This window comes from Mauremys reevesii, linkage group 4, assembly GCF_016161935.1.
Source record: "Mauremys reevesii isolate NIE-2019 linkage group 4, ASM1616193v1, whole genome shotgun sequence".
Classification (NCBI taxonomy): Eukaryota; Metazoa; Chordata; order Testudines; family Geoemydidae; genus Mauremys; species Mauremys reevesii.
The window spans coordinates 12514695-12575642 of NC_052626.1; the positions used below are offsets into that span (position 1 = coordinate 12514695).

Here is a 60948-nt window from a genome sequence, read left to right on the forward strand (position 1 = left end):
TGCCCCAGGCCCCGGGCCCCGCGGGGGCCCCCATGAGAATATAGTATTCTATAGCATTGCAACTTTTTTTAATGGAAGGGGCCCCTGAAATTACTTTGCCCCGGCCCCCCTGAATCCTCCGGGTGGTCCTGTTTCTGAGGGTGGAGAGTCAGAGCAGAGTATCCTCTCTTTGGTTTAAATGACCGAGATTGTGAATAAGTAGAAGAAAACCGTGTAGCAACAGGGAGGGAGGAGGGTCCATGGTGAGGGGCATGTGGGTTCAGGGGTGTGCTCGGCGACAGACTTCTTGGGCACATTATTTAGCCTTTTTGTGCCGCGGTTTCCCCCATGTAAAAGGGGGGTAGTAGCATTTACCTGCCTCGCCAGGGATGGTCTGAGGATAAATACAGTAAAAATTGCAAGTTGTTTGGATACCGCAGTAATGCGGGGCATGTAAGTACCTAAGCTAGCTAGACTGTGCCCACGTTTGCTTACCCTGGTAGCAAGTAACTTTGTCTATTGTAGTGGCTCTCTGTGTTTAACCTAAGAGTACCTAAAATCGCTTCACCCCTGCACAGAGACCATCAAGGGCCAAAGAGAGGCTATTCACTGTTCAGGCCAGGCTTTGTGAGGGGAGCTTGCCTTTGTGTAACTAGTGCTGTGGGGTTGTCCTCAAATCTAGTTCCCTTCAAATAAAGCCAACGCTAAATACACTTGAAATGGTATCATGTCATACGACACATACTTCACTAGGGTGTTGTGAGGGTAAATTCATTCAAAGATGGTGAGACACTTAGATACTAGGGTGAAATCTAATACCAGCGATACAAGAGATTAAATAAGCATAATGGATCCTTAGCAGTGATGTTCCGGCCTGGCATTGGAGTGTAGCCTATTGCTGCTTCCTGCTAAAGGTGATCATTCCATGGAAGCAATAGGGAAGAAAGCATCCAGCATTAGTGGTTAGCTCTGACCTCCTAAATAGGACGTGCTGAGCTGCTTTAAAATGCCCGGGATAACTAGAGTGAGGACTGCATTGTCAATGCTCACAGTTAGGCAGACTTGGGCCAGATTCTGGCCCGTGCTAAGGTCGCACTGTGTCACTGGCACAGCGTACAGTGACTTTAAAGCTGCCTTCATTGATCAGCAAAGGATTCCATTGGCAAGAGGCCACCCTTGGCTGGGAGTAAAAGTAAGCACAGCTAACTCTATGCAGGCTGCTCCTGGTCCTCCCTGTTAGAGGGCTGGGAGGGCACATGTAAGGGGTGGAGGGGGCAGCATCAGAGAGCACAGCCTGATTTACTGGCATAATCACCTAATCGACTGGCCTTACAGGACAGAGGAAGGTACAGCAACACTTTGGTTATTCTAGGGTGACTAGACAGCAAGTGTGAAAAATCGGGACAGGGGGTGGGGTTAATAGGAACCTATGTAAAAAAAAAAAAAGACCCCAAAATCAGGACTGTCCCTACAAAATCGGGACATCTGGTCACCCTAGGTCATTCTAAGTTTGGCGGGGGCGGGGCGGCTGGTCTGCCCCCTATGCAGCCCCAGGATTGAGGAAGGTAGAAAGAGGACTTGGAGCCACCTTTTCCTGGCAGCCAAAGACGGGATGGGCAGATGGTATTTTCCTGCCAATGGGAAAAGAACCGTGGTGGAGCTTAGTCTGAGGCGGGACGATGGTGATGAGCGCGGTGTTAGAACCCGTATGGAATACAGATCGGCTAGAACAGAGGAGCAGAGGGTGGAAGCAATCAAACAGCCTTGAGGGGCAGGCGCTCAGGTGAGCTTCCATTTGTTCCTGTTCGTACGCTTGATGGGCTTTTCTGGCTCCAGCCCTCATGCCCTCCCACGCCCCAACCACATGAGCCAGCCCAGTGAAAATGAGTGAGTGAGGGTGGGGAGAGCAAGCGACGGGGAGGGGGGGGGGGGGGAGTGGAGTGAGCGGGGGCGGGGCCTCAGAAGAGGGCTCAGAGGAGGGGCGGGGCCTCGGAGGAGAGGCGGGGCAAGGGTGTTCGGTTTTGTGTGAGTAGAAAGTTGGCAACCCTACCCACAGCATGAGGCCTGCCCGCAGTATTGCTAATTGCATTGAGCCCGCTCTGCCTTTCCCCATTGTCTCACAGTGGGACAGCGGCTATCCAGGCAAATTCAGTTCGGTTCTACGTTTATTCAAGGGCCAGCGGAGACGGGGAAGGGTCTTGCACCGTATTAGGGACGGAGCAGGCAACTCTGGTCAGATTTGACAGACTGATGTTTCTTGCAGAGCAGCATGTACTCCAAGAGAGACCTGTGCTTCTGCACGCAGGCTTTGTAAGAAACATAACAATTCCTCTTAATGTCCTGGTTGCAGATTGGGTGTTTTTACAGTGTACATCTGCTCCTGCAACAGATCATCCAGAGGGCCGTGAGGATGACTGATTCTCAGTGAGTGGAATTTACTCTCTCTTTTGAATGTTGCCCCTCAGGGCTTAAATTCTCAGAGATTATTTCCTGGAGCCCCCAACACCTCCCCCGTTCAGAACTCTGGGCTTCAGCTGCAGGGTGGGGGGGGCCTCAGGGCTTTAGCCCCATGGGGTGGGGGTGGGAGAGGTGAGCTGGGGGGTGAGCCCCCGGGGATCAGGGCTTCTGTGGGGGATGGGCTGCCAGGGCTTGGGGCTTTTGCCCTGCAGAAGGGGAGGAGGGATGGGGGCGCGCCAGCAGGGCTCAGGGCTTCTGCTTTGAAAATATTTACCAGGGCCTGATCCAGAGCCCGTTCAAGTCAATGAAAAGATTCCTGTTGGTTTAACTGGGCTATGGATCAAAGTCCTCAGCAGAGCTATGGCAGTGCTTCTGAACTCTGCAGGAGGCAATCCCTCATCAACGCCAAGTCATCCTGCTGGATCTCTGCCCTCCCAACCTGCAGTTTTTTAGAAACCAGGATGGTCGTGTTACTTGGCCACATCCAACTATTGTAGTGGCAGCTGAGCAGGCTGGGTCTTTAAATCATGGTCTATCTCTAATGCATATTATATGCAGATTCTGTCAAATATGCAAACGAGTTGCTGAGTCCTTTCCACCAGAGCTGGGCGGAGGTCACTTGCCAACTAACACTTCTATTCCCAGCCCATCTGTGCCTGGTGATAGCTTCATGCATAATACATGGATCATTTGCAACGAGGAAAAAAGTCAGCACTTTAAGTCTATCATCTGAATCCGAGCCACCTCTGAGCTAAATCCTAAACTGCCCTCAGCTTCCATCTTTGGCCTGACAGACAAAATGCCAGAAGATGTCGAGCTTCCCATTTGCAAACTCCTAAGACGATGCCACTGTGCTTTGCAGATCTTTGAGAGATTGACAGGCCCAATCCTCAGCTGGTGTGGCACAGTACAACTCCACTGATGCTAATGGAGCTATGCCTATGGACCTGCATATATTTGTTTGTATATTCTGGGCTTTTGAGACACACTGGACCTGATTCTCCTCTCACTTCCCCCAGTTTGACACCCAAGAACCCCCACTGATTTCAGTAGAGTTACTCCTGATTTACAGTCGTAACCAAGAGAATTGGACCTATCCTTCTGGAAAAATAGCTGTGCATCCAGGAACACACACTTTAACCACTAGCTTTTCAGAATCTCTCAGGAAGGCTTTGAAAACAAAAGCTCGAATTCCATAATAAGCAGAAAGTCCTTCATTCTTGGTGGTGAAAGCTTCCTCCCTGTATTAGTCCCAGAGGCAGTACAGACTCTGCATTTTGCCTCCTCTAAATGCATTAGACACGGTATTAAATTTCACATCCCCTGCATGTTGATGTAATGCTCCTGACACGTCTGTTTGCACCATTATGAAATAAGGGATTTTCTTTCTCTTTCTTTCCACTTTTCCCCGCGTCTCGAGGGAATCTTGAAGATATGATCCGTTGGCATATAAGGATTAGGCCTTTTACACAGAGGACTTAAAAACAGCTCCATCCTGGTGCTAATAGTGCTCTTAGGACAGCATCCGGCACCACTAGTGCTTGACGTGACAGAAAACCCGTGGGTGAAATGGATCAATTAATCTTTTGTGCTGTGGTGCAGCAAACACTCCCAATCCCATCGGAAAGCCTAAGCCTTGCTAAACGGAATTCTTTTAGGTATGTCTGGACCAGCACTTTAATAAACCAGTACAAATGTGTAACGTTTTGTGGTTCATTTCTTTTGAGTGAAAAGTGCTCTGATGGAGCTGTGAGATTTCAGCAAATGGGCCTCCGATTGTCCTGATTCGCTTTGCTACTTACCGTATATCAGCAGGCACAATAATAATGTTATGCCGAAAGGTGCTATGGCTGACAGCAGATGTGTCTGCTCCAAAGGCCAACCACAGACTACATGAATGCCAGTGGGTGCCAAGCCCCAACAGAAGAAGCAATCAAACCCTTTATGTAATAGAAACAGCTGCATCCCTATGGCATTAGGCTCTATGGCGGGTCAGAGCTGAGTCATGCGGACTTGGGGGTTTCCCTGGTTGCAAACACAGAGGTGAGGAGGCTGCTTGATGAAGGCAGAAAGCCAGGAGTTGAGTGTGACCCTAGGAGGAAACACAGGGACGCTGCTTCTTGGGCACAGAACAGGAGAGGCAGATCTGGAGATTTCTAAGCCAGGCTATTGCTTATTTTTGCTGTGCTCAGGGAAAGAGGACTTTGTGGCCTTTTTGTAAATAAACAAGATGACACCAAGGATATATCTGACCTATACAGTAGAACCTATGGTGTTCGTAACTCTGAGGTTCTACTGTACCCGTGATTTCTCATCCTAATGAAACCAAGCCTGCAAGGCTAACCCTTGGGCCAAAAGGGCCAAGAATAACATGTTGTACTTTCACAGAGCTTTTCATGTGAAAATCTCTGAGATTTTACTATAATAATAAATACCTAGCTCTTATCGCACACTTTTCATCGGTATATCGCAAAGCTTTTTCCAAAGTGAGTAAACATACACCTATAATTTAATTTAACCTCATAGCTCTCCTGACAGGCAGAGAACTGATGTTCCCACATTGTAGATGAGTAAATTGAGACCTGGTGCTAGGAGCTCTAACCACTAGGCATGTGGCTCCTTCATCTCAAGAGCCACATTCTGCATAATCTTTTTGGAATAAATTTTGAATGCATACAAAAACTGGGTGGGAGGACAGGGGTGGCAGAAGCTCCCTAAAAGTGGGGGAGGGCACTGGCACCCGAACCATGGCCCCGCCCTCGCTTCCCCCCTTCCCCCCGAAGGCCGCACGCCACTCTGCCTCTCTCCCCTCAAGATCCCACCCCCAGCTCGCTCTTCTCCCCTCTCCTCCCCCCTCACTCTCCCTTAGGGCCGGTAAACAGAGGAAGGGATAGCTCCCTAATCCCACCCCCCAGCCATTCTGGTATCCCTGGGGGAGGAGGAAGATTTGGATTTTGTCTTACATTGACACTACCATTAAAAAAAAACAAAACAGTGAAAATTGGCCAGATTAAATGTAAATATAGAAGCGGGCCAGTTCCTCAGCTGCTGTCAATAGGCATTGCTGTTGGTGCACCTCTGCTGTTATACACCGGCTGAGGATCTGGCCCAGAATATTTTCCCCTGTGCTTTAAAATCCTTCATCCCCTGGGCTCATCCTCCATCTCTTAAATGGCACAATAGGAGGGAGTGTTGGGAGAAGTGTATGGAGCTGGAGACTTGCTTTTAGAAATGGGGCTTGAAAATAAAAGAAGCCTAGAAACACTTTCATGTAAGGCTGTTGGAAAATAGCCTTCTGTTTTTCCATGCTGAAAAGCCAGACCAAAGTGTGTGTGCTTGTATCCCATATGGTTTTGCCGGAACTGAATATTTTTTCTGGGTTAATCAGAAGCCATCTATTGATTAATTACAAAACCAGATTGCAATAATCTTAACGCATAATGTTAAGAGGAAAAAGTCAAAGGGGTGTAATTATTCTACATGACAGACCAGTCATTCTCAATTACTTGTCTGTACTGACATCTAGCGGCAAAGAAGTGGCGTTGCACACAGGAATCTCAGTTGATCTGTGAATGAGGGTGTTGAATTCATAACTTTGTGCAGAGACTGGTTTGTTTGTCGCTTTTTGACGCAGCTCCTTTAACGCCATCTGGTATTCCTGCTTATCGCTCAACTCTAAGGCAAACGTAGTAATCAAGATCGATTTTCTATGTGTGAGCTGTTAGTGATTCGAGTAGCACCATTATCCCCCTTCTCTGAGCCAGTAATTCCCTCTCTTTTCTCTAGAAGTCGAGACCTAGAAGCAAATGTGATATCAAACCATACGTGGGTGGAACCAGATACAGAATCCTCCACACTTGAACAAGCCTGGAGCTCCTTGAAGGCAATGACAAAATTCTTTTCAGTGTCAACGGAGGCGGAAACAGGCCCCAATGCAAGGGAAAATGGGTTCATTTCTGCTGAGGGGGGTGAGGATTTGAAGATTTAAATGCCCGATTTCCCACTTCTCTTTACTTATCCAGCCCTGTCCCCTATTACCTCACACATCTCTTGGCTTAACAGTGATACCAGCATGGGCACCACCAGAGAAGAGAGAAATCAGAAATGGGGGAATGGAATGTGAGCCCTTCAGTGGGGGACAGAGAAATCGGTTGGGATGGGGGAGGGGAAAGGATGAGAGAAGGCCAGAGAGATCTTAACTTGGGGCAAGGGAAGGCAAAAGGGGAAGGAGAATGAGCCTCAAAAGGGGGGCAGTAGGTGAAGGGAACAGAATGGTGGACACGGTAGGGGCTGAAATGTGTCTGAAGTACCTGGGGTTAATACTGATGAAAGGTTTCTATTCCGGCCCTCTCTGATATGTCATCTGATCTCTCTCGTATCTCCTGATCTCTTCTGGTTTCCTCATCCCCCTGTTCCTTACTTTTCCTCTCTAGTTCTCACCTATCTTTGCCTGACCCTCACTGCTCCCCTGACTCCCTTATGGAAATTTGGAGGGGTCACCAGCATTCACCTCTGACAGGCAGCTCATTGCATTGTGGATATGTCTTACCAGTAAAGACCCCAGGAGGGGCCTCCGAGGTGTTCTGGCCCACGCAGATCTGAACTTGTTCATGAGCGGCAGGGCGGGATGGCCTGCTCCAGCACCGTGCACACCGGTCTCCTTGACTGATTTTTGCAGACTGCAGTTCCACATAACCTTTGGTCACCCTTCCATCCCTCTCATTGGTAGATGGCTCTGGTGACTGTGTGACAGTCTTTCAACTTGCAACCTGGGAGTTTCTCCCTGGGATCCTTGTGGTGACAGTTTCAGAGCTTTTGAGGGAGTTTCAGCTAAAATGCTGACTTTCATTTTTTGCCATAGCAAAGCCCTGGTTTTTCCAACTTTTTGCTCTGACAAACAACCAGCCTTTACTTTGTCTGGGACTCAAGGTTCATCTCAAGCAACATTTGTTCTCTGTGTGATTTTTGGCATCCTTGCCCTCTAATGCTTCTTATGTAAGATGTTATCTAAATCATGGGTCAGTTTTCAATGGCATGGGATTTTTTACTCCTTATCGTTCTACTTAATTAATGTAGTGTCTCTCTTTTTTGGGGGAGGGGGCTATGTTATTTCATGCTCTGACGCCTTGCTGCAAAACTACTTCCATGTCTTCCGACCACATTTGTGAAAGCAATTGGAAGAAAAATCAGGTTTTGGCAGGAAACATGACTTCCAAATTGTGTTGAACTGGCAATTCAATGAATGCAGTAATTGCCTTGATTTTTTAACTCAGTCAAAGGAGCCACTCTGGAGTTTTTGGTAAAGGATTCCTACCGTACTGTCCAGAATCCTCCAGGAAAGAAAACCTTCAAGATTTCTAAATGGATTTGTTCTGGTTCACATTAAGAACATAAGAACATAAGAAAGGCCGTACCGGGTCAGAGCAAAGGTCCATCTAGCCCAGTATCTGTCTACCGACAGTGGCCAATGCCAGGTGCCCCTGAGGGAGTGAACCTAACAGGCAATGATCAAGTGATCTCTCTCCTGCATCCATCTCCATCCTCTGACGAACAGAGGCTAGGGACACCATTCTTACCCATCCTGGCTAATAGCCATTTATGGACTTAGCCACCATGAATTTATCCAGTCCCCTTTTAAACATTGTTATAGTCCTAGCCTTCACAACCTCCTCAGGTAAGGAGTTCCACAAGTTGACTGTGCGCTGCGTGAAGAAGAACTTCCTTTTATTTGTTTTAAACCTGCTGCCTATTAATTTCATTTGGTGACCCCTAGTTCTTGTATTATGGGAATAAGTAAATAACTTTTCCTTATCCACTTTCTCAACATCACTCATGATTTTATATACCTCTATCATGTCCCCCCTTAGTCTCCTCTTTTCCAAACTGAAGAGTCCTAGCCTCTTTAATCTTTCCTCATATGGGACCCTCTCTAAACCCCTAATCATTTTAGTTGCTCTTTTCTGAACCTTTTCTAGTGCTAGAATATTTTTTTTGAGGTGAGGAGACCACATCTGTACACAGTATTCGAGATGTGGGCGTTAAAGTTAAAGGTGCAGTTAGCCACTAGGATTGGATTCTGGCAAGAGTAAATTTCAGAAGCTGGAACCATTAATCATCTTAAAACCCGATAACGTGCCAAAGTTGCCAGGGCCAATTCCAAACGACAATAACCTGTCCCTGCATAGACGGGGGGCTCTGTATGTGTGTGAGGGCAGGCGGGGCTGGGGCCAAAGGGACAGCTGATCTCCAGAGCGACCCCAAACTCTTCAAGGGATCCAAACATAAGTTAATACTTACACGTGCCATCATTAACCTATGAAATTTCCCTCATTGTAGAGAAATCCTCTGCCACACAAGGTGGATACTCACAGTGGCAACCTGACTCTTGCTGCCCTGGGAGGGGCCAGGCCCGGGGTTGAGAAAATGGGTGGAGGAGGCATCATCTCCTGCAGATTTCCCATGGCCCTGTGCTGCGTGCAGCCATCTAATGGAACAACCATGTAGAACTGATATTTGCAGAGTTGTAGCTGTTTGGATCCCAGGATATGAGAGAGACAAGGTGGGTGAGGTAATGTCTTTTATTGGACTAACTTCTATTGGTGGAAGAAACAAGCTTTCGAGCTCCACAGAGGTCGTCTTCAGGTCAGGTCTTCTTCTCACCCACCTTGTCTCTCTCACGTAGACGCTCTGCAAGCTCAAACTCCTGGGTTTTCTAGCCCCCTCAGGGGGAATAATCTGCAGGTGAGACTGATCCCCAAATGATCATTAAAAACATATTGTCTGAGATTTAGCATCCACCTAATAGATCCACATACAGTGCCAAGGTACATGATCATTATGATGATTGCCATATAGTAGCCTCCTCATATGGATGGAAGTTGGAACAGTGGGGACCTAACCCTGAAGAAGGGGTTTCTTTTGCAAACAGACCCTGGGCAGCTTGCACCCATCTCTGAACCTTGCCAGGGTGCAGGCAACTGGTTCTAGTTTTATTTGCTGATGGCCACGACTCTGCTTGGTGTTTCTAATATCCCAGGCTATGTTCCAACTGTGGTTTTGTTTAATGAAGAAGCTTGTTGCAAAGTAAAACCAGAGTGAACAGTGAAATGTGTCGCAGCAGCCACGTGTTTCTCCTAGTCTAATCAAAGCACTCATGTAAATGATTAAGCCAAACGAAGTATTAAGGGCATGAGACTGCAGGTGGCTGACCATCCCTGAGGGTACATCTACACTGCAGCTGGAGATGTACTTTCCAGATCGGGTAAAGGTACCTACACTAGCTTTGATCAAGCGACCGCACCTAAAATAGCAGTGTAGCCGCAGTGGGGTGGGCTAACCACCTAAGCATGATCCTATCCGAGACCCCGAGTACGTACTCGGGTGGCTAGCCCAACACCGCCACAGTTGCACTGCTGCTTCTAGTGTGGGTCCATCCACCCGAAACGGAATCTACACCTCCAGCTGTGGTGTAGGTGTAGGATAGTGCCTAGACAGAGCCCTCACCTCCCATTGACTTTGGGGGAGCTGAGTGCTGAGCACCTATTAAGACCAGCCCCAGATCCATTCAAACCCATTGAAGGATAAACCTACCGTATTCAGTGTGTCTCAGGGTGTGAAGCAAAGAGCCCTGTTGAATGCAATAGCGCGATGTAAAAATAGCAAGCAGCAAAACTGTGGATCGGACAATCGCTTTGTAACATTTCACTTGCAAACTCTCCCAAGGAAGATGGCAGATAAACTTGGTTCCAGAGGGATCAGTCCCAGCCGGTGCAAACTGGAGCAGCTCTGGGGGTGCTCTAACTTACGCCAGCCCCAGAGGTACCATTCTGCCAGTTGGAGATCAGTGCAGTTTTGCGCCAGCCATGCCCCCAACTCCTACAACTGACCCACACTGGAATAGCCTCTTTAGGGTTGGGAGCAGTTGGCCTAGAGCCAACAGGGGAATTTCTGGGACAGCTTTAAGCCCTGGTGGAGTGGTGCAAGGAGGACTTAACGTAGGCTCAGGGTCTGGCCCTTCGATGTCTTTGGTTGTGACCTAAAGGCATGAGGAGCAGGTATCTTGAATGCTGGTTTATATATTGTTTGTTTTTTAAACCAGAGTAAAAAAGATTTTCCTCTCTGAATTCCATGTTTTCTAACATGAGTCCGGCAGAGAACGCACATCTCAGTGTGATAGCGTGGAAAACACAGTGTGTCCTCAGCTTGGAAATAACTGAAATGCCTGGAGTTAAAAACTGATACCCCTGGCTCTTTGGAGTGTGATGTTGCATTAGCAAAGAACACATTGTGGGTTTTAGCCCATGAAAGCTTATGCCCAAATAAATGTGTTAGCCTCTAAGGTGCCACGAGTACTCCTGTTCTTTTTACTGATACAGACTAACACGGCTATCACTCTCAGCTGTTTCACTGCTTTAAATAGGCCTTCCATTCCATGTGGAAATAAATCCTCAAAAATGAACGGGCTATTAATTGAATGAGCCCTCATGAGATCCCCAAACAATCACCGGTTTGTCTGCCATGTACTAATTACAATTGACCAAAGTACAGGTCTGGGTCTCTCGGGAGGAGGATTTATTAAACAAAACATGGTGGTTGCTTCCAAAATGGGCAGGGAACCGTATTGTCTGGACTGTTTGTTCATTTCCAAGTGCACGTATTATACAGTGTGTTTGTGTTAGCGCCCAGCAAAGACTTGGTGGGCAGATGGGAATTGTAATTGCAGCATAGGCTCAATGCCGTGACACCTTGTTGCCATTTACTCCCTGATAATATTGTTCGTGATCATTCTCCTAGGGTATTGCTGGAACTGATTTCATGTGTAAGCAGGGGAATGGTCCTGCTATTGTGGGGAACTTTCCTGGCTTCTGCACTACCCCGGTGAAGTGGGCTAGCGAAAGGATCTGAGTCCTCGCTGCCACTTCCTTTACCCAGAGGCCTCCCTGCCCTTGAGGACTCCCCTTCCACTCTCCTGTCTGGCAGAGTCCTTGTAACCCCAACAAGGCTGGGCCCAGGATTCCTGGGGGGCTCGACCCCCAACGCTGCTGTGGTCACCTAGGACAGGGGCTAGGGTGTCCCCACTCCGGGGTACTCTCTTAGCTTGGACCCCTGCTCTCCCCTTAGCTCGGCCCCACTCCATCTCTTTGCACTGCGCACCTCCCTGACCCACTGATCACATCATACAATTTAAAGCAAATACAAGTTATTTAATTAACACTTAATTTAAAAAAAAGAATAAAGGAAAAATGGGAACGGTTACAGGGAAACACATCACCCTGCTCTGTGGCAGGGAACATCACAAACAGTGTCTCTGGGATGTCAGGGCAGTTCACAGTCTGTTCCTTGCAGGTCCCAGGCCTCCTTCTCAGGCCCTGGCTGTGCTGCAGGGACGCTGCGGGTTGGACGCTTGCTCTGGCGGTGGCCACACACTCTCAGGCTCTGGGTGGCAGGACCCTTCTCCCCAGCGTCACCCCCGCCCTGTCAGGGTTACGATCCCCCTCCAAGCCTGGCCTGCAGAGCCTCTTGGCTGAGGCGTCTCCCTGTGCTGGGCCCACTGCCCAGGGTCCCCCTCGTTCTCCCCAGCTGCTCACCACACCCAGCTCCGGACTGCTCCAGCCCCAGCTCCAGCTCCACTCTGCCTCAGCACGGCTGCTGCTGCTGCTCTGCCTTCAGCTCCCTGGGCTGCTTCTCCGGCTCCAGTTGCTACAGCTCTGCTCCCAGGGCAGGGCTGCTCTGCAGGCTGCTTCTGTGACTCAGCTCTCACCTGCTTCCTGGGCTGCTTGTCTGGCCCCTCTGGTTGCTGCAGCTCTGCTCCCAAGGCAGGGCTGCTCTCTCTGGGCTGTGCTCTGGCTTTTTGGGCTGCAGCTCTGCTCCCATCAGCTTCGCTTGGGCCCCTGCTCTCTTCTTAGCTCAGCCCCACGCCATCTGACTCAGACAATTCCAGCTCACATGGAGGACGGGACCTCCTGACTCCTCAATTAGCCTGCCCGCCCTGTCAATCAGGCTGTCCTGGAGCATTGGCCTCTCCACATTGTTCCTGGAGACTGTCAGTCTCAGGCTCCTGATTTCCCATCGACCGCTCCCTTTTTAGTGCTGGGAGCTAGCAACCAACAACCCCCCCACTGAATGTTAGTAAGGGGGCAACAGTCCCCTTACACATGGATAGGGAAGTAGCTGGCCAGCCTTAGAAATGTTTCCCTTTGAAACTGAGCAGCAGTGGGAGAGCTGGAAATTGCACCGGACTTTCTCCTTTTGGTCTAGTTCTTAAAATACTGGACCAGTGTAATCTGCAATAAACAACTCTGATCCCAGTGGGTTATTATAGTATGCTGTTATAAGGAAAAAATAGTTTCCACTTGTTTTGCATCTCCAAGATGTGCTGCTAGAGACACTGTCTTCTGTGCATCTCCAGAACCCAGTAATGATGGTTCTTCTGCAGAAACAAATCCAGCGGGCTGATATCTTTTCCGGTTTTCCTCATTGTCTTTACCTGCCTTTCCCCTTTTGTGAAGATTCTGGGCAATTTTTTTTTCAGTGTCTTCCAATAACGTTGTCAATAAATTAAACAGAAAAGCAATCCAGACCAGGCCAAAGATAATCCAAATGGCCACCAAAGATCGGTAATAGGAAGGATAATTCCTGTCAGGCTGTTTATCTGATTACAAGGAGAAAAAATAGAGGAGAATCAATTAAGAAATTGAATTCAATTTGCCTGAGTACAATTGTTTGAGCTAGTGTGTTGGTCAGAATATTCCATGTTGAGTACTTTGAAAAGGACACTAACATGTAGTGTGTTGCTTCATCTTTCCAAAGGGAATGCAACTATGCTACATTTTCCACTGGAGAAATGCTTTATTCAGTTGGGGTGTGGGAGCTAACACAGGCAAACCCAATAATTTGTAGTGATATACAATGATGTAACCATATTATATTAGTATTAAGATGCTCCAGGATATGTTTTAGTAGCAAGCACAAGGACAGAGTACCATGGAGGAGTGTAGCTGAAATGTACCATGTCTACCAACTTATACCATCTTCATAGACTTACCTAGCAAAGGGTGATTGTGACCTAATAAATAGCTGTCACAAATAGCAGATGACCTTGCATGTATAGGAGAAACCTACAATTTATATGTTACTTCCTACAGGCTGCAGGACCTACTCCATTAAAAAAGAATGAAATGCATTGAAAGCAACTGATGAAAACTCTCTGCCACGTACCAAAAACTGAAGGCACAACTTTCCACATTTGAAACCACTGGACTGATGTGTATTTCATGCAATCCAAACCTTTTAACATCAATGGGAGTTCTCCACCTGCTGTTCTACACAGGTCATTTAGTTTGGCTATTCAGACATAAGCGATCCTCCAACAAGGGAAGCATTGTTCCCACTCTATTTAGTCACATGTAGCCTTAATAGTACAATGCAGCCAAGACGGCTCACTGAAATGTAAACTTCTGCTTGGCTAACGCATAAGGTCGAAACATCGGCATGGAATCTTCAGAATAACAGGCCTCGACGCTAAGTGTAACTGCACTGTGTGCAGTTTACATTGTGTGAATCCAAAACCTTGGCACACAAAACTCTGCTGTTTTGCTACATTTTTGTAGCAAAATTAAAGGAAGTGAATTTGGGTCGGGGTTTGGGTATCTGTGACACTCTGCACCCCATATTCACCATAGTGATATGATTATTATATAACTATGATGCATCTTGTACAAGATATGTCATGTGAGGTGTCTATAGGAAAGTTATGGTTTGCTGAATAGGATTATCCTATTTATATGAATGTATCATTTTTGTATCTGGAGTTATCAATATTGACTATGTATTTGTATTTCCAATGTGCTTGTACCTGGGTAACCCACACAAAGCTTTACATACAGTCTGCCAGCACACTGTGAATGGCCTATTCAAGTTGAATGGCCCATCAACAAAGACAAGGGGGAAAGCTTATCTTGCCTGATGAACTGTCCTGGGGACGCTTCAGTCAACCTATGGATAATAGCTACCATGACTCACCGAAGCCTGCAAGGGCATTTGACTAGATCACGTGATACTGAACTCCACTTTGGTACCTGTATTTTTTCACAAACTGGACTGGGAACTTGGATTGGAAGAAAGGGGTTCCCGCCATATGGAAGAAGCTATAAAAGGGGGATGTGACATCACCAATTTGCTTCACTTTCTACACAAGAGAACACTTGGAAACAGCTGAGGAAAAAGACTGAGCTGGGGGAAGTGCTGGTCCCAGGCAGGAAAGAAGGAAGTCTGTCTGTTTATGAGGACTGTGGACTGTTTATACTATCTAAGAGGGTGAGACACTGCTTAATTCAAATCCTATCTAGTATATTAGGCTTAGGTTGAGTTTTTATTTATTTGCTAGGTAATCTACTTTGATCTGTTTGCTATCACTTATAATCACTTAAAATAGCCCAGTATCTGTCCGACACAGTGGCCATGCCCAGTGCCCTGAGGGAGTGAACCTAACAGATCCTCTGCGAACAGAGGCTAGGGACACCATCTTACCCATCCTGGCTAATAGCCATTTCATATGGGACCCTTCTTAAACCCCCCTAATTTTTTTTTGCTCTTTTCTGAACCTTTTCTAATCATGTTGTATGTATAGTTGGGGTTATTTTTCCAATGGTGAGATCTTTTGAAGTTCTTCACAATCTGCTTTTTCTTAACTATCTTTAGTAGTTTAGTATCATCTGCAAACTTGCCACCTCACTGTTAACACCACCCCCCTCTCCTTTCTGAAGAATTTACCATATTCCTACCCTTTGTTTCCCTGTCTTTAACCAGTAACCTTAAAATAGTTCCGCATAACTTCATTGGAGTTCTCTTTCAGAACTCTTGGGAATGCCATCTGGTCCCAGTGACTTGTTATTCCTCCTCTACTGATACTTCAATCTGTGACAGTTCCTCAGATTTGTCACCTACAACAAAAAAGCCAGCTTTTGGGAATCTCCTAACATCCTCCCTCCCGAAGAGACTGAGCAAAAAGAATCCATTTTTTTCTCGCAATGACTTTATCAAGTTTAGCAGGCTTCCTGCTTCTGATGTACTTAAAAAACATTTGTTATTACCTTTGGAGTTAGCGTCCTTTCTTCTTTCTATCTCACTAGGAGGATTTGACTTCCACTTTTAAAGGAAGTCTTTTCTTTTCACTGCTTCTTTTACATGAACTTTTGTAACCTAACCCCATTTTTTTATTATCCCCCTTTTTTGAAATTAAAGGCCACAGTGTTGGGCAGTTGGGGGATGTTCTCCCACCACAGGGATGTTGAATGCTATTGTATTATGCTTTCTTTATATATATAGTGCTCCCTCCCTGCACGGCCTGTCCTTTTGTTTAATGTTTAGCAGCGCAATCTGGTTCACCTTTGGTGGATTGGATCTCATCTCTCTCTCCTCCTCCCTCTCCCCCAGTTTCCCAGTTTCAGTTTCCTAATGAACCCCTCTCCTCTCTCACCATCCATCTCATCCACGCATTGAGACTCTGAAGCTCTGCCTGCCTACCCGGCCCTATTTCAGTCTCTTCCTAGCAGCCTAAATTTGGCTTCCAGGACATCTCCTACCCCCTCCCTATGTCATTGGTAGTACTATGTACCACCCACCACCTCTCCTCCAGCACTACACACAGTCTATCTAGATAGATGAGAGAGATCATCAACTTCGCACGCACAGGCAAGTCAGTCCACACGGTTCTCCGGTCATCACAGACCCAGCTATCTATATTTCTAATAATCGAATCTCCCATTACTAACACCTGCCTTTTGGCCTGGCCTGGAGAATGCCCCGCCCACTGATTCAAACCTGCCTCCAACTGCCAGCCAGAGCACACGGTCCCTCAAACAACCAACCAAACAAACAGACTGACAAACAAAAATCTATCTTTCTGTAGTTAATAAATCTGTTTTATAATTTACCTAAAACAGTGTGGTTTGAGTGACATGCTTGGGGAGAAAGCTCAGCTCAGGAATGAGAGTTGGTGCACGTCCACTTTCCTTTGTAGAAGTGGCAGACTGGGTAATAAATCCATACTGGTCAGACTTCTGACCAGGGCAGGATGGTACAGCTCCCGGGTCCTAGGCTGGGGAGCTGTGGGTATTTTGGCTGAAGCCTCTCTCTTGTTGGTTCATGAATGGCTCTGGGAGCATTCATGCAATCTAGCTGGGTGTCGGGCTCCACATGCTGTTGTGCTGGGTGATGACAGTGGGGTTTGCTGCTTGTCACTACTCAGGCATTGTGAGAGGCAGCCCAGGCTGGAGAGTTCAGAGGGCAAAATGGTACCCCAGTTCCAAGTTGCACTCTGGAGGGCTTTGCAGCTTGTCAAAATGTGAGAGGGAACCCAGACTGGTAAGACAGATGGTTCAGCAGTACCCTAGTTCCAGGTTGCACCCTGGGAGGCCCATCGCAGTATCTATTTATCTTTTCTCTGGGACAAATATGGCCTCGCAGACATGTGACAAAGAAAGCAGGAGAAACGTGCAAAAGTCTGCCTTTCTGTTCCTGTCCCAGGCCCGAAGTAGCTTTTCAGTTATGGCCCTGATGTCTGCCTGAAAACGTTGTTCAGAAGGGAAGTGTAGCTCTGAGTCTTGGGATTTACACTGAGGATCATTTTTCATGGATAATCCCATGTGGGTGGAATGAAGAGAGTTAGAGTAGCCCCTGGAGTGGAGGCCTGTATGGGTGTGGAGGATCCCTAACCATTATGAAACTGGGGAGGAGCAGGATGAAGGGAACCTGGGCAGGATTCTGCATCAGCTGGAAACCATAGAGCTCTGTGGAGGTTTCTTCTGCCCAAACCCACAGAGATTTTGTAATGGAAGAGGAATGGGCCAGGGAGGTATATTCATGGGGCCACAGATCTAACAGCCATTTCCCTTGCTTTCTGGATGTAGAGAAGTTGGCAGAGGAGCTGTAAGAGCAGCTGTAAGGCTGGGAAAACTCTCTTTCCTCAGTGGGCCCAGTAACTCAGCCAGGGACAGGACTTGGTCTGTGGACTGTATTAACAAAACAAATTGGAATCACTGCTCCAAGGCAGGTGGGTAGCTCAAGAGGTATGAAATCCCCTTATGTGGGAAGCCAGCATAAGACCTACGCTCCACTTTATTGCTCAACATTTGGCTTAGGTGGTGCTTTGGCTTAACTGTGGCCCTCTGCGTAGGGGGAATTTTATATAGGTGATACTTCCAGGGGAAGATTTTAAATGAACAACTGTGATCCAAACTCATGCACTAGGCAACTTATTTATGGCCTATCTCCCCTCACAGAGAAGGCATTATCTTGCTGCTGTGATATAACAGTTGCATAATCCTTTTTACCCAGTAAGATTGCTGCATGCAAATGAGCTCGAGCAAATTATTTTCCAATTGGCTATTTCACATCTGGCCATGTACAGAAGTGCGAATCTGTTCATTGTCTCAAAATACCGCCAAGCACGCTATCATCAGGACAGCCCGTTCTTGTTTCATGGGGGAAAGCACTGTCATATGAAGAAGGTATGCGATGCTAGACTGACCATAGTTTTGCTACTGTTGTTTAGCACCGATGTAAAAGATTTCAACAGCAGCCGGCTAGCCCAGCCTATGATGGTGAAAATCCAGGGCCATGAATTAAGCACGATTATTGTTATTTAATGTGTTTACAAAGAAGCACACCAACAGAGGAGGAAAATGCTGTTCGGATATTGTTAGAGTTGCCAACTTTCTAATTGCACACAATCAAATACCCCTGCCAAGCCCTTTCTCCGAGGCCCCACCCCCACTCACTGCATCCTCCGTCGCTCGCTCTCCCCCACCCTCACTCACTTTCACCGGGCTGGGGCAGGGGGTTGGGGTGCGGGGGTGTGTGTGAGGGCTCCGGATGGGGATGAAGGGTTTGGGGTGGGGGAGAGGGCACTGGGCTGGGGCAGGGGATTGGGGTGGGGAAGGGCATGAGGGCTCCAGCTGGGGATGCCGTCTCTGGGTGGGGCCAGGAATGAGGGGTTCAGGGTGTGGGAGAGGGCTCCAGGCTGGGGCAGGAGGTTGGAGTGCGGGGCGGGCGGGGGGGTGCGGGCTCTGGCTGGAGGTGTGGGCTCTGGGGTGGGGCCCGGAATGAGGGGGGGGGGGTCTCGGAGGGGGCTCTGGGCGGGGGCAGGGGTGCGAGCTCCGGAGGGAGTTTGGGTGCGGGAGGGTCTCAGGCTGGGGCAGGGGTTGGGGTTCAGGGTGGGGTGAGAGCTTTGGGCTCGGGCAGGGGTTGGAGTGTAGGGGTGAGGGCTTTGGCTGGGGGTGCGGGCTCTGGAGTGGAGCCAGAGATGAGGGGTTTGGGGTGCAGGAGGCGGCTCAGGGATGGGGCAGGGGGTTGGGGTGGGAGGGTATTGGGTACAGGCTCTGGGAGGGAGTTTGGGTGTGGGAGGGGGCTCAGGGCTGGGTCAGGGAGTTGGGGTCCCAGTGGCGCTAACCGCAGCTCCCAGAAAGCAGCTGCCAGGTCCCTGCGGCCCCTAGGTGCATGGGCAGCCAGGGAGGCTCTGTGCGCTGCCCTCGCACCCACAGACACTGCCCCCACAGCTCCCATTTGTCGTGGTTCCCAACTAATGGGAGCTGTGGAGCCAGCACTCAAGGCGGGGGCAGCGCATGGAGCTTCCCTGTGCCTCGGGGCTGCAGAGACCTGGCAGCCGCTTCGGGGAGCTGCGCAGAGCCAGGGCAGGTAGGGAGCCTGACCTAGCCCTGGGCCCCTGCTGTGCTGCCGACCAGACTTTTAACAGCCTAGTCAGCGGTGCCAACCGGAGCCACCAGGGTCCATTTTCCACCGGGCTTCCCGGTCGAAAACCAAACGCCTGGCAACCCTAGATGTTGTTCTTCAGGCTGTAATTTGCTCCAGTTATTTTAAAATACCCATTTAATTTGCACCAGGGGCAGATGTCACAGCCAGTTCTGTTGCTCCCTGTGTCTCTTAGCCCTTTATCTTGTGAGATGCAGAATATTCTCAACCTTACACTGACTTTGATGTTCCAATCAGAATTCTCTCTCTCTTCCTCTCCCTCTCTTTTGAGGGACGGGGGGAAATTAAGGGCTTGTGAAAGAAGCTGGATTCTCAGCCCCAGAGACAGGAGTTTATTTACTCACAAAAGAGGTAGAATATAGGCAATGTCAGTGCAAGTTTCCCCACACCATTCTGCCAACACACCTCAGCCCTGACCTAGAGGGAGTCCTCACAATGGGTGAGAAGGAAAGAGAGTCACTCTCCATGCCCTTCCATTCTTGGCCTCTCTGTTGAATTTAAGCATGCCGGCAGAAGTGGTCTTTTTGTGCTGTGAATGGCCTGTCCACTGAAAACTGAAGCGAGACCTCCAAACTCACTGCACTTAAGCCACTGATCTTCTAGTACCAACGCAAATGCTGTTTCCTTGTAATTTCTCTGTAGAGAGGAAATTCTGGTTGCCAGCGTGTTACCAGGCCAGGCACTGTGGAGGAATCTGTTCACTTTGACAAAATACCAATAATTGATCATTTTTGCTGACTCTGGATTTCTCTTGTGCGGGGTCTCTCTAAATGGAGAGAGACTATTTTGGTGAGAAATACTTGAAGGTGTTTGTAGAATGATTTTGCCTAGCTAAGCTGTGTTTTATAGGGTTTAACTTCAGGAGAACTTTTGAACTCCCACATGCATGATGTCCAGGAGGGTCTAGTGATGCATAGGGGATCACAGGAGTTAATTTCTATGGGGAGTCATGTTAGTGGAGGTATAGGTCTCCACCTCCAGGATAAGTTTTCTACTCACTCTTCATCAAAGGCTGAAGTTGTGAAGAACGTTGCTTAAAAATTAGGTATTTTAAAACAAGCCCTGATTATTTCTTTACTGAATAAAAAAACCCACAAGAGTAAGATACACCCGTAAGATTTTGTAGTTGGGACACCTCCAAGTCTCCTTTCTTGCTCCCCAACTTCCTGCCCCCCAAACCATTGCATCTTTTTGTTCTATGTATAAAGCACCACGTTTCATAGTGTCTAGGCATTTGGGTACCCTGAGCCGTTCTGGGCTGCCCCCAGGAAACTGGTCATTCCTCCGAGAATTACAAAAGCTGGAGCTGTGAAAGACCATAGAATGCAGCATCACTTGCTTGTGCTTTGCCCCGGATAGTTCAGTGATTTGAGCATTGGCCTGCTAAGCCCAGGATTGTGAGTTCAATCCTTGAGGGGGGCCACTTAGGGAATTGGGGTAAAAAATCTGTCTGGGGATTGGTCCTGCTTTGAGCAGGGGGTTGGACTAGATGACCTTCTGAGGTCCCTTCCAACCCTGATATTCTATGATTGTCACTACAGTGGTAATTCTACCACCTTTTAATTCAGAGAGAAGTACTATTCTCCTTACCTACTACATAATCTCCAAAGCCAATAGTGCTCAGGGTGATAAATGCAAAATAAAATCCTTCACTGTAGGACCAGCCCTCCATCACCTGGAAGACAACTGACGGCAGACACAGGAACACTAGAATGCCCATCACCAGGAAGAAGAGAAGGGTCAGAAACTTGATCTTCTTCTGAAAAATAAACCAACAGCAATGGCAGTCCACTTGGACACATGAGGAAATCCTACACAACGTGAGTATTTTGGAGGAATAGCTGGACAGGAACTCCTCCCAGGCCTGCAGGAGTTAAAGGTTGACACACTCACACAAAAAGGACTATATTTCCCATGAGGCACCATGGCCTTATTCCTTGGTGAGGAGAGGTCACCTATGATAGCCATCACATAGCCACGATGCATCGTGGGAGATGACGTCCAGCCCCAGAGATGAATGAGAGCATGAAACACTTGAATTACAACTCCCATGAGGCGCCTTGCTGACATTTCAGAATTAAAAAAAAAAAAAATTTTCCATGGAAAATTTCCAGCCAGCCCAAATAACTGTCACTAAGGCCCAGACCCTGGACTGTGTGGTGCTGGCTTTCCATTGGGGGAGCACCCAGAGGCTGGGGGAATTTCTGGTGGTGGAGAAACAGCACAGCAGCTCCTGCACCATCCCTTTCCCTTGCAGTCAAGAATGGGTGGCCTGGCTGGGGCAAGGGTTTGGTATATACTAACATTTCTCTTTTATTTTTGTAGGTATGAAATTTACAAGTAGGGTTAAAGGAAAGGAAACTGGACAACCGTGGTACCCATGCTGGAGAGGGCTGGGTAAGCTGTGTACACCCCAGATCCCTTGTTGGTGCAATCCTTCCATTCCATGCCTATGGCATTTTGGCAGGCCTGGGGAGGGAGGTTTACCTGTTTGAAGGATGAAAGGAAATGGCTTTAGCACTGATACCACTTTTTATGGGAGAACTCAGGTTATCAGCAGCCCCAGAAGAATAACTCCCACTACCTCAAATGCAGCGGGGAGAGCATTAGGAGCTGCTAGAGACTCTGGATATGTCTACACTGCAGCTGGGATCGAGCCTCCTTGTGGTAGCGGAACTTGCACTAACATGCTAAAATCACTGGGTGGGCACTGCTGCCCCGGCAGAGGCTCAGGCTGGCCACCTGAGCTCTGACTCAGGGTAGAGCAGGCTTGAGCCCGGGCGGCTAGCCTGAGCCTCCACTGGTGTCACAACCTCCATGACGCTCTTTTTAGTGCGCTAGTGTGAGCCCTGCTAGCATGAGCTTGTCTACCTGAGGGGGCGAGGGGTGGGGGGCTTGTGCCCGGCTGCAATATAGACATATCCTCTGGGGCACAATCAGCCTTGAGAGCCCTTGCCTCCAACTCCAAGAGACCCATCCCCATCTTTCAACACATTGACTAGAATGACCCTCTTCTGGTGAGCTGTTTGTTCTTTGTCCCTGACCCCGTGGAGCGTTGGAGAGTGCGCGGCTGGCTTTTGGTGTGACAGCAGGCCGTTTAGGCCATTAGGATACAGGAGGTAGCTTGTATCTTGGAACAAGCCATGCACCTTGCATCACCCCAGATATTCTGCTAAAATGTCTCATATTTTTGTAGGTGTGTGTAGCGGGGTGGTCACCCTGCTTTGGTCAGGAAGGGGTTAAAACAGCCCTGGGAAAGGGCTGCCCTGGGGAGCCAATCAGGAGCGGGTTTCAGGTGGCCAATCAGAGCTGGGCTGGGCCAGTATAAGAAGGGCTCAGGGAGGAGCTGGGAGAGTCTAACTCCAGCCTTGGAGTGGGAAGGACCGAAGGTGCCTGGGAGCACAGGGTATCTGAAGCCGAGCAGGGCTGGGGAAGGGCAAGAGGAGCTGGGGGGCTCCTGCCTGGCAACTCCCCAGTCCGAGGCCTTGGTAAAGGCCCAAGCAGGTACTGGGGCCACAAAGGTGCAGCCCAGGAATAGGCAGAGGCAGCTGGTCTGACCCCCTTGCCAGTGATGAGTGGCCAGTACAGACTGCAGTCTGCCCCAGTGAGAGGGGGCTAGCTGACGACAGGCAGTAGCCTCTGAAGCAAAGTGGGCTTAGAGGGTTGGGGGTTCCCCTGGGAGGGGAGACCCTTAGTGTGGGGGCGCTGTGGTGGGCAGAAGCCCAAGGTAAGGGGCACTGGGGTCCAGGAGGGACATGGGCCTGAGGCAGGAGAGACACTGGCCAGCAGGAGGCGCTCCGAGTGTTGGAAAGAGCTAATTCCCAGACTGACCAGCAGGAGGCGCTGTGCCGGTGAGTCAGCGACCTTGCTACAGTGTGGAAGATATTTTGCATATATGTCTATTTCCCCACAACTTTGTCTCATCTCTTCAGAGTATAAAATCTTGAGAGCAGGGACTTTCTCTTCATATGCATTTGTACAACGCCTACCACCGTTTGGGTGCATAAGTAACAGAGATATATCTGGAAGAAAACCCAAAGCCAGCATACAAAGAATCGTTGAGAGAATGAAACTGATTACCTTTCTCATTCCCCTCTCATACAGACATCTCCCAAGCTTTTCACACGGCAGAGAAAGCATCTTACTGACCCGGTGCAGGAAAATGATAGTAAAAGGGATTCCAAATGAAGCAAAAAAAACACAGAAGATCTGGCCAGCAACCGTTTTAGGACACTGGGTGCCATAGCCTATTGAAAGACAAAAAGGCAACAGGGAGCATTCCAGTGAGGCTTCCCCTTCGAGCTTGGGCTTCTAATCAGGTTGCACATATAGACACATTCACACATGTCCCCATAGGTGCCGACTTCCCCTTCTTCCTGTGGGTGCTTGACCCCGCCCCCACTCCTCCCCTTCCATTAGGCCCCGCCCCTTCACCCCTCATTCCAACCCCTTCCCCAAAGTCCCCATTCCAACCCCTTCCCCCAAATCTCCACCCTGGACCCGCCTCTTCCCTCTCTCCTCCCCTGAGTGCGCCACGTTCCTGCTCCTCTCCCCCACTCCCGGAGCATGCTAACACCGCCAAACAGCTGTTTGGCAGCGTGAGGTAGGCAGAGGAGCGGGGACGCGGTGTGCTCAGTGGGAGAGGGGAGCTTGACTGCTGGTGGGTGCAGAGCACCCGCTAATTTTTCCCCATGGGTGCTCCAGGCCCAGAGCACCCACGGCGTCAGCGCCTATGCGTGTTCCACTTCTTGCATTCATGCCAACACAGCTTTAGCACATCACGAGCATTCCTAGTGCTCCGTAGTCAGACTCACGCTCTTTCCAATCAAAGCAGTGAGACTGATTAAATGACACATTCTGCATATTTTTAGGGTTCAGAGAGTGCTGTGTTTGGCTCCAGCCTGGCCTTCATTTGAACTACATTAGAATCTGAAAGCAATGTACAAAAACACATTATCCACTGCTACAAGTATGCAAGTAGATACAACATTGGAAAGAAAGAAACCAGAAGTTAGGGGCTCTGGAAGATGTCAAGGCTGGAGTTTGAGCTGTTTGCTGCTCAAGGATCAGATAAGCCCCATTCCTGAATCTTAACTCCCATCTAATGTCTTGTCCCTCAGGGATCAGCCGCACTGCACTAAGAAACCCACTGGCAGCTTTGGAATATGTGGAGTTGGCATCACACATGGAAAAATCCTGTGCCGTCTCTTAATTTAGTGACTCTAAAATTTGCAATCCCACAACTTCCCGCTTGTTTTAATGGCTCTGGGAATCCCAGCTCTTTTACAGTTGTACATAATATGGTATCACCTTGTAACAATGCCCTTCATCCCAAGGGATTGTAAACATGCCATGTATAGGTGTCACTTCATCCACCAGTGAAATGCAGCCACCTCTTATATCCAATTGAAAACACAGAGATCAATTACATAGGCAAAAAGTGGAATTTGGCCAGGACTCCGGGGCTAATATCCCTCTGCAAAAGATCCTTAATGGTTATAAATGGCCAGGACTTCAACCTTAAATTTCATTAGAAAGATGGGATATTCCAATATCACAGGCCTCCCCCCACCCCCGCCTTAGTGTAAGGCTGACAGACCCTCGTCTTTGGCAGGCAGGATTGAACCTGGGGCTTTTGGAGCTTAGTGCATGAGCCTTCACCACATGAGCTAAAAGCCAACTAGCTCTTAGCTAAGGCTGTAGAGCAGACTCATTTTATCTCTCTCTCTAAGTGGTCTCAGTGCCACTAGATGGGACAGAACACCACACCCAGGTGGTGTGTGGGTTACAATAGCACCACACTAAAGAAGTGGCTCAAGCAGGGCCGGCTCCAGGCACCAGCATTCCAAGCTGGTGCTTGGGGCGGCACTCTGCAAGGGGCGGCAGTCCCTGTTGTTTTGCCCCCAACCAGCGCACCGAATTGCCGCCGCAGACAGCGGGGGGAGTCCGTGTGCCCTTAGGGCGACAGGCACGTTTCCACGATGGCGGCAATTCGGCAGCAGCTTCTATGTTTAGCTGTCCGCGGCGGCTTCAGCTAAACATAGAAGCTGCCGCCGAATTACCGCCGCCGCGGAAACATGCCTGCCACCCTAAGGGCACACGGACTGCCCCCGCTGTCCTTGGCGGCAATTCGGTGCGCTGCTTGGGGCGGCGAAAACTGTAGAGCTGGCCCTGGGCTCAAGTACGAAGCGGAGGGAAGCAAGCCGCCTATTGAACGTACAGCCCCACAGTTTGTAGCACAGTGGGTTTCCCTTGGGGGAAAGGGGCAGGGGCTGACCATGCTCAGCTTGTGAGATGTGATGAACCATAGCCTGGAATGAAATGGGCTGCTGGGAATAAACACACACTATTTAATAAAAACAAGTGAGCAACACCCGGGATCAAACATATTCCTGGTGTTCCACCGACATCACCGAGAATGCAGCAACAGTCTAATGGTGAAGAATGGACAAACATATCCATGGTTAAAACCCAGCTAACTTGGATCCAATGAACTATGGCCTGAGCAGCTTAGTTAAACTGGTACAATCCCTCTAATGTAGACACAGTTATATCAGCATGAGGGTATGTCTACACTAGAAATGCTACAGCAGTGCAGGGCCGTACAGGAAGAGGAATAAGCTCTGCAGGTGAAAGTCATTGTTATACCAGTATAAGTGCATCCACACAAGGGTTTGTACTGCTATAACTACATCCGTTTAAAAAAAAAACCTACACACCTTCCTGACATGGTTATACCAGTACGAAATCGGTGGGTAGACCAGGCCTTTAAAGATAAAGAATTTATTTACACCCGGTGTTTTTAAAGGGGAGCAACACCTGAAAAATGAGACAGTGGCTGCATAACTCTAAGAATTTACTGTAGCGTGTCCCCTCCCCCATAGCCATGCAGCTGCTGCAAGGTGTGTGTCATATAGGGATAGTCCCAAGCTTTGTTCGTGTCCTTAGTGTGTCTGTGTCCCTGAGAAGTGGCTCTGTCCCAACCCGAGTCGATCGTGGCCTGATAATACAATGGTCCTATTTAGGGGGGAAAGAAAATAAGCCAGTGCCCTAGTTCATTGGCCTTTAGGCCGTGGGAGCTAACACTACCTCTGCCTGCGTTACCAGATGGTAGCTGCATTCTCCGTTTGGATGAGACAGAGCTATTTGTCTTCATCTCACTGCACTTTTGGCCTCTCTCATCCAAATCAAACACCTTCCTAGTAAGGATGTAAATATCGATTAAAAAAGTTAACCAGTTAAACAATTAAAATTATATCAGTTAATTGTTAACCGAGGTCACTCTAGCCACCTGGCATGGTTGGGGTCCCTCCAGTCAGCCAGCACAGGGCAGCCGGGGCTGGGGTCCCTGCGGCTGGCTGGCGCTGGGGCCCCTCTGGCCCGGCTGAGGCTGGGGTCCCACCAGCTGCCTGGCCTAGTGTAGCCAGGGCTGGAGTCCCTGTAGCCGACCGGCACAGCTGGGGTCCCTCCCGCCAGCCCAGTGCAGCCGGGGCTGGGACACCTCCGGCCAGGTTAACGGTTAAGGTTGGTTAATGGTAAGCCTCATGCTTACCTGGTTAACCGTTTACATCCCTACTTCCTAGTTAAGCACTGAGCAGGCCTCTCTCTCTAGCTGTCTGTGATATCCTGGGTCATGAGATGGTTTTACCAGGAGACCTCTCTAGGCCACACACGACTTTGGACACTCTTTGGTTTTTGCCTCCAAGTCCAGTAGCCTCAATTTCTGTTAGCTTTAAGGACAGCACTGTGCTTGAATTGGCCGTGACGATATTCACCTTGTGCCTCCTCCATCTTTTCTCCTGTCAGCGGTGAAAATTGTGGGTATGCTGGTGCAGTATGTACTATACTAATGGCCTTCTACAGCCCAGCTGCGTTCAGTTGTTTCCTATCATTCTTTGTTGCCTTATAGCTGCCTTGGAAAAGATTTACAGTTTGTTTGACCTAGGAATGAAAACCAGGGAAAGTCAAGTCCATCTTCCACCCATGACTGGCGGCTGAGCCAAGGTTTCAACAGATGATTCTATGGCTAGAAAGGAACAGACAGAGAGGGAAGGGGAGTTTGGGATGTAAAAGGCCGTTGTCACATTGCCAACTAAAATAATACTGTGAACGATGAATCATGCAGCTGTAAAGCCTCAAGGCAAAGTCAGTTGCTGCTTCTCATCCTGGCCCATGAAAAGTGGTAAATTCATAGACATGGCTCCCAAGGCCATGATAATCTGTCGTGATCATCTGCCTCTATAGCACAAGCCAGAGAACTTCCCCCCAAATAAGCCCTAGAGCAGAGCTTTTAGAAAAACATCCAGTTTTGATCTTAAAATTGTCACTGTTGGAGAATCCACCACCACTCTGGGTAAATTGATCCAATGGTTAATTACTCTCACTGGTAAAAACGTATGCTTTCTTTCCAGACTGAATTTGTCTGAAGCACAGTCATTTAGGGCGATAATAACTATATTTGGCAGAGGGGAAAAAAGCACCAAACCTACCTATTGTGGATACCATTGCGGCCACAAAGAAGAAGGAGTTACACAAATCCCAGTTGCTGTCCTCAGTCTGTGATTCATTTCCTACTGGATATACTCCTCTCTGCACTGCGTCAGTCAGGTTCTGCGAGCGAAACCAAAGTTTGATCTGAACACTTCCCCATTCTCATGGGCCGTTGTGATAAAACAGAGGAATCAGCCCGCCATGGCCCCTTTCCTGTGAGTATCCATAGATCATATGCATCAGTATGCAAAGTTATACCCTTGGCGACAGGGCTTTGGAGCGGAGCCTGGAGCTGGAGCGCGGAGCAGCTCCAGAGCAGTGGAGCTGCAGGTTTTTGCCTGGAGCTGGAGCGGAGCTGGAGCACAGCTCCAAAGCCCTGCTTGGCGAAACTTAGAGCAGCCTCAAAACTGCTCTAAGTTATGCCTAGCTGCCAGTGGCCCAAAAGGGCAGTTCCAGCAATCCTGGATTGCCAGAGCAAACTCTCTGGCCTGGCTCCTCTCATCCAGCCATAATTCTATGCTAGGAAGTGCAGAGCTGTTCTGCCAGGCCGATATCATTTAGAGATTTCCCTTGTGCACAGAGAATCTGAGGGAGAACTAAGCCAGCTTTATGGCTGCCGTGCACCACCAGAATGAAATAAAACCATTGCATCGTCAGGGAGACTCAGGGCCACTCTGTTAAATCCTGTGCACTGTTCTACCCATGCAGTCCCACTGAACTCAGTTATGTGTGAACGTGCATGTGAGAGCAGAATATGGAAATTGTATCTCTTGCTCATTCAGAAATACTTAGGAAGGAAAAGGTTCTCCTAGTCATAAAGTAACAACACTAATATACTTTATTCTTAGGGCATCCATACAAACAGAAAGCCGGTAGCCTCTGTATTCATGGAAATCAATATACACCACTCTTCAAATGTGTTGTGGCAATCCCCTACCCTACAAAGCAACAGAACGGCTCAAATTAATTCCTATGTTAACATACATGAGCTTACATCAGGGATACATTTGGCTCTGCATGAGATCCACTTAGAAAAAATTTATTTTAAGGCAAAGGGCCAGATTCTGCTTTTTTACCCCCATGTAAATCCAGAGGAACGCCATTGACTTAGGTGAAACATATCTAGATGTACAGTGGAGTAATCGCAACCAGAGACTAGCCCAAAATGTGTCATACTATCCCGTTATTAATTGTTCTCCATGTCCGCCGAAGGTAGGACAAGAAGGAATGGGATTAATCTGCAGTGAGGGAGTTTTAGGTTAGGTATTAGGGAAAACTTTCTAGCTGTAAGGATGGTTAAGTACTGGAATAGGCTTCCCATGGAGGCTGTGGAATCCCTGTCATTGGAGGGTTTTTTTGAAGAACAGGTTGGACAAACCCCTGTCAGGAATGGGCTAAGAAATTTAGCTGGTCTTGCCTCAGCACAGAGGGATAGCTTAGATGACCTCTTGAGGTCCCGAAAAGCTCCCGCCCTACATTTCTACGGTTCTGTGAATATCCCCCCACCCGCCAAACACACACATGATACTTTCAGAGATGAGCTTTCTGACACCTTCAGTCTTTCTCTGTTCTAATGCTAAGTGATGTGCGTATTTTAAGATAAAGCTTTAAACAAAAGCTGCCTCCAGCTCTGCCTGCCCGTGGCAATCTGAGGAAGCAGGGCTGGACAACTTGCACTATGTCTGAATTGGTACAGACACAAGCCTAGATACATTCCAGAGATGAGACTGGCCAGAGGCTAGACACAAGATGGAATAAACTGCACCAGAATGATCTCATACCATGGCTTCGCTCCCCTGTCCCCAAGAGTCAGGAATGGCAGAGGTGGTTTTTATTTGTTTCTATTTGTCGTCTTGTTTTTGAACTTTTAAGGGGTCACATGTTCTGGCTTTTCTTCCGAAGCCTGGAGGGCTAGAAACTTACATTTTTATTTCAAATGAAAGCTGAGATGCTCATGTAATAACATGACTCCAGGAGCTGGGGCTTTAAGAAAAGCACCAAATGGCATGGGATTGATGATAAAATTGTGTGAGTTGGTGATGCAGTGTGGTGCTTCTGTGAAAGGTTTGGGGGGGAGCAGCAGCAGAATTTAGGGGTCCATGCTGGGGCTGCGAGCCCAGCTTTTTGTGCATGGCAGCATGCCCGGGGGTGGATGGGAACAGGCCCATGTAAGAATAGAGTCAGAGAAGCCACTGTTATGCAGGTGCCCCAGTCCTTCTGGGGACTGGAGCAGCTGCTGCTCGGGCCAGCTGCCCAGCATCTGGTCTGTCTACTCAGACTGTACATTGGGCTTAGGATTCACCCATCAGTGGTTAAATGAAATCTCCCCAGTGGATGCACAAGAAAAGACACAACACTCGTTACCTGCATGTGGCACAGAAAACACCATGTAAGTGAAAACCAGGTTGGGTTGCACGTGAAGGCTAGAGAGGCCACCATCCCACACTGCCGCAGCATCCCTTACCTTCACAAACTGCTCAACATCTGCCTCAGTGAGGTGGGCGAGGTTCTGCAGGAACGTCTCCTTCATTTGGATTACTGCCCTTTTCTGTTCTAGCTCCGCATTCTTCTCCAGAGCCCGGAATACGATCGCACCCAAGAGTAGGTAGACGGCGTAGCTGACCGCCAGCAAACCGGTGAGGATTTTGTCACTGCACATGGTACTCTGCAGGCAAATGTGAGGGAGGATGGGGAATGGTCTCTATTTGCACATAAGTCTCTAATGTAAATTTCCTGTACACCAGCGCCAGGGAGTACAGGCCCCGCCCAGCAGCTAGGGTTTCCCTGGGGATCACACACAGACACAGACAGCAAGCGGTTGATACCATTTAGGGGGAGAGAAACTCTCCAGCTCCCTTGGTGTAGTGCTTGTCTGCAGTCTGTGAAACTTTGCCTTGCTGAGTTCTCAGAAAGTGAGTCAGAGAGCGGGAAGCGGACTGGCTGGATGCCACCTCCTTCTGAAATGGTGCTGGGGCTGGGGTGGGGGGCAAGGAGAGGAAAGGGAGCAGGTGAAAACAATACCCACAATAATAGATCAACGCGTTGCACTTCATGGTAATTGTCTTTGTTCTTATTGAGGCTACAAGGTTCTCACTCCACATACTTCGGTGAGCTGTTGATCAAAACACTGCAGCGCAAGCCTGAGTTTCCACACGCCCAGACCCTGTAGCCAAAGTGAGATGCTTGGCAATGAGGAAGCCTGGATATAAACTGGACACTAGGAAGTATAGACTTGAAATTAGACGAAGGTTTCTAACCATTAGAGGAGTGAAGTTCTGGAACGGCCTTCCAAGGGGAGTAGTGGAGGCAAAAGACATATCTGGCTTTAAGACTAAGCTTGATAAGTTTATGGAGGGGATGGTATGATGGGATAGCCTAATTTTGGCAATTAATTTGGCAATTGATCTTTGATTATCAGCAGGTAAGTATGCCCAGTGATCTGTGATGGGATGTTAGATGGGGTGGGATCTGAGTTACTACAGAGAATTCTTTCCTGGGACCTGTCTGGTGAGTCTTGCCCACATGCTCAGGGTTTAACTGATCGCCATATCTGGGGTCGGGAAGGAATTTTCCTCCAGAGCAGATTGGCAAAGGCCCTGGAGGTTTTTCGCCTTCCTCTGCAGCATGGGGCACGGATCATTTGCTGGAGGATTCTCTGCAGCTTGAGGTCTTCAAACCACAATTTGAGGACTTCAGTAACTCAGACATAGGTTAGGGGTTTGTTACAGGAGTGGGTGGGTGAGATTCTGTGGCCTGCATTGTGCAGGAGGTCTGACTAGATGATCATAATGGACCCTTCTGACCTAAAAGTCTATGAGCCTCTGTGGGACATGGTGTAACACTGGCTGTCAGGAGAAGCTCGTCCCAACGGTCTGAAGTTAGGCAGAGCTCAAATCCCCTGCCAGACGGTCACTTTGTAACAAGCTCACCTTCACTGGCTCCAAGCGGGGAAAAGAAGGTAGGGCCTTCATCCCCAGAAGGACACGGCTCTGCCGCACGAGCTAAGCCAGGTATTCCTTTCAGTGGGAGCAGTCAGCGGCTGTTTTTGTCTGTGGGCCAGCTGTTGGAGGGGGACATGGCATGCCCTTTGCCCGTGCATTACATATTGGGACCCACCCTACGTTCACATGGTGCTCCTGGCCATCTACTCATATCTTTCCTAGGAGAATCAGCACGTAACAGAGTCTCCACTCAGCCATTCAAAATGTGACAAAGAGTCCCTTATAGACTAACAGACGTATTGGAGCATGAGCTTTCGTGGGTGAATACCCACTTCGCCAGCCAGTTGATGTTCGCTCAGTCAGGCCTCCTCAAAAATTATGCCCACAAGCCCAACCTCCAGCCCTTCCCTAGCTATGCAGCCTTGCCAGCAGGAGGTGATTACATCAGTGACCTCACAGAGGCCTAGGGGCAGGCGAACAGCCACAACAGGAGGGGTGAAGGAGGCAGCAGCCCTGTCCCCAGAGCAGTGGGCTTCCTGGAATGCCGCAGATGGCCCCGCGGCTCTGTATGTCTTGTTCACATATAAAACCTTGAAAATTATGTCCCTCTGAACCCTTCAAATCTCGCTATTGTACAGGACCTTCATTTATGTTTTATCCCGTAGAACTGCGAGATGTTTCAGCCCCGTACATAGACATTCGCACCAACTCGTAGCCGAGTGCCCCCTGCCCTGCCTTTTGCACTCGACTGAGGGCCACATGAAGACACGGCCTCGCTGCACTGGAAACTCAGGCTCAGAATCAGGTTTAATCCCAACCATCCCCACACACAAATCTTTCTGACTGGGTCAGAAAGCCCTTCGGACCTGGGCCCATGGACCCACCTGGAGGTGGAAGGAGGGGAGGGGGTTGAGCCCAAGTGCCCTTTCTTTTTTTATTTGTTGTCTTCTTTTTAAACCTTTATGGAGGGGTCACATTTTCTGGCTTCTTCCCAAGCCTGGAGGGCTAGAAACTCACATTTTTATTTTAAATGAAAGCTGACTCAGCAGGGTCATGGGGCAGGCATGCGGGAGTGGGTCTATGGGGGGGATGCTGGGCAGTGAGGGGGTGGGAGGTGCTGGGCAGTGGGGGAGGATTGTGTGTTTGGGGGTGCTAGGCAGTAGGGTCTGTTAGAGGGATGCTGTGTAGTTGTGGTGGTGGGGCTGTGGGGAAGGGCACTGGGCAGTGGGGGTGGGGGAGATCTGTGTGTGTTTGGGGGCTAGGGAGTGGCGGTTCGGTGTGGGGTTCTGGGCAGTTGTGGAGTTGTGGGCAGGGGGGTGGTGATGTGCAGGGTGCTGTGCATTTGTGGGGGTGGGTGCTGGGTATAGCGGGTCCAGGGGGTGCTGGGTTGGGGGGCCTGTGGGCATGGCATGGACCCACCCCCCAAGGGGAAGGGGCACATAGGCAGAACAGGACCAGTGTCCGTCTGGCAAATGCCAGTTTGTAAACAGTGCCCTCGCGTGGAGTGGGGCCGCCCCCGCCATGCCATGCCCCATTGCTCCTGGCCAGCCCTTCACTCTGGTGATTGACCTCCCCAAGCCATGTTCCATTGCCCCCATGGAGGCCCACAAATATGTTTGGCACAAGGCCCACAAAAGATTGATCCGGCCCTGCTCCATTCCAGAGTACCTGGGCACCTGTGCTATGCATTCTCCATGTTAGAGATGGCCGGCTGACCTTTGGACCTCCTGGAGACAACTTCTGTTAAAAACCTACCAGGGGATCCGCTCTCCACCTCGCACCCTATTCTGCTCTAGCTGGGTTCTTCTACCAACCCTCCTTATTATGCTACACTGCCCAGAACACCAACTTTATTATGACTCTGATTCAGCACCTTTAAGCACATGCCTAGATCCATCCTGATTCAGCAAAACACGCAGGAGCTTAGCTTTGAAAGATGTTGAAGTCCCTTTGAACTCGGCATGTGCTTAAGCTTAAGTTCTTTGTTGAATCAGAGTCTCTGGACCCAATTCCAGACCTTATGCAGGCAAAACTCCCACTGATTTCAGTGGGAATCTCTCCCTCTCGATAGATCAGACCCACAGTATTGTAGTAGCCATTTTTAAGGTTTTGAAAGTACTCCAGCAAGGAGCTGGCTTGGCAAAAGACTTATTCACTTAACACAACCAGCGAGGTGTTCTCTAAATAGCCAGTGATATCTGGTCGCCCCGATGGTTTGCTTTAGGCCTATTATTTCTTAATGCTGTTCAATCCCAGGATACCTTTTTTCTTACACCATGAGAGGAATGTTTCCTGAAGATGGTGTATTATTAGATGAAGGACAAAATTAGTTGCTAATCCTGCTGGTGCTATTATTGGCTGGCAAAGCAATAGTCACATGGGACCTGACTGATTCATAAGTAGGGATCTGGAAAACAATGTTTCCAAAGCCAAACGGGTGATGATTTGCTTCTCCCAGCAGCATTCTGTGAGCATCTGTAAAGCCTGACAGCTGAGAGCTATGTGGAGCTTGGCTGCCTCTTTGATACTTTCTCACCTGCTGCATGTCATATTAACTGACCCTCTCTGTGTATCTGGCAGCGGGGTCATTGCTTCATTTCCCCCTCCCCCGGCACCCAGTGGAATGGCCTCTCTGTTTTAAAGCAAGGGTGGAATTGGTAGTTCACTCACCTTTGCAGCCTTCTGCCTGGGCACACACTGCCCGTTCCTCTCCCTGTATCCAGAGCAGTCCAATTGCCCAGGCTCCAGCCTTTGTGTCTGACAGCTGGGCTACTGCCTCCTTCACCTTTGTATTAGGTGGGGCTGCTTAGCTGCCCCTTGGCCTCTGTGAGGTCACCGATATAGTTACCCCCTGTATTTGGTGGGGCTGCTTAGCTGCTTCCTTAGGTCTCTGTGAGGTCATTGATATACTCACCCTCTGCTCACCTGCCCCATCCTTTAGCCCTCATATGGAAGATAAGCTTAGAAGCCCTTGGAGAAATGATGAGGGCCTGACTGTGTAACCTGTACTGCCATTGGTTAGCACACACTTATGCAGGTAGCTTCTATTGACTTCACAGGGACTATTCACATGCGTTCAATGCTCACCAACGTTAGTGAAGGGTGTGGAATTGTGCTCCGAGGGTCAGAGTCTGTTCCCACCAAAGTCACTGGGCATTCTGCTGTACTTGAGAACGTGCTGATTGGGAGGGATAATAAATTGGGGCATAAAAAACAAGGTGGTAACAAAACCTCCTCTAGTAGGGCCAAAAACTTAGGTAAAGGGGGTTCAAGGTGTGTCAGACCAGGTTAGGGGTTGCGGGTTGCGGTTGCTGGTTGTATGTGTGTGTTTGATTTTGTAGTTGAAGTTATTCTGTCTGTTCTGTTTATTATGTATTTTATATTATGCTCTGCCTCTCCCAGACACTCTGATGTTGCTGAGCTGCTAGCTGCCTATGGGATGGCTAGGGCAGCCACACCATTAGCTACCCCATGAAGGCAAGAGAAGGCAGACAGACCTGCAAACTCCATTTGTAATTTTTTTTCCATTTTGAGGACAAAGGGATTTTACACCTGGAAAAAGTCTATATAATGATGCATCATCTCATCATTTCCATTCTTCATCATCTCTTTTCCTCTTCTGGAATTTGCTACAAACTGACTGACTGCACTCTGGAACTCTGACTGATCCATCCCCCATCCCAGCAGGTTCCAGAGAGAAGATCTGAACCTGCACAGCACTTTACTCCACTGCAACTAGCCTGAAAGAAGAACTTAATTGTATGTAATTGATTCCATCCATATAACTACCTCTCTACCTCTCACTTTTCCCTTTTGTTTTTAAACCTAACCCTTTTGATTTTAGATTCTAAAGGATTAGCAACATTGTAGGTAAGAGATCTGATGTGTATATTGACCTGGGTCTGGGGGGTCCTTTGGGATGGAGGGGCCTTTTCTTTTTTTTTTTTGTGGGTTGTTGGTTTCATAACCATTTATCCCCCCGAGAGTGCTGGTGTGGTGATACTGACTGGGAGACTGGTAAGGGAAGGAAATTGCTTGACTTGTGGTTGTGGTGTGGGTGACCCAAGTCCCTTTTTCTCTGGCTGGTTTTTTTTGCCTTAGGGAAAAAAAAACCCCCCCAGGGGGCTGCTGCTGCTTGAGCAATTGCAATTGGTCCTGATTTGGCACTCTCAGTTGGGTCCCGCCAGAATCGCTCCGTCACAGAGGGGAAAGCCCCTGAGGGCAGGCATTGTCCTTGGACAGCAGGAGAGCAGAGAATTTGGCTAGGCTAACCCAACCCACGTATCATGTGAGCCTTAGAGACGTTTCAAGTGAAGTTGCTCAGTCTTAGATTTACAACATCAATCGCTGAGTGTGCACAAGCTCTTCGGCTGCTAGGCGGATGTTCTATTTTTGTCGTAAAATCATAAAAGTAAATCAGCGGCTGATGAAGGATTTAAGCATGCCGTCCAGTTTTGCTCTCCAAGGCCCCGGGTTTTCAGTGAGTTTGAGAAATGCAAAGACTCTGGGCATGCTTCCAGTTCAGTCAGATAAACAAGAAGTGACAGACAGCTATCCTCTGTTGAGTGCTGACTGTCCTTTAACGCAGAAACCTGTAGCTGACTCTGGACCGCACGGGAAAACTGGGAATGGAGATGGCTTTCTTTGAATGCCATGGGTTTTTAAAGGTGACCTGTAAGGGATTAGGGAAAACATAGGGCTGTTGACCTTTTTCATCTTTAGGGTGTATAAAGAATGCCTGAGGTTTTGTTTTTCAGATTCCCCCCCGCCCTGTGTTTTTACCTTGGCAATATTATTATTATTATTAATTATTGATTTGTATGAATGTAGCGTCTAGAGGCCCTAGTCACAGACCAGGACCCCATTGTGCTGCCCCTGATGGGCTTACAAGCTAAGTACAAGACAAGAGACAGCAGATGGATACAGACAGGCTGATAGAGGCGTACCAAGAAACAATGAGACAATACTGAGCAGCAGCCGTCTCTGCACATTGGCAGCCTAGTATCAGGAATGCCAAATTGAGTCATCTGTGGTTTTTCTAGGACCTCTGTGGGAGGTCTCAGCAATGTTTGCCATAAACTCTAGCACCTTAACTGAAGGTGCATGGGTGATAAATCTTGAACAAAGACTCTCTTTATCCAAAATGCTAATTAGGCCTTGGAGTTTAATAAGTGTAAACCAGGGGTCCCCAACGCAGTGCCCGCGGGCACCAAGGCACTAATGGGGGCATCTAAGTGCGCCCGCATACTGGCCGGTGGACGAGCATCCACTGAAATGCCACTGAAATTCGGTGGCATTTCGGCAGCGCCACCTCTGGATGCCGCAGTTTGCCGCCGACAAGCAGCAGCATCCAGAAGTATCTGCCTGAGGCTGTGGCTACACTTAGCACTTCAAAGCGCTGCCGCGGTAGCGCTGCCGCGGCAGCGCTTTGAAGCGCTAAGTGTAGTCAAAGCACCAGCGCTGGGAGAGAGCTCTCCCAGCGCTGTCCGTACTCCACCTCCCTGTGGGGAATAACGGACAGCACTGGGAGCCGCGCTCCCAGCGCTGGGGCTTTGACCACACTGGCACTTTGCAGCGCCGCAATTTGCAGCGCTGGAGACAGGGGCGGCTCTAGGCACCAGCAAAACAAGCTGGTGCCTAGGGCGGCAAACTCTAGGGGGCGTCCCCTGCGGCCGGGGGGGGGGGCAGGCTGGGCCGGTGCACCTGCCGCAGTCATGCCTGCGGGAGGTCCACCGGAGCCCCGGGCTGACCGGACCTGCCGCAGGCATGACTGCGGAGGGGGCGCTCGTCCCGCGGCTCGGCTGGACCTCCCGCAGGCATGGCTGCGGCAGCTCAAGCGGAGCCGCCGGTCCCGCGAACCGTCCGCAGCCGCGGGGGTCCAGCCGAGCCACGTGGGACCAGCGGTCCCTCTGCAGTCATGCCCGCGGGAGGTCCGCGGCTCCGGGGCACCTCCCGCGCATGGCTGCTTGGGGCGGCCAAAAACGTAGAGCCGCCCCTGGCTGGAGAGGGTGTGTTTTCACACCCTGCTGCAGCGCTGCAAATTTGTAAGGCTATGGCTACACTTAAACTTCAAAGCGCTGCCAATCAGCTCCTCTTCCTCCTCCCCAGTGCCTGCAGCCTGCTGTTGATCAGCTGTTCAGCAGCAGGCAGGAGGGGCTGGGGTGCAGAGGGAGGAGCGGGGGTAGGAAGAGGCGGGGTGAGGGCAGGGCATGACCTTAAGGTCATTGAGTCCAGCCCCCTGCCTTCACTAGCAGGACCAATTTTTGCCCCAGATCCCTAAGTGGCCTTCTCAAGGATTGAACTCACAACCCTGGGTTTAGCAGGCCAATGCTCAAACCACTAAGCTATCCCTCCCCCTGCTCAGGTGAAGAGACAGAGCAGGAGTGGGAGGAGTGGTGGGGGGTGGGGCCTTGAGGGAAGGGGTGGCCTGTGAGCAGGGGGCCTGGGGCAGAGCGGGGGTCGAGCACCCCCAGGGAAATCAGAAGGTCAGCACCTGTGGTAGGCGAGACAGTTTTAGAGCTATGGAACATGTAGGCGATGGCGTTCCAAAACAATTGGAAGTGAAATAGGTTCACCATAAGCGGGCGAGTCTCAAAGCTAAATCAGCCAACACTGAGAACAATCATCTGTTGCCCCAGTGGAGCCCTGGGTTTATAGTCTGGGGCAGATGCAGACTTGAGCATTTGCAAAGACCACAGAACCCCAAGAGAAGTTCCCCTGGGCTGAGAGACAATAGTCTGTAACTGTATATAAGCAGGGTCTGAATGAGCTCTCCCCTGACATCTAGTGAGGAGCTGGGGAAGAGGACTGCAGGACTGACCTTGTTTGCATGGACACACCCACACTGCCTGGGTGCTCAGCATGATGGGATGGCTTTGCCCAAATGATCACTTTTGGCTGGTGTTGGGTCAGAAATCACTTTGTTATCAAGGCAAGGGTACTAAAGGGTTATTATCCTTGTTGTGTGAATCAAGGGTGGCAGAACTCTGGCATGCCCTGATTGAGGGAATCACCCTCAACTAAAGAGCACTTGCTAGGTAGGGGAGTAGGGTGCCACAGCTCAGTGAAATTGAGAGGGATGGGCATAGGTGCTTGCATAGAGTGGTGTGAGGGGTTTTAAGTACTGGCTAATCTCTTCTCTTCTCACCCCACCCCACCCCCAGTATAATAACAGTGCTGATTAAGACTCAATGGGGAGTCTTGTTACATGATAGTAGAGCTGAAATCAAGGATAGCCAGGTGTAAGTATTAGGGACAGTATCTTATATGTAAAGCTGCCCAGTTTGCACTAGTACTGAGGCATCCCCACTGAGAGCTGTGTTAAGTGGTGGGATGTGAAGACATCCCATACAGTGGAGGGAGTAGCAAGTGACTGGCAGGGCAGTTGATGCTATAGAGAGCATCTGAACAGCAAAGCGACCAAGGTGACCCTCCCACCTGCACCTCTGAACTCTGAGTCTTCGCTGACCAAGGACAACAACTGTGAGTGGGGTGTGGTGGGGTCGAGGGAGAAGGAAAGGGGACATTAAAGGAACTTTTGGTTGCTGGACTTAAGAACCCGAGGCAAAAGGACACTGCCCAGCGTACTCTGGGGTGGGTCCTTTGCTCGTGGTTTTGTGTTTGTGAATCCTGCTTGCAGCATTTTCCCAAATTAATGTCGGGTGACTTCCCTCCTTTTATTAAAAGTTTCTTTCTACTCTCAGACTCTGTGCTTGCAAGGGGGGAAGTATTGCCTCTTAGAGGCACCCAGGGATGGTATGTAACTGTCCCAGGTTACTGGGTGGGGGCTCGAGTCAGTTCTGTGTTGTATTGTTGAAGAGGAACCCCTGGGCATTGAACCTGGCCCTGGTTGCTGTTGACTCCAACTGGCAGACGGGTTACATGTATAAGAGAAAAGGGCACAAATGTTACCCATTATGGAGGAGATACTCTGCCAATTTGAGTGTCTCAGAAAAGGTGGATCCCAACTGGACTGGAAAAACACTGAAAGGTCTAACCACTGGGTGAGAAATATTTTAGTGGACAGGAAAGCTACTTGCAAATACATATAAGCTATAGATTGTGAGTTACATTTTTCTTTTACCTATAACGTTGTTTCCAAATCCTTACTTTTATTTGAATCTTTCTCTCAAACTCTGTTAAATAAATTTCAATTTGGTTTTACTATAGACATAGCTAAAAGTGCCTTGTGCTCAGGAGAGTGTTGCACTGAGGTGAAACAAACCAGTACGCCGGGGTGCTCTGATTCCATGGAGGCAGCAGATTGGGTGTCCAGGAGATCAGGGACTGGGCACTCAAGTGTAAGAAGGTGGTGTGCTAATTGCTAGGCTGCAGAGGGAAAAAACAGCACTCACAAAGCCTGGAGTTGAGCATTGGTGTTGCCAGCAGTCAACGGTTGGCGTTCCCCCGAGATCTCATCCACTGGGTTCCATAAGAACTCAGTTTGACACCAGTCTTGTGACTCAGGTTCATTTATGTGGCATACAGCAAAGTTGGCCACTTCTGGGACACAGTGGGGTCCATGGTGCTGGGACAGGCAGGAAGCCTGCCTTAGCACCCTGCTGCGCCGCTGACCAGGAGCCGCCCGAGGCAGGGCTGCCCAGAGGATGGGGGCAAAGCAATTTCGGGGACCCCTTCCATAAAAAAAGTTGCAATACTGTAGAATACTATATTCTCGTGGGGGCCCCTGCAGGGCCCGGGGCCTGGGGCAAATTGCCCCCCTCTGGGCAGCCCTGGCCTGAGGTAAGCCTGCACCCCCAGCCCCAATCCCCTGCCCCAGTCCTGAGCCCCCACAAACCCAGAGCCCTCTCCTGCACCCCAAACCCCTTATCCCCAGCCCAGAGCCTGCACTCGCAGCTCAGAGCCCTCTGCCCCAGTCCAGAGACCCCTCCCACACTCTGAACCCCTCATTCCCAGCTCCACCCAGCAGCCTGCACCCCAACCCTCTGCCCCAACCCTCAGCCCCAGCTCCATTGGGTCACTAGCATCAACAATTTTCTTCAATTGGGTCACCAGAAAAAAAGTTTGAAAACCACTGGGCTATATAAACCCCACGCTGGGCCGGAAGGCATTAAAGAACAGTGCTGGGACCAACTAGCCTTGCCCCTGCAACACTGCAGAGCATGCTCCAGCTGGAGAGGAGCTTGAAAAGGGAGCAGCCCACCTCTGAAGGGGGAGGCTGGGGAGGAGGGAAGACCTACCCTGAAGGCTCCTGACAAGGGTGCCGGAGGAGTGTCCTTGAAGGAATAAGACGATATACTGGACCTAGTTGGGGCCAATGGTTTGGCTGCCCTTTTCTTTTCTTTTCTTTTCTTTTCTTTTCTTTTTTCTTTTCTCTTGGCCTGGATGCTGGGAGAGGAAAGCAGCAGTAGGAGGTGACCCAGGAAGGGTAACTCACAAACCACTTTTGGGGACCAGACTCTGTTGACCCTCCTGGGACCCTGGATCAGAATATGTTGGAGTAGGTGAGCCCAGGATCCCCTGGCACTGCCCCCACTACAGGAGGGACCCAGACCACCTGCCTACCTCACCAGAACACTCATGAAAAGAAGACCAGGACTTCAAGACCTACCCATCAAGAAGGGGCACTATGCGCACTAACCACTAGGCTACCTAACCCACCAAGAACTCTATTACAGCTACGTTGAGTTGCTCAGACTCATGCGTAGGGGGTCACCATAAGATGTACCACTCATCCAAAGTTCCATGGCAACCCTTTTCCTTTATATACATTTACCCCTTACACTGCGTTTACTATACATTGCATCACACGTTTTGTGATTGGCTTGGTCACTTTGTAGGAACCAATCGCTGTGCAGTATGCACAACTTCCTCTTTACTTCATCTTATATTGCGGGCTTATTTTATCCATTGTTATCTTGTCCATTGTAAATGGTTCCCTGGGTGTTCCCCCTTATCTTAGCTAGTCCAGACATTCTCTTTCCAGCCTGCTGATCTGTTTACCTCCCTAATCCTGTCTCCCAAGAAATGAGGCCTCATCCATATCCAGTTACTCATGTCAAGCCAGGCCTGCAGCACTAGGTGAAGAGAGTTTTCCTTGGTGGGCACAGACAAGACTCTCTCCTGTTGTGAGCAGGTGGTAGCGACTGACCTCAGTTAACCCTGAAAAGTGTTCCCAGAGGGTATGTACAACGGGTACATTTCTGCAAAGGGGCCTGCAGCATTCCGTCCATGTGCACTGATGGGTAATTATGTTTGCAGTGCCTATACCGTATACACCTAACCATTGCTCACACAAAGGGGTGTGTTTTGCACAAGCTGATGCCTGGAGTGCCCCCAAGGGAGCACATCTGCACCTCAAGCTGTTCAACATGTTTTAATGATGATGTGTGCACACGTGTGTGTGAGAGTTTTTTGGCTGGACTTTTCAAAGGCGTTTGGGTGCCGAACTGCCTTGGCTCTTTGCAAATCCCAGCCCTAATGCTTTAGGCACAGGTTGCAGTACTGCCAGTCCCCAGGGTTCAAAAAATCCCGAGTCAGGCTTCACAAATCAGGAGAGCAGCTTAAAATCATGAGAGTTTAAAAAAAAAAAGTGTCTGTTCTTTCTGTGTGTTTCCTGGTTTCTGAGTGTGCACCGCTCACACTTTCATGCTTTTCTCTGAAACCAGGCTGGCTAGAAATGTACCCGTTTAAAAATGAAAGCCGAGCCTCTCCCCTCCTGACAGGAGGCCAGGCGCTGGGCCTTCAAGAAACCCAACAAATATTGTGAGATGTGTGATGAAATCGCGAGGGGTGGCAGCCTTGAGTCCAGCTGTCCGCTGAAGGCACATTCCTGAATAGGTGGTCTGCAGCCCCGTGATGCCTGGGGAGGGGCTGTACCTCCTGGAGGCCATGTTCTCTTCCTGGAGTACATGGAGGCTTTGTGGGCTGACGTGGAGTAGGTGAGCAGACCCCTGGCCCTGCTTCCTGTCCTTTGGGAACAGGGTCGGCTTTAGGAAGTGCGGGGCCCAATTCGAACATTTTCGGCAGGGATGACTGAAAAAAAAAACATGTAAAAAAAAGCCTTTCATTTCTTAGCAACCAGTTCCCTATAAAAAGTTCTGCCACAGTATGTATTTTTTGTACCAATAGGGTTACCATACGTCCGTATTTTCCTCCCCGATGGCGATTTAAGAACCAAAAAGCCTGACATGTCCGGGAAAATACAGATGTATGTTAACCCTACCTAAAGTTCTTTTTTAAAAAGATGGGCCTGAACTGGAAATGAACTCTGCCACTCCCTGAGGGTGTGCTAGGGTGCACATGTGTGGGTCCCAGCTGCTCCCTGCCCACCTCATTGAAGCAGATGTGCAGGGTTACTTCCCTGGGAACTGCAGGGCACCAGTGGACATGGGGCTGGCTGGAGGCGGGCGGGGAGGGGTCTGGAGGTAGGGTCTGGCTGCAGGCTGGGCAAGGGGTGCGGGGCTGGCTGGAGACAGGGGTGTGTGGGGTGGGCTGGCTGGCTTCAGGCAGGGGGGTGCGGCAGGGGTTAGCTGGAGACAGGGCAGGGGGTGCAGGGCTGGTGCGGGCAGGGCAGGGGCTGGCTGGAGACAGGGCAGGGGGTGCAAGGCTGGCTGGAGACGGGCTGGAGGCAAGGCAGGGGGTGCGGGGCTGGCTGGAGACAGGGGCTGGTGCGGGCTGGAGACAGGGGATGCAAGGCTGGCTGGAGACGGGCAGGCAGCAGGTGCAGGGCTGGCTGCAGACAGGAACTGGTTCAGGCAGGGCAGGGGGTGCGGGGCTGGCTGCAGACAGGAACTGGTTCAGGCAGGGCAGGGGCTGCGGGGCTGGCTGCAGACAGGAACTGGTTCAGGAAGGGCAGGGGGTGCGGGGCTGGTGTGGGCAGGGGGTGCAGCAGGGGTTGGCTGCGGGCAGCTGGTGCAGGTACAGGGGGTACAGCCCATCCTGTATGGTGAGTGCCCCCTCCTCCTCCCTCCCCCACCAGGGTAGCAGCAGCAGCCTGGGGCTCAGGGGCTATTTAAAGGGCCCAGGGCTCCCCTGCTTCCACTGCCCCAGCCCTGTAAATAGCCGCGGGAGCCCTGGGGAAGGGGCGGGGCTCCGGGGGCTATTTAAAGGACCGGGGCAGCAGAGGCAGCTGAAGCCCCGGCCCTTTAAATATCCCCCAGAGCCCCCCGCTACCCCAGGGCTCTGGGGGTATTTAAAAGGCCTGGGGCTCCCCTTCTTCTACTGCTCCAGCTCTTTAAATAGGCACGGGAACCCTGGGGAAGCAGTGGGGCTCCAGTGGCTATTTAAAGGGCTGGGGCGGTAGAAGCGATGGGAGCCCCAGACTTTTTAAATAGCCCCCAAAGCCCCACAGCCCTACCCCAGGGCTCCAGCAGTGGTGCTCTGGTGGCAATTTAAAGGGCCTGTGGCTCCAGCCCCTGCTGGGGCCCCCAGGCCTTTTAAATTGCCCCCTGGGGAAGCTGGGCCACCCTGGTACAGCGCACTGGCTTTTGCCGGTACGCTGTACTGGGGTTTGGGCATGGGGCCCTCTTAGGGGCGGGGCCCGATTCAGGGGAATTGGTTGAATTGGCCTAAAGCCAGCCCTGTTTGGGATGACGAGTGCTCCTCAGGATGGCTGGAAGAAGCAATGGGAATGCAGAGGCTGTGACTCGCTCATGGGAGGCCACTTGCAATGTGGCTCTTAGTCTAGATTTTGGCAAAAGTGTCATATTGCGGCACTGGAGACTGGAGTCTTCTATTTGTCCACTGACTAGGTGCGTTCCCCATCCTGCCCCTCCAACATCCCTTGGTCCCTGACTAGCAAGGGACAAGTCGAGGGGGAAGAGGGTGGCTTTCACATTTTAACAATTACATTGTTTTTCTGTAAAAAGCGACAGAGTCCTGTGGCACCTTATAGACTAACAGATGTATTGGAGCATGAGCTTTCGTGGGTGGATACCCACTTCGTGAAATGAAAATAACAATTAGTCTCAGGGGCACCAAATCTTTGCAGCCATTCAGGGTTATCCATAGAGCCCCAGTCACCACAGTAATTGGGGCATCAAAAACATAACTGTATATTTGTGAAGTCCTATTTCCTTTAAAACAGCCAAAAAAGTATCTGCTCCTCACCCGGAGTTCACATAGTCCCAGTAAAGGTGGAGTAGAGAGAAGGATTTAGAAAGCAGCTTTTCATTAAAACAGGCTTATTCGACATGATCTGTGAAGCCTGAGAATACCAAACCCATTCTTAGTTCTTCACTTGGCTTTTAAAAATGTCTTTGGTGTTGCACATGTAAACATTGTGCTGTCAGTGCACTTGAATAGACACTGGCATCCTTGGAGAAATCATTTCCTCCCATGCCCCCTGCTGGACATTTGCTATTTTACATCCTACGGATAAAAAAAAAATCGACACTGGCTCAATGAACATACTGCTTTATTATTATCACATTAAAAATCCTGTGCGAAAAGAACCTTCAGGTTGCAAAGCCAAGCATTCGAAAGCTAGGAAATGCCAGAATTAAGGCTGCCTGTGAGGTGATATTGGTAAGCGTACTGAGAAAGGGCACATCTCGTACCGTTTTAGGTTATCTCTACTGACTTCCGGAGTGGTGATAAAGCTTTCGGAGGCTCTTCTGTTTTGCATTCTGCAATCTGAGTGCATGGGTTGTTGAGCATCTTGGGAGGGAAGAGAGAGGACTGGCTGAACGACCCAGGACTCTATACCTGGCAGAACTTGGTGACTCTATTAGAAGGGTGGAGACTCTCTTGGCATGCACCGGGCAAGGGGGAAGGGAAGCTCAAATGTGGATCACACCCAAGGGTCACCTGCCACGCACATGAAAGTTCCAAAACCTCTCTCCTCTGGTACCACAGCACAACTGGTACCACTAATGATGCAGCCTCCGGTCGCCAAGACCGCGGGGTGCTGAATCAGGATGGTTGTAAACACATGCTTCAAGTTCAGCTTGTGCTCAAATTCTTCACTGGCTCGGGGCCTGCACAGGATGCAGTCAGGGCCACCCCTAGCTATTCTGGGGCCCTACACAGTTGTCCACCCTGCAGGGGGAGAGGGTGTGGGGCCCCAGGTCTCTGTGGGGGGGAAGGGGGAGGGGGCGAGGAGCAGGTCCCAGGCCTCCGTGGGGGACAAGTGGGCCCCAGGCCTCCATGGGGGGGGCTGGCTTGGGGGGCAGGGGGGAACCACTCTCCAGCGGCATGGCTGGTGCTGGGTCGCTGCACTCCCACCGCCGGTGAGTGCAGCCCTGGCCCTGCTGCAGAGCTCAGGGGAGTGGGGGCGGGGTGGGAGCAGGAGGAGGCAGGGCTGGGGCACGGGTGGGGCGGAGGCGGAGCAGGGGTGGGGGCCCTGGGGAAGAGCTGGAGCAGGGGCTGGAGCAGCACGCAGCTGCGTACTTTGCGTATGGGTAAGGACGGCCCTGGATGCAGTACCTGGGAATTCTCAATCCTTCTGGAGCGAATTACATTAGTGGGGAGGCCAAGAAAAAAACCTAAAAGAGGGACCCTCATTAAAAATCAAGCATCCCCTCTTGCTCTCTTTTACAGTAATGATCTGTGATGGGGGTATAACCCCCCCAGGAAGGGGTTACAGAGCAGGCGTTGCCTCAGTGAGCCCCACCCTGCTACACTGGGCCTGAGAGATGGACATAAAAGGGGAGACGCCCAGCAGCTGAGCTCTGACAGGGGAGGAGAACAGATTGGTTGCTCCTGTGTTGGGGCCAGAAGTCCTTCTGGAGATTGGTCTGCAGCCTGCCCGAGCCCCTGGCAGGGTCCTAGTCACAGATAGGCCTATCAGCCCCAGTGCCAGAGGCCCTCAGAAGACTAAAGGCCTCTTCAGATTTTACATATTTCATCTTCCATTGTTTTATGTACAGGGCCTTAAAATTCACATGGATCCTATGCTCATCACTAAGAGCGCAGGAAATGCTGTGAACAATTGTACATTTTTTCTTTAATAACACTGGAACCCCTCCACCCACACACACACCCCACATACGCATTGAAAGTGGTTTGTATTTCTAACACGTGACTTGACTGGTTTTAGACAAATGCCAACGTGCCGGAGCTGCGACGTTAGTATGCACATTGATGCTCGTACCACTGTGTGCTTGCCCAGGCCATGCATGCTGGAGTTAAAGGCATATTCTAGCTGTTCCTGCGATGTTACTCTGCAAAGCGTGGCTTTGTGTGCCAACCGCTGCTCTCGAGTCAGGGTGCTAAATGGAAACAGGAAGAAAAAAAGAAAAATGTTTAAAAGAAGCAGTTTTATTTGAAAAAATTCCAAACCTCAAGCTTGGCGTGTTTTTAAAAATCCCAGAGAAGCCCCCACAAGAAATGTGTGAAGAGGCTGAAAAGATGACAGGGAACGACATGGTCCATCTGGAGCTGGTAATGGTTGAAAATTTGCAAGCAGAAGGAAAGACTAGAGCAATACAGCAGCCTATTCAAAGCTGTGCAAGAAGAAAAGGGAACTGTATCTCCCAATGACCAAGTTTCTACACATCCTGCGGAGAAAAACCTGATGAAACTGACAGGCAGTTTTGTGATGCTGAAGGTTCAGCTGTGTGTATACACATGGACGTAGAAAACTTCCTGACTTCTGCCTGGGTAATTACAAAGAAAGGAAGAAATGTTTTCTAAAGAACTTTTTTCATTTTCCCTGCACAACCGGGAAGTGGTTGCACAAGATTGCATCCGACAAAGTGGGTATTCACCCACGAAAGCTCATGCTCCCAAACGTCTGTTAGCCTATAAGGTGCCACAAGACTCTTTGCTGCTTTTACAGATCCAGACTAACACAGCTACCCCTCTGATACTTGAAGATTGGCTTATTTACTGTCCATCTCCTGGAAACGTGTACTGCTTTGCACGCTGATTTCTGGTACGTGGCCTGTTTTTACAGAAGTATTTAACAGAATCCCAGAAATGTAGAGCTAAAAGGGACCTTGCAAGCTCCTCCTGTGCTGAGGCAGGACCAAGTATTGCTAGACCATCCCTGCAAGGTGTTTGTCCAACCTGTTCTTAAAAACCTCCAATGATAGATTCCCAGGCCAGAACGATCTAGTGATTGTCTAGTCTGACCTCCTGTATAGCACCAGACCAAGAATGTCCCCAAAATAATTCTAGAGCAGCTCTTCTAGACAATATCCAATCCTGATTTTAAAATTGTCAGCGATGGAGACTCCATCACGAGCCTTGGTAAATTGTTCCCATGGTTAATGACAGTCACAATTAAAACCGTATGTCTTATTTCTAGGCTTGATTTGTCTAGCTTCAGCTTGCATCCATTGGCTCATGTTGCACCTTTTTCTGTTAGAATGAAGAGCCCGTTATTAAATATTCATTTACCGTGGAGATACTTATAGACTGTGATCAAATCACCCCTTAATCTTCTCTTTGTTAAAATAAATAGATTGAGCTCCTTGAGCATCGCTTTAAGGCAGGTTTTCTAATCCTTTAATCATTCTCATGGCTCTTCTCTGAACCCTCTCCAATTGATCAACATTCTTCTTGAACTGTGGGCACCAGAGCTGGACATAGTTGTCAGACTTTGGGGTGCAATTCAGACCAGGGAGAGGTTGTGTCACCTCTTCATGGCCTATATTAGACCCCTACCATGTCACCTCTATTTTCCCCCTTTTATCTTTACCCAGACACTTTCAACCCAGGGTTGTGAGTTCAATCCTTGAGGGGGCCATTTAGGGAACTGGGGTAAAAATCTGACTGGGGAATTAGTCCTGCTTGGAGCAGGGGGTTGGACTAGATGACCTCCTAAGGTCCCTTCCATCCCTGATATTCTATGATTCAACTGGACTGCCTCCCACCTCCTTCTGGACCTCAGAACAAGTATATTTTCTGATGCATAAGGCAACATCTTGTCCTTTTTTTCCCTGCCTGTCCTTCCTGAACAACCAATTAAGTAATAATTTAGCTTATGAACTAACACTTCTAGTTCCTCCTGTTTATACACAAATCCAAGGAGTATGGGAAATAGACATCTAAGATGTTGAGCAGATTCCCCCACTGATTTCTCTCTTGTTGCTCCTATGACCCTACTGTAATTTTCCATGTTCCCCTCCCCAATATCTAGCCCTCTGGTTAGGTTGCCTTTTATATACTTACCTGTGGGCTTTTGTCACCTGCCCCCTTTGAACCTAGCTTAGAACATAAGAACGGCCATACTAGGTCAAGGAAATCAAAGCACTCCCAATGGTACCAGCTGCACAACTGTGCATTCATCTCCTGGGAAGATAGTCAAGAACACAACCTGCACCCCCAATTAGTCATGGGAAACATCCTGAGTGACTCTCTGAGCACAAGAGGGGTACAGAACACTGAAATTGCACGCTGGCTTGGGTAACACACATAAAATCACTGTCTGATAGGACTGCCTCTGATTTGGCGTGCCAATTTAATTCAAAGCAGCAGCACTGGAGAGATGTTCTTCAGTGTGCAGTGGCAGTTATAACGTTTTTTTAAGTTCTCATGGACTTGGCTTCTGTGGCCAGGGTGAAGTATTAGGCTCCAAAAGCAATGGAAACTATTTGGGGATTTTGGAGCAAATATCACAGAGTTGATCAATTTCTGTCTGACCAGCTGGCTAAATTGGGACAGAAGGGGAAGCCCTCCTACTCGTCCGCAACTATATGTGATAAATTAATTGAACTGATGGGAAAGAAAATGTAAAATACCATCCCAGGAGAATTGCAGCAAGCCAGCTATTTCTCTGTTGTTGAGTCAGTGTTTGTAGACCAGCTCTCATTCATCTTCCAATTTCTCAGTTCAGATGGGCAAATAATTGAGCACTTCATCAGGCTGCAGATCCTTGAGATCCAGAGAGGTGCAAACCAGGGTTAAGTTGTGCTGGCTCTGATAAATAACAGGTTTGGATGTGTCTGTCTGCCATGGGCAATCGTATGATAACCCTACGAGTAGGATGGCTGATTGTTACAATGGTCTGCAGGCTATCTGTCGCGGAATAACCCACTAAGACCGTGTGTGTATATATATATTGCCAAGAAGCATGGGGTTGCATCCCTGATTATCAGGTGTCCCTAAACCTCCAACGGCCAGAAGCTGGGACTGGGAAACAAAGGATGGATCACTCTTAATTGTTCTGTTCTGTTTATTCTCTCCAAAGCATCTGGCACCGGCTACTGTCAGAAGACAGGATCATGAGTAAGTGGACCATTGGTCTCACCCAATAAGGCCATTCTTATGTGTTCTGTGCTGCACATTCCTTAAATTTAGTAGGGCTCAATTGTGTTAACAGTTGCTCAGATGCAGTCAGTTTGGGGAGTTCATGCAATCGTTATACTCTTTCAGTAAAAGGAAAGCTATTTTCCACAATGCAAATACTGACACTAGCCAGAGATTGTTGATTCTCACAAGTCTGTCAGATATGCGATGCTGTAGTCATGCTGATTCTACCTAGGCATTTTGTCTAAACTAGAGAGGTATTCTACAAGCCTTGGAAGACCTGTCAAAAGATACAAATTGGGCACCTGACACTCATTTAAATGCAGCTTCTCTTCCGAAGAAAATGGGCCAATTGGAGTCCCATTTCATGGCATACTTTTGGATCACTGGGCTTCAGCAGCTCAAACTGACCAGCATCCGGCTACAGAAAATGGACGTAGATCTAACTACTGCTGTTAATTTACTGTGCTTCCTAGAAACATTTCTTGCAATGTTGCGTGACCAGTCTGAGGATTTTGAATTCAGTGCAAAATGTGCAGTGCTACTTCTCAGTACTATCAACACAAGTTGCATCCTTCTTGTAAAAGAAAACAGTTTGAGGATGAGTCTTAAGAGGTCAAGCCAGTACTCGAAGGAAGCCATCAATTTTGCATTGAAATATTTTTGGTCATAACTGACAAACTTACAGCTTGTCTACATCACTGACTGGATGCTTACAATGTGCTGTATGAAAGCTGTGGTGCAAAGGCACCAATAAGGTAGGGTGTGGGGGCTGCCTCGCTCCCTGCCCCCTCTCCCCCTTCCCCCACCCCCGAGTGATTAAGATTAGAGAAGACTGGTAATTAAATTAAGGATCTGGAAGTCGTTAGATTAATCAGTAAAACAAGAATCCCTCTGCGGGTGGTGTGGGGAGAGAGAGTTTGAAGGGAGAACGCAGAGGGACTCAAAAGAAATACAGCCAAGCCCTCTGAGCCAAGGTTACATTCAGAAAAGAGGAAGATTTGAGGGGGGCAGGTGAAAAGAAGGGGCCAGAACCCAGGGAAGGGCTAGCAGTGATATACAGAAGTCCCCACGCTACCTGTGGTACTTATGTGGCCCCATCACCATAGTATCTGAGCACCTCACATCACAGCCCCTCGGTGAGGTAGAGCCGTGCTGTTATCCCCACTGTACAGATGGGCCAATGAGGCACAGAGAGACTAACTGCCAGATTTTCAAAGGTATTTAGGCACCAAGTGGGATTTTCAAAAGCGTATAGAAGGTTAGGTGCTTTGTAAACCTCACTAGATGCCTAGCTGCATCTTTGGGTGCCTAAAAACCTTTGAAACTCTGTCCCTAAGGCACTGGCCTGAGGTGATACAGGAAGTCCATGGTGGAGCAGGGAGTAGAACCCAGGTCTCTCAGGGCTAGCTCCCTATCTACTGGAGCAGCCTTTCTTTCTGCTGCATGCTGCAAAAAGAGAGGCCTCTGATGGATGGAAGCAAAACCAAGGAAGCCAGTTCTCTGAGACTCCAGCAATTGGTCCCAAGTGATTGGGAAGGATGTCATGGTTGACAATATGAAAAGCAGCACGGAGGTCAGGAAGGACGGAGAAAGAAAGCGAATGAGAGTCAGATGAAAGCAGCAAAGAATCCTGTGGCACCTTATAGACTAACAGACGTTTTGCAGCATGAGCTTTCGTGGGTGAATACCCACTTCGTCGGATGCAAGTCTTGCATCCGACGAAGTGGGTATTCACCCACGAAAGCTCATGCTGCAAAACGTCTGTTAGTCTATAAGGTGCCACAGGATTCTTTGCTGCTTTTACAGATCCAGATTAACACGGCTACCCCTCTGATAGATGAAAGGAGAGCACTTAACCACCAATGGACGGCAGGTTCTGCCCCAGGCTGGGTTGTACAGCAATGCCTGTTGTGCAATTTTAGATTTTAACTGAAAACCATTTTGTTTCGTCATTTTTTGTTCTGAGTTTGAGAAAAGAAAGGAAAGAGAAAGTGTCCTATGAGTATCAGATGTGATTATACATCAAACTCTTAGCGTTTCAGCTGTATTCAGACCATTTCCAGCACAAAGAAGAGAAACTGCATCCACAGAATCCATAAAGTCGACGATTATTGTCCAGATTTGTGTTATTCACTGGGCACCATCTGTGTGCTCAGCACTGGTCAGAATATTCCAGAAAATGTAGTCCCTGAGCCAACGCATAGAAGATGTGTAACTGGATAAGATGGCGCCGATATTTAAGTATGAAGCGTATCATTATTGACCAGACATGTTATCACATGTTCACTGTGATGTTTATATCTATGAGTGGAGGTACTGATGGCAATAGAAGTTTGAGGAGAGACTCTCAACTTTCTCTTGAGACTCAAGAGCTAAGGCAGAGCACCTGCACCTCATTTATTTTCTTTTCTTTTCTTTTCAGCCATGATATACCTCAGACGCCTCAATTTTTTCCCCAATTTTAAACTCAAATTTTTTCTTGGTTTTTTTTTTTATAATTCTATAAAATTCTGTGCAACTCACACTCACTATAGTGTGTTTAGTGTTTTACTCTAGGCAAAAATAACTAGCCTTAAAAAAAAAGTAGAAGTGAAACTCATGAACTTTTCATATTAGTTCAAAATCAACATTCAATAATTATTGTTTTCCTTAGCCCCCCTGCTGCTGGAGTCAATATGCGATGATTTCAGCCTTTTCCCTTAAAGAAGAGAAAATTTTCTAGCTCTTTGTGGCTCTGGAGAAAAGAAAAAAATAAAGTAAAGTGTAACTAAAAAAGTAAAAAAAAAATAAAAAAAAAATAAACACCAAATAAATCATGATTTAATCTCTCATTATTATTTTTCAATCATTGATTTTTTTTTTTTTTTGCTTCTTTTTTTTTTTTTTGATTTTTGGGGTTAGTAAAAGGAAAAAAAGTGAAAGAAAGTCAGTCATTTTTTTCCTGTTTATTTTCTAGTTTGTTATTCTATAGATTGTGTGTAGGACCTTAGCAGGAGACTCCCAGGTATAAATGAAGTAGTGCCCTTGCCCTAATAGGATGTTTTTAAAAAAAATCATCTCAATATTCAACCTGACTACAAAAAAAAAAAAAAAGTCATCTAAGTTTTCCTTTCCATTGTTGTATTTGTTTGTTTGTAATAAGAGTTAAAAATTAGAAATTAATTAAAAAATTAAAAATTTAAAACCTATAAGTGTGACTTGACAAGACACACAAAAAAAAAAAATTAGTATAGAATTGTGGGGGTTTAATTATTTTTTTTTTTTTTTTATATATTTAATTATTTATTATTAGACAACAACACTGTATCTAAGTTATATTATGCAAAAAAAGGTTTTCAAGTTGCCTCCTCCCTCTGGAATCACGGGTTAAAGTTGCCCTCCCCCCACCAGAATCTGGATTGGTGCCCCCCCCCCCCTGTGTGTCCTCCTAAAAAAAAAGCTGGATGTCAGTAGGGTAGGTTTGCAGTGCAGTGTGTGCTGCTGTTGCTTACCCACAAATACTTTCCTGACAGACTCTTTCAGTTCTTTGCACAAAACGAGATAGATAAGCCTACAGATGCACTCGATCGGATGCTCCGGCACAGTTGTCTTCGGTCTACATTTCCTAATGTTGACTTTGCCCTACAAATTGTTCTTACCATATCCGGGACTAACTGGGAAGTATGGCAGTCATTTTCGAGGATAAAAAACTTAACTGAGATCCATAATGCAGCAAAGCCCCTTGAATGCTTTGTCCTTCTTGGCAGTAGAATCAGAGTTGATCTAAGAACTGAATTTTGACAACCTAATCCCTGACTTTAGTTTGCTTAAAGTTAGGAAGAAAACAGTTGCATAAAAAGGTATTAATCATGTTGTATTGGTTTTAAATTCAGAAAAATGCCCATAGCAAAAGCATTTGTTTTATTCACCTATCAGATGCACCATTGGCTACATTATGCTAACTATTGTGTAGGTCTGTTATTGTATTTCACAGTTATTTGTGTTTAAAACAAGTTGCTTTATCTCAACATCAAACAATAGTTGTAATGTCTTTATCAAAAACAAAAATTAACATAATCTTAATTTGTGTTAAAAGCCTGAAGGATAAGCTAAATTATGATTTATGTGTTGCATGAAATATTACATTTCTATCAAATATCAGACAATAGAATAGTGCTTATCTGGTTTCCAGAATTGCCTGTTTTGATACCAACGCCTATTTTTGGTCTTCTGTTTTGGAGAAGGACTGGGAAGGTGAAAAAGTTGGGTAGTAAATTGTTAGTGATCATAAATTTCACTTTAGTGAACAGTGTTGTATCTATTTTCTACTATACTTGGCTTCAGCAGTAGTCTGTACATGAAACCAGATCGCTCTCTTTCTGCACCAGGCAGTGCTTCTGTGGAAACCTATTAGCTGGAAATGCTAATTGCTCGCTAAAACAAAGTTTTAATGTCTTAATGTGTGGGGTGTTCCCTTATTCTGTTCATTCTCTAATTAACACATTTTTAATCATATTGGGAAATTGTATTTATTTATTTTTTTTAACCAGGATGTGTTGCGTGGGGGGCGGGAGTTGCCTCAGAATATTCTGGGTCCAGGGCCCCAAGAGTTCTTAATCCAGTCCAGGCTCTTAGGTAGGAGAGTGGGCCTGGCTGGATCGTAGGTTTGACTGAGGCTCAGGATCCTTGTGTTGGGAGAGGACACGACAGCTGGTCACTCTGCCTGCAAGGAAGGGGGCTGAAGGCTGAGCCGGCTGGGCTGAAGATTCTTTTGTTTGGTATGTCTGTTGGATTTTGACTGATGGACTCTGTTAGCCTGGATGAGGTTGAACTCTCATATGTGATTTGGCCAGAGGGCTAAGCTCCATCTACAGTGGAAGTGGGTTGAAGACCACGTGGGGAAACTGAGGCACCACCATTGCACTCCATGAGGGGGGCACACTGGGATGGCACCTCTGTCACATGGTCCCAAACCTTGAGTGCACATTACAGTAGGTTGGGAGAACTCTAGGCTAGGGAACTGTTGCACTTTCATTAGAACAAGAGGAGCTAGGACAGTTCAGTGGCTATTTCAAATGATGAACCATAGAAGGTGCTGATGGAGTGGAAGGGAGGGGTGCTAAGCAGTGCCAGTATCACTGGTGAGTGTATAGGTGTGGTTGGTAGAACTGAGATGGCTGATGCATTATGGGCCATATTTTCAAAAGTGTGCAGAGCATTGGGTGTGGAGAGCTTAAGAAAATCTGGCTCCAACGCTGGGTACAGAGCACTTGACAATCTGGCCCTGAGCTAGAGCTGATTGGGACCTTTTCACGGAAATGTATTTTTGTCAAAATATGCCATGTCATGGAAGCTGAGCCATGCCATGTGCATTTTGGCAAAGGGGAGGGTGGGGCATTGGAAACCTGAGCTTTTTGAGCCAACCACAGTTATTTGACATCATTCCATCTTGCAAGGCTTTTGGTTTCATTTCAATGTGGAACAGAAATAAATTCTGAAAGCTCAAAAGTTGCCATGTAATGGAATTGTTGTCCTGGGGGCCGGGCCATCTCTGCCCTGAGCTCTTCTGAAAGGCTGGTCCTATGGACCAAAGCAGGGGTTGGCAACCTTTCAGAAGTGGGGTGCCGAGTCTTCATTTATTCACTCTCATTTAAGGTTTTGTGTGCCAGTAATACATTTTAACGTTTTTAGAAGGTCTCTTTCTATAAGTCTATAATATAGAACTAAACTATTGTTGTATGTAAAGTAAATAAGGTTTTTAAAATGTTTAAGAAGTTTCATTTAAAATTAAATTAAAATGCAGAGCCCCCCAGACCGGGCAGTGTGAGTGCCACTGCGTGCCATAGGTTGCCTACCCCTGGACCAAAGTAATCCGTTTAAAAACTGTGCAGGAAACTATCCGGTGCTTCTACCAAACAGTAGGTGTCAGTGTTGCTGCTTGTTAGATAAATATCACTCCTATTGGAAACAGCTCTGTATCTGAAGAGGCTCTAGATATGAAGTGATGCTAGACATCTTTGTTTTTAAAATTGTTCTTTGAACAAATGACCAAAGTTCATCAGTTACTGATCTCTGAGTAGTTCTTGCTCTCGATTGCTGCAGCTCTGTAGGGGACAAAGATTCTCTCTTTCATCCATTTAGAATGCCCAAAAATGTAAACAGGAAGAAAAAGGCCATACAAGCCTGCAAATCTATCACAACTGGTATTCCAATTCCTCGCTGCCATCTAGCATTCGGCCATCTCCTCACTGTGATTTCCTCCTTCCTACCCATTTAGGATCTTGAGCTGTTTCTGCTGTGTTTTATTTTTAAAGCATCACGATGGAACATTTTTTAAAAGGAATCCATATCTGTTCACATGTACAGATAAGTGTATGGGGATGGCGTCTCTGTGTATCTCTAGCTGTATATTTTATCACACCTCTCCAGTGCAGCTATTTTTAGGTATGTTGTGTATTTATGTGGTGTTTCATTTCCCCTCTTTTTACGATAGATGCCCCATGCATCACAGCCTGGGATTTCCCTTGCTCTGCCCAAGGCATGTGCCAAGAGACCTTTGATACTCCCTTTATTTTAACCAACTCTCTAATTACATTTGTCCCCAAAGAGGAAAACCACCTTGTTAATTACTCTGGATGGGGGGTTTTCTTTAACGCTGGGATTTTAAAAGTCCATATGTGCTCACGGAGTGAGTGAGACCCTGCATTGTAAAGCAGCCATATGTTAGATACAATAGGCTTCCCCTAGAAAGTAAAACACAAATTAAACTACCAAAAGCTCTGGTTATATAGGTTAAAATCTTGCCAATGATCCTAATACAGAGGGACAGTTCCCACTTATTTAGTAAAATTCCTTATAATGTTTCCAATCTGTTCTGCCAATAAGCTTTGCTTCTCCGATGTATTATAGTGGAGCTAAGATATTTCCCTGGTTTTTCCTCACTACTTGTCCTTATGGCTTTCCAGCAGTGGCATTGGCATGGATGCTGTATGTATGTCGAAAGCCCCAGAAAGAGGCACGGGTCACTTGCAGGTTTAACCTAGTATGAACGGTGGATTCTCTGTAACTCGAAGTCTTTAAACCATGATTTGAGGATTTCAGTAATTTAGCTAGAGGTTAGGGGTCTATTCCAGGAGTGAGTGGGTGAGGTTCTGTGACCTGCAATGTGCAGGAGGTCAGATTAGATGATTGTGATGGTCCCTTCTGACCTTAAAGTCTCTCTGAGAGATCCTGCAGGAGGTGTAAGAATTGGCGTGTGATTTTTTAGGTATAATATAAAAGGGGAAAGTAGGCAGCTGGCGCCTGTGGCCTCTCCAGCAGTTGATTCCTTTCATCTGGTTCTTTAGGCATGCTGCGACCACCCCAAGCACATCTTCTAGGCCGGGGTGGGCAAACTTTTTGGTCCGAGAGCCACATCGGGGTGCGAAACTGTATGGAGGGCCAGGTAGGGAAGGCTGAGCCTCCCGAAACAGCCTGGTCCCTGACCCCTATCTGACCCCTCCCACTTTACGCCCCCTGACTGCCCCCCTCAGAACTCCCCACCCATCCAACCTCCCCCCCCCACTCCTTGTCCCCTGACCTCCCCCTCCTGGGACCCCCACTCTAACCACCCCCTGGAACCCCACCCCCTATCCAACCCCCCCCGTTCCCTGTCCCCTGCCCCCCCCCAAACCTCTGCCCCATCCAGCTGCTCCCTGCTCCCTGTCCCCTGACTGCCCCCCACAACCTCCTGCCCCATATCCAACCCCCCGGCCCCCTTACCATGCCACTCAGAGCAGCATGTCTGGAGCTACACCTCCTGGCCGGAGCCACACATACTGCAGTGCTGCCCTGCATGAGTGTGCAGCCCCACCACCCAGAGCGCTGCCCGCACAGCGACGTGGCTGCAGGGGAGGGGGGACAGCAAGGAGGGGCCAGGGCTAGCTGCTCGGCCAGGAGCTCAGGGGCCGGGCAGGACGGTCCCACGGGCTGCAGTTTGCCCACCTCTGTTCTAGGCTGCGACCCCTGGGACAGCTAAGTCACTCCTGTTAAGTTGTTTATGGTGAATTGAGCTGACACATTCATTGCCTGTTTGTTGTTCCTCTTCCTCTAAAAGCTGTCCTTAACCTGCAAGCTCTCAGGGCCAGGCACCATATTTTTTTCAATGTCTGGAACCTGCCTAGCACACCATAGACAGTATCATAAATGTGCGTTGAATAATAATAATATTGTACCATGGGTGTGAGATTGACAGTAACTCCACTACCACTGGGATTTCCAGGCACAGCATTGTGTACATTAAAAAGGCTCATTCTTCCCCCAGTGCACATATTAATGAGCAGAGTGTGTGTGCAATGAGGGGCTACACAGACCCCTCCTTCCCCATCCCTTAGTGATTGCTGTGGTCAACCATCAGCCTTCCCTGTACAATGCAGATAACCATCCTGTCCCAAGCTGCTCAGCTTCCCAGCAGGAGCTGCAGAGGAGACACATGCACAATGCAGCAAATCCTGCTGGGCCAGGTTATACAAACCCCGCCCCAGTAAGGAAGGGGCTAAGGAGCTGCCCTGGCTCCATGTGGCCCCACTCTGCCACATCTGCAAAGGGTGGAGGAGGAGCTCCAAAGAAGAGCAGGCCACTCACTAGAGCAGCAGACAGTGGAGGTGAACTGACCTCAACTCTCAGCTCCTGGGCAGCAGCACAGCAGGAGGGCCAGCTGCCTGGGCCCTCTAGCTGTGGGGACTTCTCCAAACAGCTCGTTACAGAAGGGGCTCACTACACTCAAAAGGTCTGAGACTTTACCTTTGATTTCAGTTGCTTAATGTCTCTATCCACTTGGGAAGGGGAAAGGGGTAGGAAGTGATCCAGGGAAGCAGCAGAACTTAGCTGCCCATCGCTTGGATCCAGATTGGAACCTGGTGGAGTGGGTGGGCCTGGGGTCCCCTACCAGCCCCTGGGTGGTGCAAAAGGTGGAACGCCTACCCCTGATAAAAGAGAATCTGGACAAAAGAAGGCCCTGATGCCAGAAAGGTCAAGATCCCAGGACCTGCACCAAGAGAAGGCCTGGAGCCCCTCACCGCCCTGGGCTGGACTCTTGATGTACTCCAAAAGGGATGGACATAAATATGTGTGACCTGGATGGTGGGCTGAGTGACGGGGAAAAGGCAGACCATCATAGGGCTGGAAAAGCTGTCAGCAGGGTTCACCAGGAAAGAGAGGAACCTGCTATGCCCATGCCTGGCCACAAAGAGATACTGCAGTGAGTGAACTCCTTCATATCTGCTTCGTAACCAAGTCATCCCCATGGCATGTGTTTTTGGGACCTAGTGTGTTCAACTGAGCAACCCAGGATAGTGGAGATGCCAAACCTCACGTTTAACCAATGGTGCAATAGTCTAGTCACACACAGATTTAGTGGCACATCAAGTCGGGTTAGTACATTACAAGGCTCTCTTGCATGACAAACACACATGGAGGTAGGGGTCAGCATCCCTCTTGCAGGTCCATAGAGACCCAAACCACCAAAAATGAAAATCAACCTTCTGCTGGTGGCATCTGACTCTGATAATGAAAATGAACATGCATCGGTCTGCGCTGCTTTGAATCATCATCATCAGCATGGAAGCATGTCCTCTGGAATGGTGGTTGAAGCATGAAGGGAGATATGAATCTTTAGCGCATCTGGCACGTAAATATCTTGCAATGCTGGCTACAACAGTGCCATGCAAACACCTGTTCTCACTTTCAGGTGACATTATAAACAAGAAGCGGGCAGCATTATCTCCTGCAAATTGTAACCAACCTTGTTTGTCTGAGTGACTGGCTGACCAAGAAGCAGGATTGAGTGGACTTGTAGGCTCTAAAGTCTTACATTGTTTTAATTTTGAATGCAGGTTTTTTTGTACATAATTCTACATTTGTAAGTTCAACTTTAATGATAAAGAGATTGCACCACAGTACCCATATGAGCTGAACTGAAAAATATTTTTTTGTTTTTATACAGAGCAAATATTTGTGATAAAAAATAAATATAATGTGAGCCCTGTACACTTTGCATTCTGTGTTGTAATTGATAGTAATATTTGAAAATGTAGTATATATTCAAAAATATTTAAAATAAATGGTATTCCATTGTTGCTTAGCAGCACGATTAATCGCAATTAATTTTTTTAATCGCTTGACAGCCCTAATTCCTATGGAAGATCCAAAAGTAGGCTAAGCCCTTTTAGACATCAATCATTCATTGAATGCGTTTGTCACAAGCCATATTAAAATGACATGCATGGAAAAAGCTGATGGTGAATGATGGAAACTCTGCTATTTCTAATCATTAATATTCCCCAAATCAGACCTGTTCCACCAAGTAATTAATGGAAGTTGCCTCTGAATAATGTAGCCATTTCTTTACTCCACTGCTGTTTCTTTTGCAACTTTGCCTCTTTTCCTGTGTTACAGGTCACAAGGAAACAAGTGAAAGCATCAATCACGCTTCAGATGAGGTCACTGTGAAGATCAGGAGCTAATCCATTAATATTTGACAAAGAACACTGCCAAGTGAACCATATATCAAAGTTGACTGTGCTGTACTGAAACATGCCTCCACAGCAGTGGCATGGAAGACTTCACAGCCAAAACAAAGGGGAAAGGGTGAAATAAACAGCAGAAAGACAGAGTGGGCTAGTGCGCTTGGAGATGGTACAGCCTATCCACCCAGCTATGCAGACTACAGACGTGTAAAGTAGCACTCCGTTCACAGACACAGATCTAGGGAATGGCCAAATCTCTCTAGCAGAGAAAGGTCTAACACAATCCAATGCCTGGAAATTGAAGCTACACAAATTCAGACTGGAAATAAGGTTACATTTTTAATGGGGAATTTAATTAATCGTTGAAACAATTTACCAAGGGTCGTGGTGGATCCTCCATCACTGACAATTTTAAAATCAAGATTCGATGTATTTTTTTCTAAAATATCTGCTCTAGGAATTATTTTGGGGAAGTTATCTGGTACATGTTCTACACAAGGTCAGACTAGATGATCACAATGGTCCCCTCTGGCCTTGGAATCTCTGAATCTGTGAAAAGCCGTGACTCCAAACACTACCAGAATTTGGGGAGATCTCAAATTTGAACCCAGATCTGGATTCAAATATTATGGATTGAGACTCTCTGTATGCAGGTGATACAAATTAGG

The 60948-nt window shown here is 48.5% G+C and overlaps 1 long non-coding RNA gene and 1 pseudogene across 1 annotated transcript; one reads left to right on the top strand and one right to left on the bottom strand.

Annotated features, from left to right (window-relative positions):
* Positions 1 to 12466: 12466 nt before the first annotated feature.
* LOC120405320 lies at positions 12467 to 34446 on the bottom strand (annotated as a pseudogene).
* On the top strand, positions 21577 to 60496 carry LOC120405324. The gene is made up of 3 exons (XR_005598496.1): positions 21577 to 21603; positions 30254 to 30332; positions 60210 to 60496. It is a non-coding gene; the product is annotated as an uncharacterized LOC120405324 (long non-coding RNA).
* Positions 60497 to 60948: the final 452 nt, after the last annotated feature.